Genomic DNA, 56,920 nt, shown 5'->3' with positions numbered 1-56,920 from the left:
GCACACTTGTCACTACGGGGCGTAGCTACATGTGGCAGTGAAAGACTCCAGCAGCTCCATGGTGCCGGAGTCTTTCCTTGCTACCATCCTTCCTGCTAGGGCCTTTCCCTGCAGCAGAGAAAGGCTCGGTTAGTGGAGAGACAGCCTGATGCTACACTGCTAAAAATAGTACTGTTTACCTGGGAGATACTGCTTGGACTGTAGAGAGCCATAGCCTGGGCAGTCAAACATGTAGGGCACTCTGTTCTACTCTACTCACTCAAGCTGTGCTTCACTGTCTACCCTGCTGTTTATACCCATGCTAGCTGGGAGAGCGGTGCCTGTACTCTATACACTGCCACCAGGGTAGACATATTTTAAGATGCTGTTGTGATGCTTCCTGGGGTATCCAGGGCTGTGAGGCACTCATTACCACCTGCCCTTAGAGGAATCCATATCTGTGCCTGCCAGGGGTCGGTTCCCCAACACAACTGGCCACAGGCAGCACAAGCACTCCCATCTAGGCCTATACAGGTCCTGCCCTCTCTACAAGTTAGCAATAGGCACGCTCCAATGCCCAAGTCCTCCAATCATCTCCCTGAAGGATCCAGCCCCTAAGCCACTGTATTCGCAGATTCACTGCTGGCAAAGAAGCCATACATCCCAGCTTACCAGTTAAAGCTGTGATGGGGCAAGGCCAGATGGCTATAGAAAAGTAGTCCTTTTGGGATCCAGGAAGTGGGCGGGCAAAGCCCGTCCACTGCTAAAGGATCCCCCCCTCCCCCAGCCTAGAAGGGGGATCCACAGGACCTAGATTCCAATTAATTTCAGGGGACAACTAATGAAATAACAGGGACAGGAGTGTGGTTAAAGGGTCAAACGAAGGGAACCAGACGGGGACACTGAGCAGAGAACCCCGGACAGCGCCCACTGCTCCTCAAAGGCGTCAAGAGAGTCAGAGGACGCCGCCCAGAGGAACTCTGCCCGAATACGTGAATGGACCGAGGATCGGAAATAGGCCCCACAGTCACAGGAGACTCCATCGGCCAACCTCCTCACTCTGGTTTTATAGATGGCCATTTTAGCTAGGGCCAGGAGGAGGTTGACCAGGAGATCCCGTGACTTTGTGGGGCCACGGATGTGGAGTGCATAAATGAGAAGGTGAAGGGAGAAGTGCAACCAAAAACGTAATAAAATATTGGTGAGGAGCTGGAATAGGGGCTGCAGCCTGGCACACTGCAAATAGAAAAGTAGTCTTATTGGGATCCGGGAAGTGGGCGGGAGAAGCCCGTCCACCGCTAAAGGATCCCCCCCAGCCTAAAAGGGGGATCCACAGGACCTAGATGCCCAAAAAATTCCGGGGGACAACTAATGAAACAACAGGGACAGGAATGCGGTCAAAGGGTCAAACGAAGGGAACCGGACGGGGACACCGAGCAGAGAACCCCGGACAGCGCCCACTGCTCCTCAAAGGCGTCAAGGGAGTCAGAGGATGCCGCCAAGAGGAACTCTGCCCGGATGCATGAACGGACCGAGGATCGGAAATAGGCCCCACAGTCACAGGAGACTCCATCGGCCAACCTCCTCGCTCTGGTTTTATAGATGGCCATTTTAGCTAGGGCCAGGAGGAGGTTGACCAGGAGATCCTCGTGACTTTGTGGGGCCACGGATGTGGAGTGCATAAATGAGAAGGTGAGGGGACAAGTGCAACCAAAAACGTAATAAAATATTGGTGAGGAGCCGGAATACGGGCTGCAGCCTGGCACACTCCAGGTAGACATGTGCCAGGGTATCCCTCACGCCGCAAAAGGGGCAGATGTCTGGGATTGAAGTGAACCGCGCCAAGTACACGCCCGTGCTCGCGGCTCCGTGAAGGAGCCACCAACTGACATCCCCGGCGGGCCTTGGGACTAAGGTGGAATATAGGCTGGCCCACCGGGGCTCCTCACCCTCCAAAGGTGGCAGGAGGTCCCGCCATTTTGTATCGGGGCGGGACACGAGGGTGCGGGCGTGAAGGGTGTGGAGCACGAGCATGTAGAGATGTTTTCTTGGCGCGGTTTGAAAGCAGACCGGCTGCATCTCGTGCAGCCGGCTTCTAGAGAAGGGGTGAAGGGGTCAGTTGGGTCCACGGGGCAGGGGTCGAATTAAAAGGTTCAGCGGTCCTGGGGTAATGGGTGGGTGGGGCGTGCCCTCATGCAGGACCCGGTTGAGCTGAACCCGAGCAGCAGGCGGCAAAGAGGCCTTCACCTCCTGAAGTATGCGCTGGGGAGTACAAGGTCTGGAAAACCCCATGCACTGAGCGAGCATCAGGGGATCCAGCCAGTCTCCCCGGTCATAGTCCAGGAGGTCTCCGACTCTTGTGACCTCTGCCAGGATCAACCTCTGGTGCACCGAGCGGGACTCCGCCACCTGCACACGGAGCTGGGGGTTGTGTAGAAGGGGCTCCGCGAGGAGATCTGCCCCCTCGGTGGCTGCCACGGACCTGGTCGTTGTAAAGAGTTTCCAGGTCCGGAGGAGGTCCTGATAGAAGACCGGCAGCCTGGGGACGTCTCGCGGAAGACCTCTCGGATGGAGATAAAGGAGCTGCCGGTCGTATTGGAGCCTTGGAAGCAGCTCAGGAAGGCGTGCACCAGTATGCTCCACGCCGGACTACCTGCACCATAAAGGAGCCTCTGCAGGGTCTGGAGGCGGAAGACATGGACCTGAGTGAGCAGACATTTTAGGCCCTGCCCTCCCTCCTCCAGAGGTAGATGAAGAACCCCTGCAGGGACCCAGTGGAGTCCTGACCAAAAGAACTCCAGAATCGATGTCCGGAGGTTGGCCAGGAAACCCGGGGCCGGGACCAGGGTGTTGAGCCGGTACCAGAGCATGGGCAGGACTAGTTGATTAAGCACTAGCGCTCTCCCTCGAAGGGAGAGGCACCGGAGTAGTCCTGTCCATTTCAGGAGCCGCTCTATCACTCCACCCTCTAAATTCTGCCAGTTCTCCGGCAGAGAGGGATGCGTGGCAGAAAGGTAAATGCCCAGATAGAGCAGCGGACCCGTGCTCCACCGGATGGCCTGAAGCGCGGGTGGGAGGGAGCTCGCCTGCCGCCAGTCCCCTACCACCAAGCCAGAGCTCTTGACCCAGTTGACCCGCGCGGAGGAGGCTGCCGAATAGATGGCCTGGCAAGCCTCCACCCGCGCCAAGTCGCCCGGGTCCTGGACCACGAGGAGCACGTCATCAGCGTACGCCGAGAGGACCAGCTGCAGCTCCGGCTCCCGCAGCACCAACCCTGTCAACCTCCTTCGGAGGAGACAGAGGAAGGGCTCAATCGCCAGAGCATACAGCTGGCCTGAGAGGGGGCACCCTTGCCGTACTCCTCACCCAAAGCTGACCGGTTCGGTCAGGGTCCAGTTGAGCCTGACCAGACACTCTGCGGAGGCGTACAGCACCTGGAGAAAACTCACAAACCTGGGTCCGAAGCCAAACGCTTGTACAGTGCTCAGGAGATACCCGTGATCCACCCTGTCAAATGCCTTCTCCTGATCTAAGGACAGGAGGGCGAACGACAGACCATCCCTACACCCAAGTTCCAATAGGTCCCGGACCAGATATAGGTTGTCGAAGATGCTGCGGCCTGGGACGGTGTAGGTCTGGTCTGGGTGGACCACGTCCGCCAGCACGGACCCTAGCTGCAGGGAGATGGCTTTTGCCACGACTTTGTAGTCCGTGCTGAGGAGCGAGACGGGACGCCAATTTCGTAAATCGCAGAGGTCCCCCTTCTTTGGCAATAAGGCCAGCACGGCTCGCCTGCACGAAAGAGGGAGGACCCCACTCTGCAAAGACTCAGCCCAGACGGTAACTAGGTCTGGGCCCAGGACGTCCCAGAACACGCGGTAGAACTCCACGGTCAGCCCGTCTATGCCCGGAGATTTATTGGTGGGCAAGCAACGGAGAGCTTCTGAAAACTCGGCCAGAGTGAGAGGCAGCTCTAGCTGGTCTCGGTCGCCCGCGCTGACCGTCGGGAGCTCCTCCCAGAGCTCTCTGCAAGCGTTAGGGTCGGTTGGATCCGGGGAGAAAAGGCTTGGTAGAAGGCTCTCGCCCTCCCACACATCTCCACCGGATCCGTGAGGGGGGTGCCATCTTCTGCCAGTAGGCAGATGACATGTTTTTTAGCCCCCCTCTTTTTCTCCAGTGCGTAGAAGAAGTGGGAGCCGTGATCCATCTCCCAAAGGAGACGGATGCGGGATCGAACAAAGGCACCCCGGGCCCGATGGTCCTCGAGGGTCCGGAGCTCCTCCCGGCACGCTCCGCAGAGGGGTGGATCCTCGGGGCTGGTGGCCAGACGCCTCTCCAGCTCTAAGACCTCCCGTTCCAACTGCTCTATCGCCGCATCCCTCCGTCGGCTGGCACCCCGGGTGTAGTCACGGCAGAAGAGCCGGGCGCGCACCTTCCCTAGGTTCCACCACTGCCGCGTCGAGGGAAAGGCACGCTGCTGCCCTCGCCAGGCCAGCCAGAACTCCCAGAAGGACGCCATGAAGCCCGCATCCTCCAGCAAGCTGTTGTTAAAATGCCAATAGGCTGGCCCCGGCCTTTCCGCGCAGAGGGAGGCTGTCACGGTGGCTATATGATGGTCAGAAAATGGGGCCAGCCAGAGAAAATGGAGGAGTGGGCTCGTGAAAGATGAAAGCATGATAAATAAATGCGGTCCAACCGGGAGTGGTGCGTCTGATGGGCCTCCACCACGTTCACCTTTGTCCGGGAAGTGTCATCCGGGTGGTGGTCGTGCCAGACATCCACCAGGGAGTGGTGTTTGACTATCTCCTGGAGGACAGCGACGGCGGCCGGGCTCTGCTCAGTCCCCGAGCGGACCCGCTCCTCAAGGGTGATGTTAAAGTCCCCTCCCAGTACCAGGCACTCCTGAGGATCCACGGTGCCGAGGAAGGCAGACGCCTGCTGATAGAATTGCAGCCGCTGCGGGCTCGCTGCTGGGGCATAGATGTTGACGAGGTTGACTACAAGCCCCTCCATGCGGACCCGGACCCGGAGCTGCAGCAGGCGGCTCGGCACAGCCTCGGCTACCCCCAGCATCTCGGGCCTTAGGTTGGGGGAGAACAGGGTCGCCACTACAGCCGTACGAACTGTGAGGTGGCTAAAGTAGACCCTGTCTCCCCAATCCAGCCGCCAGCTGTCTTCGGCGGTCGGATCCGTATGGGTCTCCTGCAGGAAAACCACAGAGTACCTCCCCTCCCGAAGGAAGGAGAGCACCTGGGACCTGCGGAGACCCATCCTACAGCCACGGGTGATCAATGTTGCGATGGTAAAGGGTGCCATGAGGAGGGCTGGGGGGGATCCTCGCCAGCAGGGATGCTCGTGGCTCCCGGCGGGCCGCGCAGCAGTCCATGACCCACCCCGTAGGTGAGTAAGGAGTCACGGAAGAGGCGGACCCGCTGGTAGGCCGCGGCGCCCTGCCTCCCTGTCCTTTTACCCTCCCCCATGAGGGCCCTTGCGGCCCGGAGGATTTGATTAAAGTCCCCCCATGGCTGGAGGGCAAGCTGGACTTTGTTGCAGGAGCCACGGACGTCTTCTAGAAACTCCCGCAACTCCTCTCGCAGTGCATGGGAGGCTGGGGTTATGGTCTGGTTACTCCCCAACGGGGCCCTTGGTACAGCCCTGTGGCCCACCGAGATGGGCAGACAGGGTGCGGACCCCCGACGGGGCTCCTGATGGGTTGACCTGAATGCTGGGGTGATAGGGGGCGGCGGAGGGAGGATAGCAGCCCCTGGTGTGTCGGGATGGGTAAACATAAAGGCCACTCCCTGGGAGTCATCTGTTGGAAAGGGGAAGGAGACAGTCCCAGGGGTGGCAATAATATCTCGGGAGGTGGGCGGGATAAGGGCAGGGGCAGGGGTAGAGGTGAGAGTCTGGGTCGGGAGATGGCTCTCAGTGATGCCGGGCGCAAGCTCTCTGGTGGATTTGGCAGCCACGGCATCAGGAGGTGGACTTTTTCTGTAGGGTCCTCTCCCGGGAAGGAGGTCGAATGCTCCTCACCAGCGAGGGATGCCCCTGGTGGCACTGGCCGTTGCCTCAACTGGCTCGGCGGCTCTCAGCGGGGTGCCCTCTGCAGCCAGGTTGATGGAGGAGTCCAGGGGCTCCTCGGAGGTGGGAGCAGAAGCAACGGTTAGGGGGAGGGAACATGGGGAAAGGGGGGCTGGAGTGAAGTCGCCCAGATCGAGGCCCACTGGCATAGGATCGTCCTCCCCCTGGGTGACCGGGGTAGGACCCAGGGCCTCGATCTCCTCATATATAGACGGGAAATTGTTTTCCGCTACCCCGGGATTCTCCCTGCCGGCACCTGACGCGACGGTTGCTTCGGGGCACACTGGGGTTTCAGATGGTGCCTCGGGGGTCTTGGAGGGGAGGGACTCCCGTGGAGGGGAGATACTGCCTTCCAGTGCTGCCACGTCTTCCCCAGCCGGCTCTGGTGGATGGAACACACCCGTGGGTAGAGCGGAAGGCTCGGCATCGGTGCCCCCCTTCCTGGTCTTCCGGTGGGCCTCCGCATCAGATGGGAGGAGCGGAGCTCAAGCCTTCCGCTTGCCCCGCTTCCCCTGGTCTAGGGCCCAGCCCTCCATGGCATCATCCAGGGGCTGGCTAGCAGGGGTTGTGTCAGGGGGCAGAGGCGATGGCTCAGGGACTCGAGGGGGTAACGGTGGGGCAGCACAAGGGAGGGAAGATTCCCCTTGGGGCGGGCCCTCTCCCATGCTTGGCGGTGTCTCTGCCGCACCCTCCTCCACAGGCCTCGCCAGATTGCAAACAGCGGGGGTGGGGTTCTCCCGCTCATCCGGGCATAGTTGGGGAGGGGCCCCTTGGGCCCGAGCAGGAGCAATGGTGGACTGGGAAGAAGGAGGGGTGGTTTCGGGAGCCGGGCAGCCAGGGGTGTCGGCGATGACGGGGCCGGTGCCCTGCCGGGGCTCGGGGGTCCCAGATGCCCCTCCTTCCCGGGCCAGGGGGCAGTCCCTCCGGACGTGCCCCATCGCCCGGCAGAGGTAGCACCGGGCCTCCCCCGTGGAGTAATGCACCCGGTAACGGGCCCCCTGGTAGGAGACTAGGAAGGACCTCTCCAGTGCCTCTCCGTCATGCGCCGTCAGCGGCAGTTGAAGCTGCACTTGCCGGCGGAACGAGAGGACGTGACGGAGGGCGGGGTCTTTGCAGCCCAACGGGAGAGGGCTGATGACAGAGATGGGCTTCCCCAAGGTAGAAAGGGCGGGTAACAGGACGGTATTTGGGAGAAAGGGAGGGACGGAGGTCAGGACCAGGCGGACGCCCAGGTCTGTCACGAGCATACTACCTGGCATCCCAAGTTGCCCAACTCTATGGTGTTGAGCAGAGGGTGGGGGGATATGTGACGGGGCAAGGCCAGATGGCTATAGAAAAGTAGTGGGAGATAGATATATTAGCTCCAGGATAAACAAATCCCTGGTACCAGGATAAGTGAAATGGCATCTGCTCCACATCAATTAAGACACCTGGGGCCAATTCTGAACTTTCCAGAAGGCAGGGAGAATGCTAGGTTGATTGGCTTCAGGTGTCCCAATCAGGGGCTGGCTGAAACTAGTTAAAAGCCTCCCAGTTAGTCAGGTGGGCGCGCATGTCAGGAGCTGTGGGAGGAAGTTGCGCTGTTGGAGAGACTGAGTAGTACACACCATATCAGGCACAAGGAAGGAGACCCTGAGGTAAGGGTGAAGTGCAGCTTGAGGAAGTGAGGGCTGCTGTGGGGGAAGTAGCCCAGGGAATTGTACATGTCATATTTCTAAAAGGTCAGCTACCATAGCTGATACTATTAGGATCCCTGGGCTGGAGTCCAGAGTTGAGGGTAGGCCCGGTCTCCCACTCCTTTACCCCCTGATTAATCATTGAGACTGGGAGACAACGGACACTGTGCAAGGAAGGATAGCTTCTCCTCACCTCCCTTGCTGGCTTAAGATGAAAATGGCTCAATAGACTGTGACCCTTGTCATTAGAGAGAGAAGGGTTACGTAGAGGGTCACAGTGAGCCTCTGAGGCTAGTGAAATCTGCCAGAAAACGCGGGATCCTGGACAGAGCTTTGTCACACACCTCAGATCGCTGCTCCACTTAACACACAGCACTTAGATATGTTTATAGTGAAACAAGTGAAAGTTTTCTTAAAGTAGAGAGATTCAAGTGATAGCAAGTAAAAATATTGTAAACAAATAGTTACATATAAAATCATAAGATGTATTCTAGAACCTAGACTTATTTAACTTGATACTTTCATATTTTAGTAGAGCATTGCTCACCCAAAGTCCCTCCAATGTTTGACAGCCAGGCAGTGATCCTCCATTCATAAGACATAGATTCATAGATACTACGGTCAGAAGGGACCATTATGATCATCTAGTCCTACCTCCTGCACAACACAGGCCATAGAATCTCACCCACCCACTCCTGCAAAAAACCTCTAATCCATGTTTGAGCTATTGAAGTCCTCAAATCGTGGTTTAAAGACTTCAAGGAGCAGAGAATCCTCCAGCAAGTGACCCATGCCCCATGCTACAGAGGAAGGTGAAAAACCTCCAGGGCCTCTTCCCATCTGCCCTGGAGGAAAATTCCTTCCTGACCCCAAATATGGCGATTAGCTAAAACCTGAGCATATGGGCAAGATTCACCAGCCAGATACCCAGGAAAGAATTTTCTGTAGTAACGCAGATCCCACCCCATCTAACATCCCATCACAGGCCATTGGGCTTTTTTACCATGAATATTTAAAGATCAGTTATTTACCAAAATCATGTTATCCCATCATACCATCTCCTCCATAAACTTATCGAGTTTAATTTTGAAGCCAGATAGGTCTTTTGCCCCCACTGCTTCACTTGGAAGGCCTCCTCAGTGAAGGAGCTGGGGGGCGGGGGCATGAACCCCCAGATATACCCCAAAAATCCACTGTCTTTACTCTAAACAGGACCCCAGACATACCCCAACAATCCATCGTCTTTACTCTAAAAGGCAGGATCCCCTCCTGCTGTTCATTTCTTCCTGTAAATTTCCTCTTTTGAAGATTTCACAAACATTTTATTAGTATTTGGCTCACTGTGCAAACAGGCATCTGCTGAGTCAGACAATGCCCGATGCCCACATGACCAGATAGAGCAATAAACTTCTATTACCTCCTGCTTGAAAGGAACCTGTCCAAGATATGTCACCTTCTGGTTACTTGCCTTAAGGATATAATTTTCAGTATAGACATGTAATTACTTAAATATTATATGTACATGTATTTTTGCAGTGATTATGATAGGATACTGGCTCTAGGTAGTGACCTCATCCTTTAGTGAATTATTATGCATACATCCAGTCCAAGGAATTCCTATAAAACACTATCACCTCACTGTTCTCTCTGCCAGTTGGCACAAAGAGGTTCGTGAGTCACAGCTGTCTTGAAAATGTAACATTTTAAAAAATATTTCTCATGTATTTTTGAGCCTGTGTAACAAAGCCAGCACAGTATAATGTATGATAGGTGAGGGGTTACCTTTTTGTTGTATATTTTGAAAATACCTGGGAGAATAATTTGATAGCAGGTTTTTAGCTTGGACATTCAATATCTTATATTTCTCCTGGCTCTTAAATTAAAAATCCCGAATAACCTGGAAGAGGTACTACGATTTTATTCCCCCTTCTTTTCTTCCTTGGAATGTGCCCTTGTAATGTTCTAGCACCAAATAGTACCAGATAACATTCGGTGATTTTCCTGAATGAAGATCTGAAATCTCTGGTAACTAACTGCTCTGGAGCCAAACCCTGATATTCTCACTAAAACAAAACTTCTATTGACATCTGTGGGTGCTTGCTATGAGATATTGTTGATTCATTGGGATTGGGATCAAAAGAACAACTTATTCCTGCACTTTTCATTCAGACCACTACCACTAACATCCTGGGGAGATAGGCCTTGTCTGCTCAATTGGGGCTAATCCTGAATGCAGTTGGCACAGCTGCAGTGGTGCTGACCCCAAAGGTAAACAAGGACATCTTGATAAATGCAATCCCTGGCTTGCTGTTGTCTACACTTTAGACATCAGCACTGGTGCAACTACATCACTTGCACCATAGCTCTGATTCAACATATGGACAAGGCCATAGACACACAAGGAGAGCAATGTGATCTGAGAACTCTTGGCTCCAGGAGCAGAGTATAAAAAGAGTCCTTCTGAGAGTACAAGGAGGAGAATAGAAAATGTGGGGGCAGGGGGGAATAGTTTTTAATTCAGTCAGGTATTATTCTCTCCTTCATCCCTCCAAAATCAAATACATATTTGTGTAGCTATAACACACAGAAGAATAGCTAAGTGTATTCTTCTGGCATGGGAGAAACGTGTTCTATAACTATCAGTTTATCCATCAAATTCTGCAGACCTATAAATGGATGAGGAAAACATATACATTATTAAGGAACTCTATATACTGATTTACAATCTCCTTTCTAACCCCCACACTCTTTATGTCGGGGGGGGAGAAATATAGAAAATGAGTATGAGCTAAACAAAATGTAAAATAAATCCTCTCCCCATTTTTTCAAATGAATTATAAATGGAAAATTGTGAACAATTGCTTAAGATTTTGTGATCATGCAGTATCGCAGACTCCTATGATATTAGTATGATCATCAGCTGTGTGTCTGACTGAACTTGCTGGATTATTGCTGGTTGCAAATACAAGGGAAATATTCTTATCTTACATTCTTTATTGTTTGATTTTATTTTCTCCCCATGTTGACCTAAGCACTTTTCTTGTAGATATTTGTGAAATTTTGACTACTGTTTGAGCTGGAATGTTCTAACAGTAATATAAAAGACATTTTTACTGAGTCAAAATGGAAGGCAGAATTTGGCTCATGGTATGGATATATGGCTCATGGTATGGTATGAGCAATTAATATTTTCCAGCTAAATATGCAAAAACTACCTACACAGGAATAAGAATCTGATAATAGAGGGCTCTTTAACCTAGCAGACAAAGGCATAACAAGATCCAGGGGCTGCAAGCTAAAGTTAGACAAATGCAAAGTGGAAATTAGTGCAATTTAAAAAAAAAAAAGAATAGTTAATCGTTCTTTAAATCAAGAACAGGGAGCCTGTTTCTCAGTTATACTTAGGCCCATTTACACTTGTACTATGGAGTACAGCAGCATGGAAAGGGCTTTAAGTGACTGTAAGGGTCTGTCTGGAGTACAGGCTCTGGGGTTCTCCCCCATTGCAGGGTACCAGAGTTCAGACTCCAGCCTGAGCCCAAAGGGCTACATTGCAATTTTACAGCCCCACAGCCCAAGCCAGCTGACATGGGCCAGTTGCAGGTGTTTAACTGCAGTACAGACAAACTGTAAATATAACAAGAGTTTTGCCTGATTGAGGCATGCAAGGCAGGGCCTATCGTACTTTCAAACAAAGTAACATGCCTTCAAAACAATTTTGTTACCAAGAAGCCTATTGATATATTATAATTTACCTAATCACAGATTTGTGTAACTCTAAAGAGATGCTGCCAGCTTACATTGTACAATCCAAGCATTAAACATACACATTCCTAACTAAACTTAGAAAACTTAGTGCATAAATACCTGCTGTTCATGGGCAAAAATAGCTTGAGGAGTGTTTAATTAAAATGCCTTGAATAGTCTTGTTTCCTTTAATACTGCTTTTAAAAAAGCACAGCCATAACTACATTACATTAAGTATTGACTTTCTCAGACCTGTATTGTCCTTTTTTTTTTTTAAGAAACGTGCCCCATTATGTAATAAAAATTTTTTACAAGATGGTATTTGAAAAGTAACAAATAGCACTACCAGATTTGTTCTAGATGCTTCTTGTTTTGCAATTCATTTTTAACCCTTTTATGGTGTTGTAAGTTACTGTACAGTGAAAAGAAAAGGAGTACTTGTGGCACCTTAGAGACTAACAAATTTATTTGAGCATAAGTTTTCGTGAGCTACAGCTCACTTCATCGGATGCATTCAGTGGAAAATACAGTGGGGAGATTTATATACACAGAGAATATGAAACAATGGGGTGTTACCATACACACTGTAATAAGAATGATCAGGTAAGGTGAGCTATTACCAGCAGGAGAGCAGGGGGAAAAAACCTTTTGTAGTGATAATCAAGGTGAGCCAATTACTGTACAGTGACATTTTAATACTATGTTGCAACTTGCTTTCCTTGGGTCTAGGATCAGTGGAGGAATGGGGAAAACATCCATATTAATTAAGCATATTTTTATCTTTTTTTACAAGTTGCTTTCCTACTAATTCCCATTGTCAGATGTCTTGACACAGTCCAGTGGCCAAAAACTCTTGACCTGCTTGATCAGCTCTTTCCACACACCCTTTGATTTCTGAGCGTAAACTATTTTACTCACACTGGCCTCTCAGTTCACCAGCACATCATGGAAAACAAGGGCGCTAAATTAGTGTTCTTGCATTCATTAACTTATTTTTCTGCTCTCCAGAGATTATTTCCTTGTTTGGCCTCTTTGGCTTGATATTGTACCTTGCTTCATCCTGGCCTTTGTTTTCCAAGAGCACTTTGTAAAGAGGGCACTATATAATTTCAGAAGACAAATTCAAGCACCTTGGTAAGTCCTCCTTTGCTTTACTTATTTTTAAATCTTAGTTGAAACAAAAGCACATACAATTGAAATAAGATTTACACAGATTGCCAGCATGCTTTTCAAATAATGAATAACTGTTATAAATTGTTGGAAGAAGAAAAGGAGTACCCGTGGCACCTTAGAGACTAACAAATTTATTAGAGCATAAGCTTTCGTGAGCTACAGCTCACTTCATCAGATGCAGCTGTAGCTCACGAAAGCTTATGCTCTAATAAATTTGTTAGTCTCTAAGGTGCCACGGGTACTCCTTTTCTTTTTGCAAATACAGACTAACACGGCTGCTACTCTGAAACCTGTCATAAATTGTTGGGTGGACTACAGAGATACTTTTCTGATGCAGAAAAGTAACAGGATAGCTAAATATAAATAAATGTACTTGAAGTAAAGTGAGAGCTATTGTTTTCATTTAACCAGCTGTCTTGTGCTAGTTAGCAAAGCGGCTCATGTTGTGATCATTGCAGTGAACGAGAGATTACATTAGTTTTGAAAACGTTAACTTGTCACCTGGGACACTATCTTTGAGTTCAATAGTGGCTGTGGATAAATGCATTAAAATAAGTAAACAAACTTCCATTGATCTTGACAAACATGACTTTCTAAGATATTGTAACAGGGCTTCTGACTTTTGCACTGTCTCTTCCTGTTCACTTGGGTTGTTTGGAGACACTCGATTTCACAGAAGTCTCAGATCCTCTTTTTTGGTAGCTGCTGCTGGTTTTAATATTCCTACTAAAAATAGCAGCTGACAGCAAAGCTAAATTGAACCCCTGTGAGACAGAGAGAGAAAGAGGGTTATGCATATTCATATCCGTATCACTTACCATTCCTAATGAGCCAGCTGCTTGCTTATCTAGACACAGAAGGAAGTTAAAGGGTCACTGTTCGGTTGCCTAAGTTACAGCACCCTTTCCCCTAAAGGAAGCAGCGTCAACTGGTGAGCTTCTACTTTCTCTTTTTAATACCACTCTTAAATTTGGAGTACAGTAGCTTCTTCTTTTATTTCATCAGTAATGACATGCTTATAGTGGTAATGATAAACTGTGGGCCTGAGTGTGTCTGTAATATAAGAACCCACAAACATTTTGAGCACAGTAACCAAACAGAACAACACTAGGTATTATTTTGCTGCATATTTTTAAAAACATAAAAGTAAGAACAACAAACTGTGGAACTGGTAAGTTTCTGTTGAATAATTATGTATTCCCTTCATAGAAGATAAAGTTTTGCTTCACAGCAAAGTGTTTTTGTTGCTGTTGCTTCTTCACAATGCGTAATCTTGTTTTGTTCGCCTGGCCTGTTCTTGCACTGGAATGTGTTCAGTGCCATGATCATGTCATAAGTGCTCTATTTAGAGTCTGCTGTAGCTCGTACTCAGTGTCAGTGTTCTGAAGCTTGAGCCACCCAGCAATGGTGACCTTCGGCTCATCTTCTTCTTTGCACGTCCAACTAAGCATATTCATCTAAATGTGTGTGCCTTAAAAATGCGTTGCTATTTTTTTCAATCATTACCTCTACTGTAAATATGTTGATACTGTTCTGTTTGCTTTAAGGACAGAATGTGATGGTTGATAGTCCTTAAAACAGCTTTTTAAACTTGCATTTGTTCCTGATAATCACAGAGGAAATGTGAAAATAGATTTCATTTTTAAATGGCATTTGTCTTCATTGACACCATTCCCTTTATGTGTGAAACTGGAAAGCCCTTATTTACCTTGATTCTACAGCCTAGTTCATGGGTGCTGGATTCAGTGATGATGACATAGCAGAAGTCTCTGATCTGGGACTCCATGATGGTGGGCAGCTGATCGTCCCAAATAAGAGATTGTCCCCCTAAATGGTCTAAAATACAAGAATAAGACTGATGCATGTTCGATGCATTTCGTCTGTATTTCATCTTTATTAAGGTCTGACCTTCCAAGGTGCTCGTGCTCTCAATTTCCACTGGTTTCAGAGTAGCAGCCATGTTAGTCTGTATTCGCAAAAAGAAAAGGAGTACTTGTGGCACCTTAGAGACTAACAAATTTATTTGAGCATAAGCTTTCGTGAGCTACAGCTCACTTCATCGGATGCATTTGGTGGAAAATACAGTGGTGAGATTTATATACACACACAGAGAACATGAAACAATGGGTTTTATCATACACACACAGTTTCACGTTCTCTGTGCATGTATATAAATCTCCCCACTGTATTTTCCACCAAATGCAGCCGATGAAGTGAGCTGTAGCTCACGAAAGCTTATGCTCAAATAAATTTGTTAGTCTCTAAGGTGTCACAAGTACTCCTTTTCAATTTCCACTGAAGTCAATAGGAGCTGGGGGTTCTCAGTACCTCATAGGAAGTACTCAGCACCTTAATCTTTATTTAGTATTGTCTGCATAAAAGGCTGGGGATTTCGAAGGTGCCTAAGGAGTTAAGTAAGTAACTCCCATTGAACCAAACTTTCAAGGCCCTTTGAAAATTCCAGGCTGAATGATTAGCTCTTAGCTGAAAAGTTCACACATTTAAACCCCTGGCCGAGCATTGCTTATCACTTGGCACTTGTTGAATATGTCTCCATGATGCAAGTTATAATTTATTGTTATATAGGGTAAATCTACACTACAATGAGAGGCGTGACTGTATCACATGTAGACATACCTTTGGATTGAGCTAGCTCAGACAACAATGGGTATGTCTACCCTGGAGTTGGAGGTGTAATTTCCAGATCCAGTACACCCAGCTGTACTAGTTGTGATCAAGCTAATACATTAAAAAAAATGTCAGGACCGCTCCAAGTGCATATCTAGGATTTCAGATGGGATTGTACTCAGGCTAGTCCATTCCACCACCCTGCAGCTACATAGCTATTTTTAGATTGCTAGCTCAATCAAAGCTAGCATGGGTATTTCTCCTGGAGATGGAATTACACCTTCTGGATTGCACTGTAGAGAGAGACCGTAGGAATATAACCCTAGCGTTGGGGTGTCCAGCATTTAGAGATGAGGGGGAATCATTCATACCTGGTCAAAGATGAAAACTGGCCCATCCCAAACTGAAATGTCCTGGAACAAATGAGGCTAGGCACAGCAAGAAGGGTAAAGACAGTGAGGGAATGCATATTTAGCCCTTGATACACCTAATATAAAATATTACATCCATAAAAACTACGGTAAAAGAACATTAAGTTTGCAAAGTCAAGCATTCAAATGTTAGGAGATGCCAGAATTCAGGTTGCCTGTGCAACCTCAGTTTGGTGCTCTTGTGCATATACATTATGAGGCTTTTTTTTAAACAACTAACAAAATTATCCAAAGCACAGGACTTGGTGGTGATGAGGGATTTCAACTACCCAGACATCTGTTGGGAAAATAACACAGCAGGGCACAGATTATCCAACAAGTTCTTGGAATATATTGGAGACAATTTTTTGTTTCAGAAGGTGGAGAAAACTACTAGGGGGGCTGTTCTAGATTTGACAAATAGGGAAGAACTGGTTGAGAATTTGAAAGTGGAAGGCAACTTGGGTGAAAATGATCATGAAATGGTAGAGTTCACGATTTTAAGGAGGGAGAACAGCACAATAAAGACAATGGATTTCAAGAAGGCAGACTTCAGCAAACTCAGGGAGTTGGTAGGTAAAATCCCATGGGAAGCAAGACTAAGGGGAAAAATAATTGAAGACAGTTGGCAGTTTTTCAAAGAGACATTATAAAGGCACAAGAGTAAACTATCCCACTGTGTAGGAAAGATAGGAAGTATGGCAAGAGACCACCCTGGCTTAACCAGGAGATCTTCAGTGATCTAAAACTCAAAAAAGAGTCCTCCAAAAAGTAGAAACTCAGTCAAATTACAAAGGATGAATATAAACAAATAACACAAATATTTAGGGACAAAATTAGAGAAGTCAAGGCACAAAATGAAATCAAACTAGCTAGGGACATAAAAGGAAACAAGAAAACATTCTACAAATACATTAGAAGCAAGAGGAAGACCAAGGACAGAGCAGGCCCATTACTCAATGATGGAAGGGTGTGGGGAACAACAACAGAAAATGTGGAAATGGCAGAGGTGCTTAATGACTTCTTTGCTTTGGTTTTCACCAAGAAGGTTGGTGGCGAGTGGATGTCTAACATAGTGAATGCCAGTGAAAATCAGATAAGATCAGAGTCTAAAATAGGGAAAGAACAAGTCAAAAATTACTTAGACAAGTTAGACATCTTCAAATCACCAGGGCCTGATAAAATGCATGCTAGAATACTCAAGGAGCTGACTGATGAGATAGCTGAGCCATTAGCGATTATCTTTGAAAACTAATGGAAGATGGGAGACATTCCAGAAGACTGGAAAAGGGCAAATATAGTTCCCAACTATAAAAAGGTAAATAAGGACAACCTGGGAAATTACAGACCAGTCAGCTTAACTTCTATACCCAAAAAGATAATGGAGCAAATAATTAAGCAATCAATTTGCAAACACCTAGAAGATAATAAGGTGATAAATAACAGTCAGAAAGGATTTGTCAAGAACAAATCATGTCAAACCAAACTAATAGCTTTTTTTGACAGGGTAACAAGCCTTGTGGATGGGGGGAAGCAGTAGATATGGTATATGGTATATCTTGACTTTAGTAAGGCTTTTGATACTGTCTCGCATAACCTTCTCATAAACAAACTACAGTTTCAGAGTAGCAGCTGTATTAGTCTGTATCCGCAAAAAGAACAGGAGTACTTGTGGCACCTTAGAGACTAACAAATTTATTAGAGAATAAGCTTTCGTGGGCTACAGCACACTTCATCGGATGCATAGAATGGAACATATTGTAAGATATAGATATAGATATAGATATACACATACAGATAAGTTGGAAATTGCCATACAAACTATGAGAGGCTAATTAGTTAAGATGAGCTATTATCAGCAGGAGAAAAAAACTTTTGTAGTGATAATCAAGATGGCCCATTTAGACAGTTGACAAGAAGTTGTGATGATACTTAACTTAGGGAAATAGATTCAATATGTGTAATGACCCAGCCACTCCCAGTCTCTATTCAAACCCAAGTTAATGGTAGCTAGTGTGCATATTAATTCAAGCTCAGCAGTTTCTCGCTGGAGTCTGTTTTTGAAGCTTTTAGTGGCCAGAGAGGTTGAAGTGTTATCCTACAGTTTTTGAATGGTATGATTCCTGATGTCAGATTTGTGTCCATTTATTCTTTTGCATAGAAGAATGTCCGGTTTGGCCAATGTATATGGCAGAGGATCATTGCTGGCACATGATGGCATATATCACATTGGTAGATATGCAGGTGAATGAGCCCCATGGAAAAGAAGCCCTTGAGGAATTCCACCATGATTTCAACAATTTGCATCCCACCATCAACCTCAGCCTAGACCAATCCACACAAGCGGTCCATTTCCTGGACACTACTGTGCTAATAAGCAATGGTCACATAAACACACCCTATACCTACTAACTGCTATACTTACCTACATGCCTCCAGCTTCCATCCAGGACACACCACACGATCCATTGTCTACAGCCAAGCTCTAAGATACAACCACATTTGCTCCAATCCCTCAGACAGAAACAAACACTACAAGATCTCTATCGAGCATTCTTAAAACTACAATACCCACCTACTGAAGTGAAAAAACAGATTGACAGAGCCAGAAGAGTACCCAGAAGTCACCTACTACAAGACAGGCCCAAAAAAGAAAATAACAGAACGCCACTAGCTGTCACCTTCAGCCCCCAACTAAAACCTTTCCAGCACATCATCAAAGAGTTACAACCTATCCTGAAAAATGATCCCTCACTCTCCTAGATCTTGGGAGACAGGCCAGTCCTTGCTTACAGATAGTCCCTCAACCTGAAGTAAATACTCTTCAACAACCACACACCACACAACAAAAACACTAACCCAGGAACCTATCCTTGCAACAAAGCCCAATGCCAACTCTGTCCACATATTTATTCAAGTGACACTGTCATAGGACCTAATCACATTAGCCATGCCATCAGGGGTTCACCTGCACATCAACCAATGTGATATATGCCATCGTGTGCCAGCAATGCCTCTCTGCCATGTACATTGGCCAAACCGGACAGTCTCTATGCAAAAAAATAAATGGACACAAATCTAACATCAGGAATCATAACATTCAAAAACCAATAGGAGAACACTTCAACCTCTCTGGCCACTAGTAAAAGATTTAAGGGTGGCAATTTTCCAACAGAAAAGTTTCAAAAACAGACTCCAACGAGAAACTGCTGAGCTTGAATTAATATGCAAACTAGATACCATTAACTTGGGTTTGAATAGAGACTGGAAGTGGCTAGGTCATTACACATATTGAATCTATTTCCCTAAGTTAAGTATCCTCACAACTTCTTGTCAACTGTCTAAATGGGCCATCTTGATTATCACTACAAAAGTTTTTTTTCTCCTGCTGATAATAGCTCATCTTAACTAATTAGCCTCTCACAGTTTGTATGGCAACTTCCAACTTATCTGTACATATATATATATATCTTACAATATGTTCCATTCTATGCATCCGATGAAGTGTGCTGTAGCCCACAAAAACTTATTCTCTAATAAATTTGTTAGTCTCTAAGGTGCCACAAGTACTCCTGTTCTTTTTATAAACAAACTAAAAAAATACAACCTAGATGGAGCTAGTATAAACTGGGTGCATAACTGGTTGGAAAATCATTCCCAGAGAGTAGTTATCAGTGGTTCCCAGTCATGCTGGAAGGGCATAACGAGTGGGGTCCTGCAGGGATCGGTTCTGGGTCCAGTTCTGTTCAATATCTTCATCAATGATTTAGATAAAGATATAGAGAGTACACTTATAAAGTTTGCGGACAAGTGCTTTGGAGGATAGGATTAAAATTCAAAATGATCTGGACAAACTGGAGAAATGGTCTGAAGTAAATAGGATGAAATTCAATAAGGACAAATGCAAAGTACTCCACTTAGGAAGGAACAATTAGTTGCACACGTACAAAATGGGAAATGACTACCTAGGAGGGAGTACTGCGGAAAGGGATTTGGGGGTCATAGTGGATCACAAGCTAAATATGAGTCAACAGTGCAACGCTTTTGCAAAGAAAGCAAACATCATTCTGGGATGTATTAGCAGGAGTATTGTAAGCAAGACACAAGGAGTAATTCTTCTTTTCTACTCGGTGCTGATTAGGCCTCAACTGGAGTATTGTGTCCAGTTCTGGGCACCACATTTCAGGAAAGATGTGGACAAATTGGAGAAAGTCCAGAGAAGAGCAACAAAAATGATTAAAGGTCTAGAAAACATGACCTATGAGGGAAGATTGAAAAAAAAATTGAGTTTGTTTAGTCTGGAGAAGAGAGGACATGATAACAGTTTAAGTACATAAAAGGTTGTTACAAGGAAGAGGGAGAAAAATTGTTCTTCTTAACCTCTGAGACTAGGATAAGAAGCAATGGGCAGCAAGGGCGGTTTAGTTTGGACATTAGGAAAAACTTCCCAACTGTCAGAGTGGTTAAGCACTGGAATAAATTGCCTAGGGAGGTGGTGGAATAGCCATCATTGGGGATTTTTAAGAGCAGGTTGGAAAAACACCTGTCAGGGATGGTCTAGATAATATTTAGTCCTGTCTTGAGTGCAGGGGACTGGACTAGATGACCTTTTGAGGTCCCTTCCAGTTCTATGATAGTGTTTAAGTACATGATCAAGGATTATTTTGTTCTCAGGACCCCTGCTTCATTCAGCTCACAAGGATAAGCAGAGCTACTCATCCCAGAGCTGGAGCAAGCTTAGCACAGATGAAATTTTGTAGAATTTGTTACCAAATGCTAAAAAATCTTTACAAAGTGCAGTTTTTGGAGGCTTATCACTGGACCATGTTTTCATGGGATTGGCAAAAGCCACATTTTTTGATACCGTGGTAATACTCCTGAAAAATATCAAGCCCCACTCTTCTTCATGGAGGTGCTAAAGCAGGGGTCTCAAACTCAATTTACCTTAGGGCCAGTGCCAGTCCTCAAATCCTCCCAGTGGGCCAATAATGTCACTGAAGATGGTGTTCAGAAAAGAAAATGTTTATATTGTATTTTTTATTTTGAATTTCTTAGAAATAATAAAACTGTCATACAACTTTATACAATTCTTTGCCTCCCAGAGAGTTTTTAGTGTTGGCCAGCCACATGGCAATGTGTCAGTTCTGTCAGTTTGTTGATGTTTGGCCTCAGTGACAGAGCAGTTGAAGCCTTCAGGATTGCAGCCAGGTGGGCCTCAGATAGTTGTGTTCAGTATTTTGACTTACATGCATTTTGAAAAAAAGTGATGCTGCCTCCATGGCTGACTCTGCCTGGCAACTAGTGATGGTATCTCTGTCCCTGTCCACCAGCCATTGGAGGGTGGCACCTGTAGTTGAGTTTGCTGGCAGCATGTCTGCCTGCGTCTCTCTGCCGCAGTGAGGAGGTTCTCGGGCCGCAGATGCCCCCGGGCCAGGACTTTGAGGCCCCTGTGCTAAAGCATCTCAACAAAGCAGTTGTAAGATTTTATTTTAACACGGGCCAAACAATTGTTTGTTTTTGTTTTCCTAATTTCATTCTCAGAAACAATTGTACTTTTAAGCTGAAACTTTCCAGAAAGCAGAGTGAGTTAGGCACCCGACATGGAAAATTTTAGCCCAAATGGTTGAAGTTTGACAAAATTATAAGCAACTGAAGATAGGATCTTATAACAGAAAGTGTTAGGCATCTTCAGTATAGGCAAAACTACCCTCTCCACCTATATTTGTCAACTTACAAGTCAATAGACATTGACAGTCTTGAGCAGCATAACACTTATATATGTAATTAAATCTTGGTGGGAGCACTTTCAAAAAAGCCTTGAAACGTGCTCTGCATTTTCTGATAGCAATCAAAAGCTCTGGTCATTTTATCATATTATGCTGTGCAAAACTAGTAAATATTTTATTGAAGTGGCACTGTGTTGCTGATGAAAGAGAGACAGAATCTGAAATTTCACTGTGTTGTAATTGTAGGAGTCCTACCAATAAGGTAGATTTTGTTTTTTAATTGAAATTAGCCTACCAATAAGGCCCTATCAATAAGTACTGATCATGATGGTGGAGTCTGTTACTCACACAGTTAATCACATATGTGATATGCATTAAAAAACTGTCTCTTTCTCATTACACATTTTCAGGTAATGTCAGGCTCCTGGATCATATGCTGTAATAAAAAAAACTTATCCAAGAATGGAGTACATGTAACGGACACAGCGGCTGAAAATGTGCAAGAAAAAATGAAGATGAAACAACAAATTACTTTGCTTAATGGTGTTTCTTTAATAGTAGGAAACATGATTGGTTCTGGGATATTTGTGTCACCCAAAGGTGTTTTGATGTATAGTGCCTCCTATGGACTCTCACTATTCATTTGGGCCCTTGGTGGGATCTTTTCGTTGTTTGGAGCTTTGTGTTATGCTGAACTGGGAACATCCATTGTTAAATCAGGAGCTAGCTATGCCTATATACTGGAAGCTTTTGGTGGATTCACAGCCTTTATCAGACTGTGGTCTTCCTTGCTAATTATTGAACCAACAACTCAGGCTGTAATAGCAATTACATTTGCTAATTATATTGTTCAACCAATTTTTCCATCCTGTGAGCCGCCATATGAAGCAGTCAGGTTAATTGCAGCTGGTTGCATCTGTAAGTAAAGTTGTGATTGGTAGAAATGAATTAATTTAATGCATGTACTCATAAAAGCCTTGTCAGATTACCCTCCCCCTTAATTTTCTGTGAAAATAACAATTTTTTAGCTACGACAAATTCATAAGAATGTATTCTCTCTCTTCTGGACTGAATTTTTGTGGGATGAGGGAGTGGTAATGGAAGTTGGAGGGTGGGGAGGGAGGATTTCCAACATTTTGACTGAGAGACACTATGATTGGTGATAGAAAAGAAAACATTTTGCTATGGATCAAGAGCCTAACCCAAAGCCTGCATTGAAGTCCATGGGAAAATTCCCTTTGGCTTCAATGGGCTTTAAAATGTTCACATATCCTCAGATAAACCAGTAACTGCTTGTGAGTGAAAACTGGTGAAACACTGGCATTTCTTCCTTAACCCCTACCAACCAACCAAAGAAATAATAAAATCTTAAAAAAAAAAATCAAAACCAAAAGCTCTACCTCAAGCAGAGTTTTGACCCCCAAAAGGTAGAAGTGCCGGACACTCCATGACGTCCACTAGGGCCTTTGCTGTTGCTATAGATTTTAGGTGGAAGCCTGGAAGGTAAATGTAGGCACATAGGATTGGAAGGGACCAGCATTGAGTTCTTTCCTCTGCTATCCAGGTGCTCAGATACTACAGTGGTGGATGGTGGTATAAAACCTAATGACTCACATACACAGAACTGTGTATAATCTATGTGCTGTTCTTGGTATGTGCAACAGCATGATTAATTGTCCATGAGGCAAGATATAGCATTCCCTAAAAGACACCTGACACAGCTAGTGTATCCTGAGTAGTGAGTATAGCAGAGTAGTGTATACTGTGAATTCTGAGAAAATGTCTCCTCTGTAATTAATCCTGTTTATACTTCTAACACTCCCCACTGACGCAGAAAGGAAGTTAACTTCTGAAAAACAGAGACCATGATTTAAACTGCCATCCTCATCATTCTGCAGTATTCTAAACATCTAATTTATTAAAAAGTAGATCAATTCTAATATATTTTATTAGCTTAACTGTGATTTAGATCATCTCCCTACTTGCATATACATGGAATCTATTTCTCTCTCCTCAGTTGACCTGGTATTGTTCCATAAACTACTAAACTTCAGAGGGAATGGTGTTTAATTACAGCAGTTTCTTTAAGCATTCATTTTGGATTCTGTCTGAGTGATTTTTGCTGTATTACTCATGTGGATCAGTTGCTTTGTTTTGTAACACCATTAGTTACAATGTGCTGCTATCCCACAATCTGCATGTTTTTTAAATAAAATATAAGCTCCTGAAAGTGAAAGGGTACATCAACAATCCTAAATCAAATATTTTTCAGTGGTAAAATAATTTCAAGTGGTGGGGAAAGACTCTTTATTCACTTGAGCTAACTCAAAAAGCTACAATGTTTCACCTAGAGCAGCCTCCTTTTTCCTTTTTGGGCAATTACGTTCATAGTAATCTACAACTTTGCCTCTAAGTACTAGAGGGTATTAAAAGAATGAGAATGCTCTAATTGCTTTCTCTGCTGAAACAAAGGGAGATGGTAAAGGAATAAAATTTATTTTCTAGATCTTTCCCAATACAGTTATATTAGAGTAGGTGGCTTTCACAGCATTTAATCTGTCCATATGCAAATATAGGACCCTGGAATTTAAATTATGTCCCAGATACTAAGGCCATGTTGCAATGCCTATTGAAGTCAATGGAAGTTCATCCATTCACTTCATTCAACATTGGATCAGTTTGAAATGAGGAATTCATTTTATAAAATAGCAAAACTTTGGGGGTTCAGTTCCTTACTCTGTAAATTTTCATACCCTGATCGAGTTCCTGATTCCACTCATTTACAAACATAAAAAGGGAGACCATAATGTGTGAAAGAGTTATATTTGGATCTAAAATATGGTACAGTTGAGAGGGATGTTTGGTTTCGCAGTTGAAATATATAATTTGACGCTTGGCATTGTCATGGTCTTAGCTATGAACTCTGGCAAAGCAAATGTTCCCTTCTAGGAATAAAGAATACTGTAAATTACCAGTGCCTAGATGGTGATTTTAGATTATAGAGAATGGAATCTTATTTTAATGTGCACACCACATTCCTTAATAGAGTGGGCTTTATAGAAATCACTCAGATAGCAGATACGTTTCAAATTAGACCCTACTCTGACATTAAAAAGGTGTTTGTCTTAGAACAATTCACTGTAAAATCTAATATTTTTTAGACCAAGAGCCTGTTACCACTGCATTACTCCAGTTATGTGCCAATGTGTAACACCACTGATTTCATTGGCATCACAGTGGTATATAAAAGAGAAATGCCATGGTGTATCAAGCCTCAAAGGGCACAGTAGTCCCACTGAAATCAACGGTACTACTCACAGTAATAAAGGTAAGCATGTGTGTAAGTGTTTGCAGGATTGGAGTCTTATATACTGGATACTATTTTCACCATTGTAAAGAATAATTTTTAAGTTGCAATATAATTGAAATGGCTGTAATAGTTTTTTCCCCATTTAAAACTAAAGAAAAGTGAGGTATGGATGAAAGGGTAAAACCCTAGAGCAAAGCCCAAATGAGAGAAATGTTCTGTGAGAAAACTGTGTCAAAAAAGGCCTATGAAAGGCTACAGGAAAAGGAGTTCTTGTCCCGGGCCAGTACTCCAGGGCACTTTCCACCTCATAGCCAGCCACTGTTGAGTTGAGGGAAGAATCAGTTAGCCTTGCTGCTCATCTCCAACTTTGTTGATTCGTGCTGTGTGCCCACATCCCCTACTCGTCTCCATTTTGCAGCACTGAGTGGTACAGTGCGACCTCCTCTATGTCTGTGTGTTCTCCTGGGGGTAGGATATATTGGCAGAGTTCCCCTCCACTGCATGAGCTTCTAGTGCTGCTGATATGTGGCAACTGACAGACTAGTCTATCATCTCATTAGGTTTTAATTTCTCTGACTAAACTGAATGGCTATTTTCATCAGTACAAGGATATCAAGGCTCAGTGGAGATCCAGTTTAGCAATAAAGTGACTTTACACTGTGTGAGGGACAGGAACAGACCAGGGAACAAAGTGTGACCCAAGGAGTCACACACTGTTCCTTGTTCTGAGAAGGAAGTATGTTACGAAATTTCTAATAGGACTTGGCAGCTAATAGCTTCTAAATGATCTTTGAATATTGCTACAGCAGGTTATTCCTTCCTGAGATCCAGTCTGAAGTTCTAAGTACCAAATGCTTTGCTGACTTGCAACTTCAGACACTCCCCACACAGTCCATGTGATTGCACAAGTCAGTGTAGAATCTGACCCCAAAGGAAAAGCATTTCCATGTTGTAGTTTCTTTTTTCCTTCCCTCTGTAAATGTAAGGTGAGCATTAGGAAAAGCATTCTAACAGTGCGATCTGTTATATTATGAAAATCTCTCTCAAAGGAAGTGAGGGCAGTCCCATTGTTCATCTAATTTTAAATGTCTCAAGCAAATAATTGGAGAACATACTGCAGTGGAAAATTCTGCATTGACAAGCACTGACTGGATGAGTTATATGGATGACGTAAGAGGTAACTGCACATCCACCCACCCACCGCACAAATATTGTGTCTCTGATCTCTGCCTCCTTTCTAGATCATTATCCCAGATGGTAGGTTGGCCTTAGTGCTGAGGTCAAGCTGGAGGGTCGAAGGAAAGATTGTCAAGGCTGAATAAGGCAGGACAAGGGGACGTTTCCCAAAAAGGAGTGTGCACATTCGCTCTCCATCTGGAATTCCTAGGCACTGGCAAATAGAGCTGACAGGAGGACAATTCCATTTCCTGGCAACATTTGAGATTTCAAATTTTGTTTTTGTTCTGCACTGGATGTTCTGAATGTTTTCACAAAAACCATTGGAGTGCATGTGTAGGCTGGTGGTTAAGGCCCTGTTCTGGGAGACCAAACTCGCTGTTTAGAGCAGAGTTTTTCATCCCAGATCACTCCAAACAGGTAGAGTAAAGACTTAAACCCCCTTCTTTCCGCTTCAAGGCTAATACCCTAGCCAACAGGCTACAGAGTCTCTCTCTTTGCTCAGCCTCAACCTGGACCCAGGAATGTTTTGGCTTTGACAAAACAGCATATATGGGTGACAATGTTCCAACCATCCCTACTGGCTAGCAACAAAGAAATTCAAAGTAAGGGCCCAAAAGAAGAAAATTGGACTTGTGATTAAGGAAGGGACTCAGGGAATGTGGATTCAAATTCCAACTCTGCTACAGGCTTTCCTGTATGACCATGGAACAGCAACATAGTTTCAGTTCTCCTTGTGTGAAATGTAGTTTCCTTTCTTGCATACTTTGTCTATTTAAACTGCAAAGTCTTTGAGGCAGGGACTGTCTCAGAGCCTATCACAATGGAGCCTTAATCTCCATTGTGGACTTTAGGCACTACTGTAGTCCAAATAAATAATAATAAGAATCCTGCCTGCCTTATGTGAGTAGCCCCACTGAAATCAATGAGATGAGTCAAATATAATAAACACTGGTTGGTCCTAAAATCAAAACCCAGTGCTTTCCCACTGATTTCAATGCAGAATGTCTTCCTTCCTCTCCTAATTTCTCTTTTTTCCAACCTATTACCAGGAAATGGCAGCCTCTATGCAGTAAGTTTTATTTCATTTTAAAATATAAAAAATAAAAACTGACAAAAATTAACAATAGAGTCAATTTCTATTGCTTTCATTAAAAGTCTAGATAATTCTGAAGTGTTGAAAGAGTTTTTCTGTACTGGTAACTTTCATTTTCTTGAAAGGTGTATTATTTAAGAAAGCACTTATTTCATTTGTATTCCTTTTCTCAATAGGCACCTTAACATTTGTTAATTGTGTCAATGTGAAGTGGGGAACCAGAGTACAAGATCTATTCACATATGCAAAAGTTATGGCCCTTATCTTGATCATTTCGGTGGGTCTTTATAAAATTAGTAAAGGTAAGAATATAGTTCATTTTTACAGACTTTTTTTAAAAAACTGAACAGTATCTGAGAGTCAAAATACAGAAGTATCAGAATCCACAGCACTTTAATATAAAATGTTATGCACTTGGAAATAACTGTTAACCTCCTGAAAAAGAGGCGATAGCTATATTGCTCTGTAGGATGCTTTAAGCTCCATCTACACTGCAATAAAAGACCGTCGGCACACCTGGACTCACAGGGTTTGGTCTGCAGGGCTATAAAATTTCAGTGTAGACATTTGGGCCACCCAAATGTAAACCCGGGGTTCAAACTCAGGTTCAAGGCTAGCCCACTTCCTTCTACACACAAATCACACTAACCCAGACAATTTTATAAATGGGGAAACTGCCATGACGTGAGTCACACAGCAAGTCAGAGAAGGAGCCAGGAATAGAACTCTAGCCTTCTGATTCCCATCCAATCCACTGGTCACACTCTCCTGGGCTTTTAACAGAGGGTGTGGATGGTCCTACTGAAGTCAATGACCTTATTAATCAGGTCAGAACTAGTCCCATAATAGTCATACAACAAATATCGAAAAACATTACTTACATGTGTAGTTCCATATCACAATTTGTGAATGTTCTGATGTCTCTAACTGACTAAGCTTTTTTATATCTCCAATGCTATGAAAATATCTATATATTTTAAAAAGGTTTTATTATGGTCTGAGAACAGTAGCTTTTGTTTTATTTTGTTTAGCTGAAGTGTATATACTTAAATGAGATAAGACTGAAAAACATTTAAACATAACTTATAACTATAATATTTACATAGGAGAAACAGAAAATCTTAAAGCTCCATTTGAAGGTTCAACAACTGATGTAGGATGTATAGCACTTGCTCTGTATTCAGCCCTCTTTTCCTACTCTGGATGGGATACCCTGAATTATGTCACTGAGGAGATGAGGAATCCTGAAAGGTTTGTGCATACTCTCAAATCCCCCGAAGTGTTACAAAGATTATGAAAACATGACCATGTGACAAGATAGATTGTTCAATAGCCCGATGGATGAGTTCAATTCGTTGCGGGGGGCGGGGTTGTCCTAATTTTGAAATTAATCAAACTACTACCCATAAAAAAATTCTTAGCTTTTGAAAAGACCTACTAAGCATCTTACCCCTATGTGATTTCCCTTTTTCTCTTCAGATTATTATATCAAAAAGTCAATAGCTCCATATCTGACATTATTTTCTTTACTTTTTAGGATGAGATTTTCAAAGGCACCTAAGGAATTAGGGCGTCCAACTTCCACTGAAAATGAATAAGATCTGGGTGCCTAACTTCCACGGGCCCTTTCAAATTCCCACTTTTTTTTTTTTTTTTTTGGTCAGCCAGTGCTGTATTTTACCTTCGAGGAAATGAGCCAAAATCAAGGGTAATAATAAACTGGGGCAAAAGTGAGAGACAAAGGAGTTATACTAGTGTTCTGGAAACATGTTCATTTCCAAGGCTTGGTTTACACCCAACGGTTAAAAGTTTCAAATTCTTAGGGGTAATATTCTATACTAAATTACTTTGGAAAGTGTAGATGTAGTCTCAATCACCATGGAGAGGCATATACATTGACAGGAGCCAAATTTAAGTGAAGACACTTCCGCAGCTAGGTTGGCAGCTTATATCGACCTAACCCTGTAATGTAGAGCAGGCCTGAATAAGTTTCCCACACCTGCAGAAAAGTTCCGTGTAAGCACAAAAGCTTGTCCCCCTCACCAACGGAAGCTGGGCCAATAAAAGATATTACCTCACCCACTTGTATTTAGGAGGAGCATTTCTCATTTGAATATGATGCAATACTATTTTCTCTCTCTCTTTATAGGAATCTACCCCTCTCAATTGCAATTTCAATGCCTATTGTGATCATTATTTACTTGCTGACTAACATAGCATACTATGTAGTGTTGGACATGCCAGCTCTCCTAACAAGCGAAGCAGTGGCAGTGGTAAGTTGTGTGAAGTTTATTAAGGCAAATGTTTACAATATATATAATTCTGTGGAAGATTCTCATGTCATCCCCTTTACAGCAGATTTCTTACTCTACCAATTAAAGTATTTCCTCTGTGTGTGTGTTTAATAGCAATAACTACTTGTTCCTGTGTAATACCACCAGTACACTGTGATGACTCAGACATAATGCATATCTCCGTGAACTGATGCTTATTAAATTAATCAAATCTCTGTAAATACTGATCCTAACAATGACCTAGATGTAGCGGTTTTTTAAAATAAACCCAGAGAATAAGAAGTAGAAAGTTTGGATTGCTTTAGGGTCCAATTTTGCTGTAGTTCTACTTCATGGTGTTCAGTATTGTCACTGCCCACTCTACACTGACAAAAATAGTTTTGAGACAAATTTTTGCTAAACGCTGCTCAAACTTTTATTAGCATTTCACACCCCCAAAATACAAACAAATATAGTCAGCATATTATACAATATGGAAAGTCTATAGTTATTAACACACAATTCAACCATAGATTTATATATCCTAATCTGCATGATAACCACTATTTCAAACCCAATTTACAGAAATTAACAAAAATCCAGTTTTGTTTTAATGCAAATATAGGATTTATCTTAGCATTGATCAGCCTTTCAAAATTCCAATTACCTGCTCAGCAGGAGTAATTTTCGTTATCATCATGGTAAAGAAATGGGCTAAGAGACTCTGTGCTTGGACTGATAAATTTTCCTGACAGTTTTTCAGACTGTCATTGCTTATTTAATGTAATTAGCCTCATGCTCTTTCTTTCAATTGCAGACATTTGGTAATGAAACCCTTAGTTATGCTAAGTGGATAATTCCTATTGCAGTGGCCATGTCCTGTTATGGTGGATTAAACTCATCAACTATTTCAGCTTCCAGGTATGAAACATCAAACATGTCAAAAGCAGCCAGTACTCAAAGGGCAATCAATAGCACTTCGTAGTAAGTGGCATCATTTAATAATACATTGCAGTGAGACTTGCTGAAGTTAATAATCTGTGACTATCTCCATTTCAGGTGTTTAGTATTGTAGGATAAATAATGCATTCTATAATGTTAAGAATGCAGTCTAAAGGTAGCAGTAGAATGTTAACAGGAGTGACTGTTGAGTTTCTTTGGTCTAACTTGACCGGCAGCCTTGCTACAAGAAGATGTGGCTGGTCTAGGAAATGAGGGTCTAAGACGCCCATGCATGGTTGACACCAGTTGCATTCCTGGTGCATAAACAATGTTCCCTATTAGTGCCACCTGGGGAATGAACCATCCCAAAAGAAATGAGGAATGATAGGGAGAAGGCCTTGTAAAATTGTAGATCTGTGTATACTGCCCCTCCTAGTTAGTGACACAGCAGATTCACTACCCCTTCCTGATGGGCTGTTTTGGGAGGCATTGTATGAGGTACACTTGTGTCTTGCCACAAAGTTTCCAGGTGCTCTGACTGCAACAGAACAGCTCAGCACAGCCTCCCTTGCCAAGCAGTAATTAGCTGCCATAGTGTGGCCCTATGATTGTAGGCCACTCAGGGCATATGCCTCACTTCTTTTATTTGTATGTAAAACCCAATGCAAATCTCTGTGGCTCAGAAAAATTGTAGGGTAAAATCTGAATAAATAAAACAAAGTGATCTCTGGGCACACCTCCAGATGCCAATGAGAAATAGCACGACTGGATAGAGGTGTTATTTTAGAGTCAATTAATAGTCCAATTTTATTTGCATTACACTGAAGAATATTTGTATTCTTCCTTTTTCATCTGTCAAAGAATATTGCTATTCTGTGATATTTGAAACTGATCCAATAATAGTTCCTGTTGATAACTCATAAATAATAAACAGAATTGGAACTGCTTTAAACAGAAAAACAAGGCCCACCAAAGGGAAAAAAATTCCTTTCAGTCAAGCCAGAATTAAACTTTCATAGATATAAACCATCAATCTCGCCATAAATTTGACACAGATCCTATTCAACAGAATTGAAAGTCTGCTAATGTTGCCATGTGCATGAATACATTAGAAGTACCAAACCTGAAGGAATGCCACAATCCAAGGATAAAAGGGCATCATTTAGCACCATCTTTGTCCAATAATATCGTGTAGTTCCATAGTTATCTTTCTGTAATGCCAAAGCAAAATAATTCAGAATATGCAAGTGCAGTGTGAAGTTATTATTCGTTTGTGGGGAGCAACACTGACCTTGGCTTAACAAATGTGGTGAATTTGCTGTATATAGCTGCAAGTTAATCTGAATCTAAATAAAGTTTTTAGTATTTTGGGTTAATAAATATTTATTTCAGTGCTAATAGTTCATGCTTTATAGTTAAGTATTTAGCATAATTTCATATTGTCGGTGGACAGGTATATACTTGAGACACTGGAAGAAAACCAAAACATTTAAAATCAAGATGCAGCTATAATGCTGTAGGTCTCACCTTCTGTGTCTACAGCTATAAGTATGAAAGAACCAAATTCAGGAGGAAAGTCCAGCACATTCCAGTGCTGTTTGTTTGAGGATTACATTTTCCCTCCCACTGCTATCCACAGTGCATTATTTAGTTAATTACAGTAGTTAGAAAAGGAGTACTTGTGGCACCTTAGAGACTACATTTATTTGAGCATAAGCTTTCGTGAGCTACAGCTCACTTCATCGGATGCATTCAGTGGAAAATAGAGTGGGGAGATTTATATACACAGAGAACATGAAACAATGGGTGTTATCATACACACTGTAAGGAGAGTGATCACTTAAGAAGAGCTATTACCAGCAGGAGAGCGGGGGGGGGGAAGGGAAGAAAACGTTTTGTAGTGATAATCAAGGTGGGCCATTTCCAGCAGTTGACAAGAACGTCTGAGGAACAGTGGGGGGAGAGGGAATGGTGGAAATAATATGGGAAAATAGTTTTACTTTGTGTAATGACCCATCCACTCCCAGTCTCTATTCAAGCCTAAGTTAATTGTATCCAGTTTGCAAATTAATTCCATTTCAGCAGTCTCTCGTTGGAGTCTGTTTCTGAAGTTTTTTTGTTGAAGAATAGCAACTCTTAGGTCTGTAATCGAGTGACCAGAGAGATTGAAGTGTTCTCCAACTGGTTTTTGAATGTTATAATTCTTGATGTCTGATTTGTGTCCATTTATACTTTTACATAGAGACTGTCCAATTTGACCAATGTACATGGCAGAGGGGCATTGCTGGCACATGATGGCATATATCACATTGGTAGATGCACAGATGAACGAGCCTCTGATAGTGTTTCTGATGTGATTAGGCCCTATGATGGTGTCCCCTGAATAGATATGTGGACACAGTTGGCAAAGGGCTTTGTTGCAAGGATAGGTTCTGGGTTAGTGGTTCTGTTGTGTGGTGTGTGGTTGCTGGTGAGTATTTGCTTCAGGTTGGGGGGCTGTCTGTAAGCAAGGACTGGCCTGTCTCCCAAGATCTGTGAGAGTGATGAATTGTCCTTCAGGATAGATTGTAGATCCTTGATGATGCGTTGGAGAGGTTTTAGTTGGGGGCTGAAGGTGATAGCTAGTGGCATTCTGTTATTTTCTTTGTTGGGCTTGTCCTGTAGTCAATTAACTTAGGCTTGAATAGAGACTGGGAGTGGATGGGTCATTACACAAAGTAAAACTATTTCCCCATGTTATTTCCACCATCCCCCCCCCCCCCCCACCACCACCACCACCACTATGCCTCAGACATTCTTGTCAACTGCTGGAAATTGCCCACCTTGATTATCACTACAAAAGGTTTTCTTCCTCTCCCTGCCCCACCCCCCGCTCTCCTGCTGGTATTAGCTCATCTTAAGTGATCACTCTCCTTACAGTGTGTATGATAACAACCATTGTTTCATGTTCTCTGCGTATATAAATCTCCCCACTGTATTTTCCACTGAATGCATCCGATGAAGTGAGCTGTAGCTCACGAAAGCTTATGCTCTAATAAATTTAGTCTCTAAGGTGCCACAAGTACTTCTTTTCTTTTTGCGAATACAGACTAACACGGCTGCTACTCTGAAACCTACAGTATTTAGTTAGTTAAACATTGTGCTAGTGACTAGAGGCAAACCAGGTCAAATTCCCTTTGTTAGTAAATGATTATCCCAGTCCCAAAGAGCTTACAATCTAAAAGACTGCATGGAACTTCTCCACCTGTGCAAAGGTGCAGATATGGCTCTCCTCCCCTAAAAAGAAAGCATGCTCAACACGGAGGATTGGACTGGACTATATACTTTTTTGCTGTCAAATTGCCCCCTCTAAGCATTGTGGTGGCTTTTGATAGTCCTGGTAGGGACTTTTGACATTATAGGAGCAATAGCATTCAATATATTTCAGGCTACAGGAAGTTCTTTCAATGAAATGTGCAATGTTTCTACTATAAACCTGTGGTTGCATTGAAGTATGATTGTCAGTAGTACAGATTTTATTATAGAAACTCTCAAGCGAAGGGCTACTTAAAATGGGGCAAGTGCAGTCTTCTGATTACCTAGCAGTCTGATCTACATTTGTCACATTAAGTCAAATAATTTCTTAATGATGGAGGCGTTTTTGTGCCCTGGCATGTACATTAGCACTGTCCCATTATTCAGTGAAAGGCAAAAGTGGACAAAAGAATGGTATTACAACAGAAAAGCATTTTTCTCCATAAATGTTTACAACAACAAAAAATAAGATGATTGGTTCTGCCTTTGTGGAAAAGCAGAAGGACTCTGCTTGGCTAATTAGACTTTTTTCTCTCCTTTTGTGTTAGGCTTTTTTATGTTGGAGCCAGAGAAGGACACCTTCCTGACAGTTTGAGTTTGATTCATATAAAGTGTTTCACACCAATCCCTGCTCTTTTCTTTAATGTAAGTAACAGTACTTCCCCACTTCTTCCCTCACTATTTTAGGAATCTGCAAAATGGTAAAGTATTTAGAATCCCCTATACACCCAATTTCTCCAGGCCTGTCTGCACTGGGGAAGTTTTCCCAAAATGGCTAGTTGAACTAAATTGTTTTTTAAAACAGTTGAAACCACACGGCCTGATTCTCATTTACACTAAGGCCACCCGGGTAAAGTGATCTTAGTGTGAATGAGAATTAGGCCTGGAGGGCAGGGTTAATTAGCCCAAACTAGTTATAAAATCATCTGTAGGGGTTTATCTGAATCAGTTTTAAAATAGTTTGAATTTTTGTTGCACTATCACCAGTTTATACAAGATTTAACATTAATTAGTCTGTGTATTCTGATCGAGGTTAGAAAAAAGAGAAGATTTAAAATGCATAACAACATAGAGAGCAGTTGTTCTAGAGCTGCACCACAGAGCTTACATCTGTGCAACTGCAGCGCTGCTAATGCAGATGCTCTATGACGACAGGAGGGAGCTCTCCCATTGACTTAGTTACTCCAGGCCCCGCAAACGTCGGTAACTATGTTGGCGAGTGAAACTCTCCCGCCGACATTGCGCTGTCCACACCGGCGCTTAGGTTGGTGTAACTTCCACTACTCAGGGAGGTGGCTTATTCACACTCTTGACAAAACTAATATGGACATAAGCTGTAGTACGTACATAGGCTAAAATCTTTGTGTGGATTTGCATATTCACAAAGCCACATACTGAAATTCTCAGGTGAATACCACACACTAAAAAGAGAATTAGTTTAGTTAGCCTTGGGTAAGAGGAAGATTGACTCACAATGAAATGCTACCAGCTTCCCAGTGAAGAATGTTTTATGTAGTCATGGGCTAAAGTATATAAGAATTTTAAAACAATATATACACACATTTGTCACAGCCCTTAAAATTGGGTTCCTAAAGCTAGACTTTTACATCCATATTTACTTTGTTCTTCTCTAATTGCACAAAGGAATCTTCTTTGTGATGGGCACTTGTAGATATTTTTAAAATCTTATTTAGAAATTAAAATGAGATGTTATGGTGCGAGATTGACATTTCATTGTAAGTGAGATTGTGGGACACAGGGACAAGGAGCTGTAAGATACAAAATTAGAACAAATGATTGCAAGTATTAATCCAGAAATCAAATAAATTAAAGTGAAGGAGGAAAATCCAATATAATGCATTTATTGTTGCTTATTAAAGTATTCATTTCATTTGGTGAAATTCTATAGCTTGTCTTATGCAGATGATCAAAGTGCCTTTTTGCCTTAATGTAGGAATCTAGAAATGAGTCATTTGAGTCTGAATATTCCCAATAGTGGGAATTACACTTTTATCAGTAGGAAGGGTTTGTTCTCTTAACATGTGAACATAATTCCCATTTTTCAGAATAGACGTTTTCTGTGTTTTTTGAGGGAAGAATGCACTCCTTCATTTGTGCTCTTTAATAAATCAGTGGTTAAGATTCAGAGATTTTAGGGCTCATTCACATCTGGACTCAGTTGTGCAGTCTTTTGGGCTAAATACCATAACTCTCATTGAAGTCCAATTGTTTGCAGAAAGCTCAAAAAGAGGAGCATTCTAGTACAAGGAAGAGAATCTTCGCTTAATTGTTCTCAGTTCACAGAAGTACAAGATACTATACAGTGTTTGTTTGAAGGCAGATATTTAAAAGTTAAAATTGTTGTATTGTGTTGTCCGGTGGACTTGAGCCCAAGAATGTGAGCTAGGAGTTCCTCAGTTCTAATTATGGCTCTGATATTGACTTCTCTTCTAGCTCTGGGCAAATCACTTGATCATCTCAGCCTCAGTTTCCTCATCTGTAAAGTAGGAAAACAATACATATTTGCCTACCTTACCAGAGAGATGTGAAGACTGACTAATATTTGTAAAGTGCTTTGAATACAAAATAATTATATAAATATTGGTGATGTTATTATTGTTACTATTAAACTTAACTCATGTCGTAACTCCCATTAACTTCAGTGGGGCAGGATCAAGCCCTAGATAAGTAAAGTACATTAGAAAAAATTAGTAAAGTTTGAAAATTTGACAAATCTAGCAGTCCAAAGAAAAAAAGAAAGAAAGAATGAGTGATGATGACGTTGAACTCTGTGTTCAGTAGCCACCCAGAGGACTGACTAAGTTTTTTCATAAAGGTTGCCTTACAGTTTACTTGAACAATTCAGTGACAAAGCTCCTGGGGTACACTTCAAGCCCAGACTATTCCTCAGAGAAGCATTCATGAAGGGGAGCAAGGGGCATGACAGAAAGATACTGTAGGAAGTTGTAGTTTTGCTCATGTGACTATAGGCCTGCCTGGGTAGCCTATTTTAATATGCTCTTAAAATATATCCAGGGCCAGTAGCACTGACTATTACTGAGGTTGCCTAATGCTCCCGATTATGATGCTCTGTTTAGTATTGCTTATAACTTTGCCAAAATTTAACCACTTGGGCTGAAATTTTACATGCCAGATGTCTGCCTCAGGCATCAATATTTTGGAAAATTTCCACCAAAACAGTCTAGCAACTTCTGAGAATGAGGCTAGGGAATGATAATGTTTTGCCCAATTTAAAAAATCCTGGTGATTTTTAAATTTTTTTTATTTTGAACAGCTCTAGTGCCCACATGCTTTGGAGTAATTATCTGAAATTTGGAAGAGCAGTGAGTGGCCTTGGTGTCAGGGATGTGCCTTTTGCTGACCTTATGAAAATCTGCCCAAATTTGGCCAAGAGATAAGCCTTTTCAGAGTCTCCATTAACACATGCTTAGGAGAGACTTCTTCAGTTTTTAGCAGCTAAAATCTCTGAAAATTCAGTATTCACTGTGCATGTTCCATCACTTCACAGCTCTTACTGTTGATCAAATTGACTGTCACCGTTGAGCAATTGACCATGCTTCCACCAGCCCATAGCAATAGGGATGAAGCAGAACTTTCCTGTTAGTGGCTGCTCCCAGATGTTCTGGGCTGGGGCTGGGCTGGGCACTAGAACAGAGAGCAGGGAGTGTCTCTCTCCCTCGCTCGTAGGATACATCTACACAGGGATAAAAGACCCACGACATGGCTGTGGCTGTCCTGGGTCAGCGGACTTGGGCTTGTAGGACTCAGACTGTGGGGCTAAAAAAAAAAATTGCTGTGTAGACGATCAGTGTCAGTCTGAAGCCCAAGCTCCAGTACCTCCACTCTTGCAGCCCAAGGCCAAGTGTCTTTTATTCCTGTGTAGACATAGCCTCAATGACACCCCCACCCCTTCAAACTGTTGGCACCCAGGCAGAATGGAGGTGGAAGTCTCTGGACTCAAATGCAGAGAGGACAAGAGGTGGGCCTGGGAGCAGGGCAGGTGTGGGGAAGGAATAGATTGGATAAGGAGACTCATGAGACTGGGACTGGAGGGCAGAGGAGGGGAGAGGAAAGAGGGAAGAGAAAATAGGATTAGCTGGGCCAGGAAACTTGGACTGTGAACCAGTGGGGTGGGGAGGCTGGGAATGATTGGGAGCCAAGGAGAGACTGGGACGAGAAGCCTGAGGAGTGGAGACTGGGACTGGATAGGCAAAGAGAAGGATCCAGAGACAAGGACTGGCACAGGTACAGATTGGAGGGGCTGGGGAAACAGGAGTCAAGCTTGGCAGTGTGGGGGAGGGAAGGCAGAAGGCTCTGTGACCGCTAGAGCACACTCCCTTCCATCACCTAGAATGGAACTCAAGATTTCTTAGTCTCACCATTCCTCTGCTGTCAGCTATCTGTAAAATCCAATGGCAAAGTGGATGTCTAATCCATAGGAGCCAACTTTTCCCATTGCCGGTGGAAGCTCGCGCCTCTCCCCGCCCTTGGCCCTACTCCAACTCCGCCCCTGCCCTGCCCCTATTGGAATCCTACCCCAAATCCCCACCCTGGCCCTGCCTCTTTCCCAAGTGCATCGCATTCCCTCTCCTCCCCCTTCCCTCCCAGCACTTGCCACCACGAAACAGCTGTTTTGCGGTGGGAAGCGCTGGGAGCTAGGGGAAGAAGCGGCATGCTTAGAGGAGGAGGTGGAAGTGAGCTGGGGTGGGGCAGGGAGCTGCCGGTGGATGCAGAGCACCCACCAATTTTTCCCCGGGGATGCTCCAGCCCCGGAGCACCCACAGAGTTGGCACCTATGGTCTCATCCCCCTCTAGTGCTGGTCTACAGAGAAGATGACAAACTACTATTGCTACCTGTTACTCTGCTAGTTCAAGGGGCAGAGGTCTGTGAAGTGGGTCCAAAGGTTCCAATGTGGCTGATGAACCCTGTGGATGTCAGTATGATGCCACATGATGGAATTTTTTTTCAGTTTGCTTCTTTAAAAAATGAGGAAATTACACATAAAGTTTATCAAAAGAACATTATTAAGGTTGCATAGTCAAGTACTCAAAAGCTAGGACAAACCAGAAAAACTGGCTGTGCCCCTTTGTATGCATTATGAAACAGTCTTTAATTGCATGATCACATACTATTTTTAACTACTGGACCCTACCTAATTCAGTGCCCACAATGGATCTGCTCTGGGAATAGATCAGGGCTGTGTTCTGAATGAGGTTGTTGTTTGTTGGGTCCTTGCCTAATTTAGAAGTTGGAAGGGGAGTCATGAATGAGCCAGGGAATTTCAGAAAGAGAAAGGATGGCCTCATCGTTAAGGCAGCTGAATGTCACCCTGGAGAACTGGATTCTGTCCCTGCCTCTCTCAGATATTCCGCTGTGATGCTAGGCAAGTCTCTAGACCATACTTTTCACAGGTGGTCACTAATTATCTGTTCTTCTTTTTCTGGGTTCCTGACTTGAGACACTGGATCAGATTTGCAGGAGTGTTGAGCACTCACTGATGCAACTAAAGTCAATGAGAGCCGTGCTTTATATAGAGCACTATATAATGTTCAGAACTCTGACAACACAGGTTCTAGCTGTATCAAGTTAGATACCACATAGGTGGAAATTTTTGACCCGTAGTCCCTCTATGCCTCAGTTTCCCATATGTAAAATGGGGATATGACCCCCTCACCTCATGTGGGTGTTGTGATGATAAACTAATGTTTGTGAAGCACTCAGATACTATGTTAATGAGCACCATAGACAAGCCCATGAGGAAATCAATGGTTCTGTCTTCAGAGCAGGATTTGACTGGTGTGAGGTAAATAAGGTATGGGGCCACACATTGAGCAGTGAGGAGAAAACAAAATACAGAACAGCTGCTCATTCCCTGAGCACTGTCCACCAGTGCACTTATAGATTTCTTAGCGGTTCTGAGAACACAGCTCCCAGTGATTTCATTTGGAACTTAAGAGTCTAGCACCACTAAAAATCAGGCCTTTGATATATAGTAATTAGTATATAGTATGTTTTTGTTTCATAAGAAAACTATTTTGTTACTTAAAAAAGCTTCCCCCCCCCTTTTATGTCTGTAGGGTTTCATGACTTTGCTCTACCTCCTTGTGGAAGATGTCTTTCTCCTCATTAATTACTACAGCTTCAACTACTGGCTGTATGTTGGACTGTCTATTGCAGGATTAATATACCTGAGACATACTCAGCCTGATAGGCCACGGCCTATTAAAGTAAGTACATTACAGAAGGAAATAAAACATAATATACAGTCAATGAATCTGTTTGTATATACATTACAGTATTGGTACAGAGGATATGTCAGCACTTTCCTTATATGCTACTCTTTTAGCCACAAAAGTCCTTTTAACATACATTGTCACAAGTTAAGAAGCAAATTGCATTCCAGCTTTCAGAAGGATATCTATTATGGCATTTTTGCTATATACAGTATAAAAATTGACATTTATTGGTTTTGTGACTCATTTTTGCATCTGTTCAACTTAAAACCCTTAACTTAACAACTTAAAATTTGTTTTTAAAATGAAATTGCCTGGGCTCCTTAGTCCATCGTGTATAAGCTGGATAGGCCCTTATTTTTGTTTAGGAATTTTTTCTCACAGTGGATCTCTACATTGCCATAGTTATAGCCAGGGTGCCTAGGGCTCTGACACAGTTCGATATTCAGGTTGGATTATACCTCTCATAGTTAGGGAAATTCTGAGCTGCCAGACAATAGTTCCACCTCTTCTTCTTTTGTAGGACTAGTACTTTACTTACTTCCTCTTCCCTTCTTCCATATATATTTTGCCATCCAAGACACATATGGTAGTGGGGGAGTGAGTTTATTAATGTTACTTGGGTCCTCCAGGAAATGGTATCCTGTACACTCTTCAAGTACAGAGGAGTGTTACCCAGTAACATTCAGTCAGACAAATGAATATAGAATACAAATTAATACCCCTTCACGAGCTTTTTCAAAGACTTTTTTATTTTTGACTCTGTCTTGTCACGGTCTCCTGCACCATCCTTACCAGCATCAGTTTTTGTCTGTGTGTTATTAAAAAGCGCAATGTTTTGATTCCTATCCAGCATCTACCACAAAAATAGAACTCCTGTGTACAATCAGCATTGAAGTACATTCTCTAAAGCTAGTCAACTTTCTAATTCTCCAAAGCTAGTTAATTTTTTTAATGTCAAGTTTGAAAAGATCTTTCATTCAAATTTTGAATGTAAAAAAACAAAACAAAAAACTCCATATCACAACAAGCAACAGGGGAAACTTTTGCTCAAACTTTTTCCTGTTTTTTGACCAGCCAGCTCTGCTTTCTGTTGGACATCAAACCGACAAAACACAAGCTGCTCATGGGTCTGCTGCAGCCCACAACTTTTGAAGTTGTAAAAATGAACTATTGGATTCCACACTTTACCAGATGCAGCCCTGCTTGACAACAAATAGCCTTGATAAAACTTACTGTCTTCACACTTAATTTACAAACTCTCCAGCTAATAGGCAGAAGAGAGGAGAGAGAGTGAAATCCTGACCATATTCAAATCAATGGGAATTTTGCCATAGACTTCAGTACATCCAAGATTGCATGCAGAGAGTTTATCTAAACTGACTGTGGGTGCAAATTTATGAATTTCTGTTACTCTTTGCCTGCTTAGCTGACCTCATATTTTTGCATGGAATTTTGTGCACTCATAGTGCATTGTTTTCCTCAATTTACATTTTACTTACATAAAAATAATATTTATACAAAACCTCTCTCTCTGTCTTATACATTACAGCTAGCTCTTAAAATGTCATGTTGTGAAAGGCTGTTCTTGATAACAGTGGCAAGGTATCAAAGTGTGGTTCTACTTTGAGAAATGAATCTGTAAAAACGTTTATTATGGGCTTTCCTATTTGTTTTCCAGTTATTTCCATATCAGATTTGCTGATTTTACAAGCAAAATGATGTGTTTCTAACTGTCAACTCTGCAAACTCAGCTAGACTCTTGAAAGTCAAACTGGGTTCATTCAAGTTCTGACATACAAATGATAAAAATTCTGCACTCAAAGCTTAGAGAAAAAATTCCCTACATGGTAGCACTCAGCTTCAGTGCTCTGCTCTTACTGCATTTGTGGATCTCTCATAAATATCAATTGGAGCTGCGTTTGTGCTGTCCTGAAAACAGGATGGACAGATACAGACACACACATGTATTTACACCTGGGGGGCATGGGTGATCCCCCAATTCTCCTCCAGCCTCTTCAAGTCATTTATAATGTCCTTCCCCCCACTTTGTAGTATATGAAGGGTCCTCAAGTTAAACCAAAAAAGAGGCAAAAGAAAGGTCCTTCCAACTGAAAGGAAAGGTGGCCTGTCTCTCAGCCCATCTTTCTAGATTCAGCTCTTTGGGCTTGGCCTATTAACAGGTCTATTGTCTTTTATTAGGATCTAATTCCAGCCCCTCCTCTTGGGGTATCTTGCTTCACAGCTGGTCGATACAGCTTTAGGGGCAGTGTCTCCCTCTTGGCTGATGTGTCTCTGTTGTCAGTAGTCTCTGAGGTGAAGCAACCCACCTCTTCTTCACCACTCCTTCCTGTAGCAGCTTTCCCGTTTTTTAGCTTCTCTCACTCTTCCAGGCAGAGCAAGCCTTACAGGCAAGCCTCATTAGCGTTTCAGTGTGTAAGGCCTCACATTTTTCAACCGTATGTTTCATTGCTTCTTTTAATTCATGTTGATCTTTTTGTATCTGCAGCTCAGCCTCTTCTTTCCTGTAGTATACTGTTTATGTTCCATTTTCCTGGTCATGGTTCCTCTCTACAGCAATACAATCCATGCTCTCATTGGAATTGGCATAGCCCTCTCTGGAATTCCTGCATATTATTTGGGAGTCTATTTACCATCTGAAAAGAAACCTAAATGTCTTCAGTGGCTCTCTGGTAAGCAATGTAGGTTTACATTAGTATGTGAATATGTACATCTCTACGTGCAGGCACCTGTAAATATAAATTGTGAGAACCTTGTCAGAAAACATAAAAAAAATCTTAGCTATTTTTTCTGGATTTTTGTAAAATTTGTTCCCTCAGAGATTTTTAATATATATCACATAACATGTCTAGGAAGTTTTGCTGAGTTTCTTATATGTTTTAGCGGAAAAAATAACCTGAACCATGCAACTTTACAGAATTTTCCTTCATGTAGATACAATAAAAATATTACAATACATTAATTATAAATCATTATGGAGGAATAATTTATGTTGGCTCAGACAAAAGTCCTCCTCGTGTTGAAGACAGAAGAAAAGCTCTGTGTAGGCTCAAAAGCTTGTGTCTCTCACCAACAGAAGTTGGTCCAACAAGATATTACCTCACCCACCTTGTCTCTCTAAAGACTAAACTCATTCATTTTTGGTCTCCTGGAGGGCTGAAAGTACCACATCACTGTATTGTTTCACTGACTGACCAATTAGTATAGCATCTGAGTTAGAGGAGACCACCTTTTTTGGTACCCAGTTAAAATGTGAATTCTGCTATAATGATGGATATTTGAGATTGGTAAGGAGCTAACATTTGCATTGGGGAAAAGATTGGTGGTCCTGTAGGGCTGTACATATACTTATTTCTGGGTGCTCTCTTCCAGGAACAATTGAAAAAGTGGTTGTGTGTGTGTGGAAAGTAGTGGCTGCAGAGGATTATGCATATCTCTGCTACTGATTCACAGACTAGTCTTGAAAGGCTCAATCCTGAGCTCCTTGTTCAGTTTGATCCCAGCTCTTACAAATTTCCATTAAATTCAGTGAAGGGCTGATTAAAAAGTAAGAATTTCAAAGTTGGGCTTTGATGTCTCTGTGAATGATTTACCCATTGGAAATATGGATTTAATCCCCTTCACAGAGGTATTGCAAAGCTTAACTAATGTTTGCAAAGTGCTTTGAGATCCTTGGACACAAAGTTTATAAAAGATCAAAGTTCTATTGTAACTTTGTCTCATCTATGTGGTTTTTTTTATTTTGCAGCCACAACAACAAAATACGTTCAGATGTTGTTCTACTGTTGTCTGACAGACTTGGACACTCAAGTGGATCAGACAGAAGCTAAAGCCAGATAAGGTTGTCTGGACATTTCCATACTTGAAGCATTTTTAGTGTCTGAAATTCTTTGTGTAGGGTTGGTTACACAAAAGCACCAACAATTACACTGTGCATCAGTTTGATGTTAATTATTTTTGTGCTTATTTTTAGCCCCTTCACTGCCAAGGGTATTTACCAATCCCTGTTCAAAAGGATTTTTTTCTAACTTTGTTTATTAATGCTGATGATTAGCTGATGATTATGAAGTGCTTTGAAAATATAAAGCATTGTATGAATAAACACATCATATTACATAAGTGTTAGTTTTTGTAAGCCTTTTGGAATAAATCTATCCAGTGCAAAGCAGAAGCTTGAGAAATAAAAAGACAAATGAAAAAATATAATGCAAATCAGACACTTACTAGATTTACATTTCTAAAGCTGAGGTGGGAGAAGAAAGTCACAATATAAATTTAAGAATTGTATTGCAGTTAGAAAGTTTGTTTCTCAGCAAAAAAGTTTAAGTAGGCAGGCAACCATTTTCAAAGTATAAATGCAATGCTAGAACAAAAAAAACCTAATCCATGTTCCCCAAGTAGATCCCAGCAGACACATTTAATTCAGTTACAAGTAGAACACAAGGGAAGTGGACTATCTGAAAAATAAAAGCTCTGTGCTATACCTTGTGTGAGGACATGCAACAATTGTCATCTTTTTGCAGTAAAGGCATTTCAGGTGACAAATTAGTTCACATAGTTGTTGTCACAGGTATGCTAGATCTCTTGCAGATCATCTTGCTGTGGAATAGGATAAAAAGACTGCAAGTTCCACTTCAGTATATGCACATTCAGGGGTAAGCACATCACTTTTCTATAATGTGCCTGTGTCACCTACAAACATCAAAAATTGTAGCCTCATAAACCATAGTAGATATGCTGATTGACTTTCATATAGGAAGGAACTAAGCATCTATCTCCTGAAAACATAGAAGAGAAAATAAACATCCTGAAAGAAATATCTGAGAATTAGGCCCCAGAGGTGATTCCTCTAGCCTTTCTTGATATACACTATACTTTGTCATCCTGTAGGATGTATTACACTTACTTTTCATAATGCTATTGGAATATATATAATATTCTGTCTGTAGCTTCATTATCAGTATTCCTTTCAGTAGCTCCAATTAATCTAAGACATCTGATCCTAAACTGATCTCTGTAGCTTTTAGCTTGGGTGGTACAACATTATCCTTCATTATCGCCTGCTTGGAGAGAGCTGTTGGGGGAGGGAGAATAGGATTGTAATGGGGTGGGGTTACTCACAGCAGGTGCCACCTCTTTGTGACTGCCCTGGGGGATCAGCTTTCACCCCACCTGGCATCCTCTTCTGTCATCATTTGCATATCCTGCCATCTCTTTCTCCCTGCAATGCAGGATGCTCTCTCTTCCTGTCTTGGCCCTCCAGCCATGTCACTATAGTCCTTTCCCCCTTCCAGGGATGAAAGACCCACTGGATGACAGTTCTAAGCAGCCTTCTGCTCCAGTGCCTGGGTTGGGCCACTTCCCCAGTGGCTAGGGTGATCAGATAGCAAGTGTGAAAAATTAGGATGGGGGTGGAGGGTAATAGGCACCTATATAAGAAAGGGCAAGACTTTGGCTGCTGATTGTAGGGTCTCTGGAAACCAGAATAGTGGGAGGGCCCAGGTTCCCCTACCAGTCACTAGTAGGGTGATCACATGTCCCGGTTTTATAGGGACAGTCCCGATATTTGGGGCTTTTTCTTATATAGGTGCCTATTACCACCCAACTCCTTGTCCCAATTTTTCACACTTGCTATCTAGTCACAGTCCCAAACTCTGTGACTGTTTCCCTGGGCTGCTCCTACTTCACCTCTACCAGGCTCTGGGTATGCCTTTCCCTTGGGGTTTCTATTCTACCTCTGGTTATCTCCTTTCCCTTTCTACAGCTAGACAGTGACTGCAGGCTCCCTAACTGCAGCCCCCCTCTCCTGGCTTTATCATAGCCCCACCTGTTCTTTCTTAGCTGGGCTCTATTCCTAGTCAAGGGTTGATTATCCAGCCTAATTCCCTTCAGGCTTGGCCGATCAAATTAATTGGCCTCCTTCTGAGCCTCATTAATCCTTTCAATGCTGGTGTGGTATGAACACCCAGTCACACAGCCTCCCCCTCAGGACTGCTTCCTTTGGGGGTATAGATGCTTTCTCCCCTTTGCTGTTTGTCAGCCCCCTTCAGCAACTCTGGGGTCCACCTCAGGAAGGTGAACTTGCCTTCAGTGAAGATATCCTCTGCACATAATAGTTCATTGTCCTTCTTTCCCAGTTTCTTCACTCTTTCAAATTCTTACACTCCTCTTGTATTGGGGCAACTATTAACTACAGTCACTCACACTCCCCTTGTATCAGGGTCATGCTCATATTCTCCACCAAAATTGTAACTGAGCTTACTCACCACAGGTGGCGCCTCCTTGTGCCTGCCATGGGGATCAACTCTTGCCTGGTCTGGCACCCTCTTCTGTCAGTTGTTCCCATGCCCTGCCGCCTCTCTCCCCCTGTGACTCAGGGTGCTCTCTCTCTTGGTGACTTGGCCCTCTGGCCAGGTTGCTATAGCCCTTCTGGGGGATCAAAGTCCCACTGGATGACTGTCCTAGGCAGTCTTCTGTGTCACTTCCCCAGTGGCTGGCAGGGGAACCCAGATCCGCCCACTACTCTGTGTTCCAGCCCAGGGACCCTACTATCAGCAGCTATGGTTTGCACAGGGCCAAACCTTGCTGCTGTTTCCCTTGGCTTCTTCTACTTTGCCTCTATAAGGCTCTTTGCCTCTATCAAGCTCTTGCTCTATCCTCCTCTGGATATGCCCTTCTATCAGGGCCAGGACCTTAGGGCTTCTATTCTCCCCCTGTTTTCCTCCTTTCTCTAAGGCCAGAGAGTGACTGCAGGCTGCCTCACTGCAGCCTGCTTCCCACTTTTTTTCTTTTTTCTTTTTTATGGTGAAGTAGACTTAACTGTATATTCTATAGTACCACCAACTATTCTTCCTCAATACTTACTGGTTTATATCCTCTCACTCTGCCTTGTGTCTTTCAGGTAATGCAATAGCGCTTTTAATAATACTCCATTTCCCAGATGTTTTTACTAAATAACAATGTAATTTTTTTTACCTTAAGATGTTTGAATTGCTCAGAAAGCTTTTCCCTTTCTTTATCAAAGCCCTTACATACCATAAAAGGTGATCAATTGTTTTTTCCACCTTACGGAGTGCACGTAGTCCATCTTTGTGTCTATTTATTTGACAAAGATTTGTGTTTAAACCACAATGGTCAGTTAGTACTCTAAACAAAAAAACTTCACTAGTCCTACCCAGACTCTGAAATATGTCATAATCCTCAACTTTAGGTCACAATTCAAAAACATCTTCTTCCTCTTTTTTCATTAATCCAAATTTTTTCCCCATTCCTCTTTTAAATGTTTCTGTACTAGGCTTTTGAATTCCTGTTTACTCAAGGGTATTTCTATGTCAATCCCTCCATTTCTTTCATCATTTTTAGCTGCTTTGTCTGCCATTTCATTCACAGTTGTCCCCAAATGTGCTGGGATCCAAGCTAATGCATATATCCCAACCTGTACTAATTCTTATTAGAAATATAATTTCATTGATTAAATTACTTTTACATTCTGAGACACCATTTATCACCACCAGGCCTGACACTGAACTGAAAAAATAACTACTGTTGCTGGGCATACATCCCAGATCCAATTCAGTGCTAGCATTATTGCTACTAGTTTGGCTGTCATGATACCTATATAGTCAGATATTCTTTTAGATGTACTAATTCCCTATTTTAGTATATGATGTGTGACAGGGTCGGGCCAGATGGCTACAGGAGAGTGATAAGACAGCTATATTAGTCCCAGGTTAAGCAGGTCCCTTTTCCATGGATACGGTAACAGGGGCAGTTCCAGAACAATCAGAAACTTGCTGGAACCAGTTAAGGCAGGCTAATTAGGACACCTGGAGCCAATTAAGAAGCTGCTAGAATCAACTAAGACAGGCAGGCTTGGTTAAATCAGGGAACTTGGTTTAAAAAGGACCTCACTTCAGTCAGTGTGGGGTGTGCAAGGAGCTGAGAGTGGGAGAGCATATTGCTGGAGGACTGAGGAGAACAAATGCTATCTGGCATGAAGAGGAAGGTCCTGTGGTGAGGCTACAGAAGGTGTTGGGAAGAGGCCATGGGGAAGTAGCCCAGAGAGTTGTAGCTATCACACAAGTGTTACACAAAACACTGTAGACAGCTGTGATCCACAGGGCCCTGGGCTGGAATCCAGAGTAGAGGGTAGGCCCAGGTTCCACCCATCCCCTCAACTCCCTATTGGATAGAGGAGGAGTTGACCTGGACTGTGGGTCCCACCAGAGGGGAAGGTCCCTGGTTTGTCCCCCAACCCACTAGGTGGACTGCAGGGATTGTTCTACTTCCTTTTCCCCATGCTGGCCAGTGATGAAGTTAGCTGAGTGAATGGCTGGTTTGAGCCACTAGCAAAAGTGGCCAAACTGAGGGCTGCCGTGAATCTATGAAGTGAGCAAATCTGCCAATAAGCATAGGACCCACCAAGGCAGAGGAGGAACCTTGTCCCAGATGGTATGCACTCCCTACTCTTCCTGATTTTTTTTTTCTTTTCTGCACCCCACTGTATGTATTTGACAAAACCAACTTCACTTGCCATTTATATACTGGATCATTTTTAATACCTACTGTATCTTTTTTTACCCTCATGTTTATATAATAAATCTAAATCCATGTTTGGCCATGCAACTTTCCATCCATAACTAATTTTCCCACGACTAAAAGTTTTGACTTTGTTCAGCTTTTCCTTGTCTTTCAACTCTTGCATCCACACTTTAACTCAAATGGCATGTGGAGTTCCAACATCATGGTGCTATAGTTCTCTTATCTAATTCCCAACAATCCTCATATATATGTATGTTTGATACTTTCATCACTATAGTTCCCATTAATTTTGTCCCAGAAAGCTAGATCCAATACTATCCAGTTCATAGTGTAAGTGGCATGTCACTAAAAGCTATCTGTAGCACATATAGGTGTTGTAATAAATGCACCACACAGAAGCCATAGCACCTGGGCTTGTATTAAATCTCTTTTCTGTAAGTTCTGATTTTGATGCTGACCCAAAAGCATGGCAGCTATCATCAACAATTGGTTCTGATTACCACCAACAGTGTTTTCTTATCCACCCCGCAATTAGTCATACAAAGACTTAACAGGTAAATCATTCCTGTACATTTGTCTGTAACATAGCTTTTATGCTCTTTCCAGAGTAATTTAATACCCGATATTATCTCTAAGAATTCGAACCTTTTAACCATATTTATTTACTGTATTCTCCATACGGACACAGTTTACATTCCTTTGTAACTTTCCTTTTTGTAAAGCTCAATCCTTTGGTTTTAGCGGTGGAGAATTTGAAACTCCATGCATTTCCTCAGTCAGAGGTCTCCGATAATGCTTTGTTGATTCTCTTTCCTGCCACCTCAGTATTCCTGCTCCGAACCCACAGAGCACAATCATCTGTGAATAGAGTGGCACCTCCCCCAGCACTTATGTGTTTTGGGAGATCATTTATCATAATAGTAAATAAGGTTGGGCTGATAACACTTCTCTGTGGTGTACCATTTTTAATATTATATATATTCAACATAACTTTCCCAACTCTGACCTGCATGGTCCTTTACTCAAAAATTCTCTAATACACCCATACATTCTTCCCCTGATGCTAGTGCCCCTACTTCGTACAATAAGCCTTTTCTCCATGGCATGGCATGGCAAGGCATATGCCTTTTCAATATCTGGAAAGACAGCTATCATGAAACCCTTGTGTCATACTTTTTTGTATTTCAGCTTCTAATTTAGCAATGTGATACATGGTGCATCTTCCTCTCCTAAAACCACTGCGCACCTTATCTATAATGCCACTGTTTTCCAAATAGGCAGCCAATCTTTCATTCACCCTTCTGTCCATAATTTTACCAGATAGGATGTAAGCGGCAATTGGTCTATAGGCATCCACTTTTGTGGATAGTTTGCTTAGTTTTCATATTGGAATTACTACTGCATGTTTCCATCCTCCCAGTATCATTCCTTTCTCCCATATAATTGGTTCCAAGATAGCACTCAAAGTGCTTTCAGAGAGATATTTGAAAATTATCTTACATAATTAGATCATGACTCTTCAGTGAATTGTCTTTTAATCTGGAGGAAAACTTCACTTTGGTTTTCATCATTACTCATCCCTTGGAAAGTTTCTGCTAAAACTTTTTTTCTCATTAGCAGAACTTCTAACTATGTTGTCACTCCCCATAAGACCTGGGATGTGGCAACTCTCAGTCTGAATTCCATTCATTGTAATTTGTCTGTATACTTCTGATGTCTTGGTATCTTTGTTTATCTACCCACAGTACTTCCTTCAGCACTCTTTCTTTGCTTTTTTTAATAATTGTTTGTACTATTGCCTTACTACTTGTATACTTCATTAGATCTTCACTATTCATTGTATTTTTGTTGGGTTTTTTTAATAGGCTTTTTCCTTCCTTTAAATGCCATTTTGCACTTCTTGTTCCACCTGGAAATGAGTTTGAGGTTTTGGGATATTTCAATATCCTAGATATGGCTAGAGTATCAGTGGCTATTAATCCGTTTATTATATTACCATTAAATTGTCTATGACATCACTCACAAATTCAGTACATTTACATGTAAACAGCTCCCAGTTAGCTTTCTTAAAATTACAGGTAGGTAATATTCCATTACCTTCAACCTTACCTTGCCCTTGAAAAGTAATAAGTAAGTCCCTACTTGAATTGCAGGATGATCTTCAAATAATTGCAGCTGAGTTGCAGACAAGACATGGAAAATCAGGGAAAAGTAATAATGGACTTTTATTAATAATGGTAATTTGAAAAAGCCAAAGTAGACCTATTTGTTTAAGAAAAATTTGCTGGAATGATATAAACACTCAGATATGTTATGCTTGCTAAAAAAAATTTCTATATAACCAGATATTTTTGCTGCAAATATTCACTAAAACAAAAAAAGTGAGTGGTACAATATAAAATTCAGAAGACTAAAAGTCTTAACAGAACTGCTGTAGAAATTGAATCCAATCACTTTAGCCTTTTACATCTTACAGGCATTGAATGTTAGTGCAGTACTAATTGCATACTCAAAATGTATGTAAAATTGTGGACTGTGCAAAGTAAGCCAATTTAAATCAAAATTGCAGTGGAAGCCTAATATTGTGAGATCCGCAATTTTGCAATGTCATGAATGAGGTAGAGCCTTAGTAATAAGTATAGGGAAATGATTACTGCCCATTCCTTCTTCCTTATATATTTCCCAGTTGCATTTCTTTGCAATAACTGCTATTATAATTCCCAGCTCTAAGCAGGAAAAACTACCATCTGTTGCATTTAATTTAGTTGGGGTGCCATTGTTTAAACCACTGCTTTCATCAGTGAACTTTTCTAAACATGCACCAATTTTATCAGCTGTCTTACTTCCCCATAACTTATTATGACTGTTTAGGTCATCATATATGATATGGCATTTTAGCATTCTTCACTATTTCTTGTCATTCTAGACTTTCTAGTTTCCTACATGGGTTATAACTATCATAAATCCTTAAAGTAGTATTACTCTTCCGCGTTGGGATCTCACCAGCATTATATTCTAGGCTTCTTCATTCTCTACTGCTATGTAGGTTTAATTTTTTCCTTATGAAATTATAAATGTCTCCTCCACTTCCTAGTTTTCAGTTTTGCCTAAAGGCAATATACCCTGGAATTTTAAAAGTAAGCTTTTCAACCAACCCTGTGTCCTGGATACATATGACATCTGATTTAGTTTTCATTTTCTGACTATTTACTTCTAGTTCTTGACTATGTGCTATCAAAAGGTATGCATTCCAACAAAAGATTGAGATCCCCATACTAGTCATATTTCACCATTAATTTCATTCAAAATTGCATGAATATAGTCCACTGCCAAGTTGATGATATAAAGGTATTTTTCCACTGCCCTTCTTATAATTTTCATTGTTTCTGATTTTTCCCCAGTTTGTGATGTAAAATTTATCATTATCATAAATGAAACAAACCTTTCTTTTTTCATTACTAATATATCATTACTAGTATATAATTGGCTATTACTAGTATATCATTGGCTATTCCTTCTACCATCTTACAGTCTCCTAACTCTTACAATAACCCCTATGTTTTTTTTTAATCCAGTCAGCTATTTTCATAGGGGTAACATCGCCTACTCTTATTTCTTTGGCTAGGGAACTTATAATTATAACATTTTGGTTTATTTCCTTCCTTGGCTTTGCTTTTTTTGCTGAAATCATCATCTACTTCTGATTCTACTCTTTTTTCCCTCTACTTTGTATCCATTCTCCCTCTCTAACAAACTCTTCTTCAGTTTCCAGAGTGACTTCACTGGGGACCAGAAAATCCTCCAGCCATCCCAGCCCCCCTCTGCTGCCAACTTCCTGGCTTTATCATAGCATTGCCTGTCCCTTCTCAGATGGGCTCTACTCCTAATCAGAGATTGTTTAGCCAGCATAATTCACCTCAAGTGTGGCCTATCAAGTTAATTGGCCCCCTTCTCAGCTTCATTAACCCTTTCAAGGCTGGTGTGCAGTGAACATCCCGTCACAGGGGGTAAAGGGAATGACTGGTAGCTTATTCCACTCAACCTCCGTCCTCCCCCACTATGCCGAGGCCACTGGTATATTCTGATTAGTGCAACTCCTGGACAGCCTTTGCCGACAGGGCTCCTATGGAGCCTTAGGCAGAGGCTAATGCTACACTTGCCCAGCAGAAACTCCAAGGGAGAGCAACAGCGATATTGCTCCCTGCCCTCATCTGTGACTGAGTCTCCTTTCCCCTCTGATTTGCTGTGGGCAAAGAGGTGTGACAATAAAAATACACTACATTTAGGTAAATAAGAACATCAGAAATGGATATTGATCTGTCTATCAGTGGCAGCATTAAAGTCTGCACATTACTAAATTCACTTAAATATAATAATAGAACTAAACACCTTTTTCAATCATTTGGTCCAGCCAGCCCAGAGTGCCCCAACATCTCTGGATATGTAGAAGGTGACACAAAGTCAAGAACAATGGTTCTCAAACTTTTGTACTGGTGACCCCTTTCACATAGCAAGCCTCTGAGTGTGACCCTCCTCCTTATAAATTAAAAACACTTTTTAATATATTTAATGCTATTATAAATGCTGGAAGCAAAGTGGGGATTGGTGTGGAGGCTGACAGCTCGCAACCCCCCCCAAGTAATAACCTCATGACCCCCCGAGGGGTCCCGACCCCCAGTTTGAGAACCCTTGGTTTAGAATATGTGTCCTCAAAGGCCTGCTCTGCTATCACACATCAGGAAGTTGTTCACACCTCTAACTTCAGCTGTAACAGGGGCTCTCTGTAGGTTACAGATGACAAGTCCCCAGACATTTCAAGCTGGACCCTAGGCTTAACCACAACCAATAGGCACAATTTAAATTATGACAGACCCTGCTTACACAGAGTGCTATGTCATGTTTGATGTTAAGCTGTATGTCCTTGTCAAGATTCCTTTCCCACTCTGAACTCTAGGGTACAGATGTGGGGACCTGCATGAAAGACTCCCTAAGCTGATTCTTACCATCTTAGGTTAAACTTCCCCAAGGTACAAACTATTTTGCCTTTTGTCCCTGGACCTTATGCAACCACCACCAAAGTGACTAACAAAAATAACAGGGAAAGTGCCCACTTGGAAACGTCTCCCCCCCCCAAATATCCCCCTAAGCAGTACACCCCCTTTCCTGGGGAAGGCTTGATAAAAATCCTCACCAATTTGCATAGGTGAACACAGACCCAAACCCTTGGATCTTAAGAACAAGGAAAAGCAATCGGGTTCTTAAAAAAGAGAATTTTAATGAAAGAAAAAGTAAAGGAAAAACCTCTGTAAAATCAGGAAGGGAAATACCTTACAGGGTAATCGGATTCAAAATATAGAAAATCCCTCTAGGCAAAACCTTAAGTTACAAAAAGACACAAAAACAGGAATATACATCCCATTCAGCACAACTTATTTTATCAGCCATTTAAACAAAACAGAATCTAACGCATATCTAGCTAGATTACTTACTAACTCTTTATAGGAGTTCTGACCTGCATTCCTGCTCTGGTCCCAGCAAAAGCATCACACAGACAGAGAGGACCCTATCTTTCCTCCCCCCTCCCCGCTTTGAAAGTATCTTGTCTCCTCATTGGTCATTTTAGTCAGGTGCCAGCGAGGTTATCTTAGCTTCTTAACCTTTTACAGGTGAAAGGGTTTTTCCTCTGGCCAGGAGGGATTGCAAGGTGGTTACCCTTCCCTTTATATTTATGACAGTCCTGCAGAACACATTATGCCAGTGCTCTGCAGTCTGAAGTGGTTACCTGGTAGCTCCCTATAAACTATTTCCCTATGGGAATACAAACACAAGGAAACACTAAATGGTTTGAAACTTGGGTACCTGAGATACCATCTCAGCTGTGGAGATGGCAAAGCTAAAGGCATCTTGGCAGGATGATTCCTGCAAATGATCCTTAACTACAAAACTTGCTTCCCTCCTATTGTCTGGTAAGAGCCTGAATTTGTTAAACTTCTGGATATTCTGCAAAGAAGCTCATCTTTTCTTTCAGGATTTTTGGCAGGAGCTGGATTGAGGGATGTAAATGATCAGATATGAAGTTATGAGGACAGGCAATATTACTGAGATATATGGACAGTTGACTCTCTATTTTGTTAATATTTACTTTGTGGATATTATTCCTTGAAATTTTTATATTTTACTTATTGTATAGAACCTAGGGCTAAGCATAATTGTCTAAATAAATAATATTTGACCTTTACAAAGTGCTAAGGAGTTGTTTGTATGTTTAGTCTACATGCAGAACAGATAACAAACCGCACCACCTTCCACTCCAAGTGTAAGCACCAAAAGGTGCTCTTTTTTCCTCTTCCTTCTCTAACATGAATACATTGCAACATGCATATTTATTTATTTTTTAAATATAAAAACAAAACATTCCACTGCACATGCGTCTCCCCCAGGAGAGAACAAACAACACATGAAATATATTAGTCATTTTATTTATGTACTACTAGGTGCTTGGATACTGTGGTGGATGAGCACAGTACAAGAACCTACCTAGAACAGAATAGGGTCAGAACACTGCAAGCCAAATTTGCATTTTTAGACTACCCTGACATGTGTCTGTTTTCTACAACTTGACAAAATGAGAATTTATGGGATAAAAGATAAAAGGGATACCTGCTTCAGATTAAAGCCCTTTCTCAATCCAGTAATGAGCATTCCACTTTCTGAATACTTCCTCATGCTACATAAAATCACATTTCCCTATAGCACTTAGGCTACCAAACACATTCAATTTTTCAGAAAAAGTCCTGAGGCCAAAGACAACAAGCACCATTTGCTTTTTCACACAAAAATGTGGAGTAGGATACTTGACACCCAGTCCCACATGCCACATCAGTGGCTGAACAGTGAGAGAGAGTGACACATGTATAGCAGTGCTCAAAGGTGTAGTAAATTACAATTCTAGAGATGCACATTTTTTTTCAGGCCCTTTAAGGCCAAGGATTCGGGAACACGCAGCTTCTGGGAATTGTAGGCAAGGCTGCAATGCATGATGAGAGATGAAATAGCATATAACACAGTCTTTCATCATTCTGTAAGATGCTCTGGAGGTAGCAGCTACTTCTTAGGGGAAGGTCTTCAGAAATCTTAGATCTGTTGTGATGGTTCTCTGTCAAGTGAACTTGGAGAGCACTGAGCCCAGTGGGTGCTATGAAAAGGTGTGTCAAGAGGCAAGTGGGAAGCAAAAGGCTTGGGGCAGTATAATACTGCTATGGGGTGGAGGCCCAGGGTTGGTAGTGGTTCTTGTTTAGAATCTCTGACTGGAGCTTCTGAAGAGGGAGGGAGGAAGCATCCCCGTCAGCCCTTGCAGCAACAGAGAAGAAAAGCAGGCAGACCCTGGTGGGGAAAGGACTGTTTAATTTTCTGCCTAGGATGGCAGCAGAAACTGTTGGATTGAGTCTTGTGAGTGAACCTGGCTTCACCATTCTTTTCAATCTGCGCATCCTGTCAGGTTGTATATGTCAGGCCTCGGTCTCTCCTTTGTGTCTCCTCTTCACTGCTTCAGGATTGTGTCATGACAGAGTAGAGCAGGAGAGGGAGACCCAGGCCCTCACCCTCCATCAGGTGCCATCAGGGCCCTAAAGGGGAGTTGCCGTGTGTGGATAACACAATGTTCCACCCCAAGTTACACAGTTCCAGGCATCAGCCTCACTCCTTGGTGCAGCCTGTAACTCCTTCCCCCTTCTGACTTGGCTACCATTGCCCTTTTAAACCATCCCTTCCCATGGAGCATGCCCTGCAGCTGTTGAGGGGCAGGGCCTCCATGGCGAGGCTCAGTACTGCTCCATGACTTGCTTTGGTTTAGTGTTGGGTCTGAAAAGCCCATCACACATCCTCCCCTTTAGCTCCAGAGTCGCCAAGTGGACTTGTGTTGACAGACCCCACCCCTAGTCATTTTTATGATCTCTGCTGGCTCAGTGTAGGTTCAGGAGTTTTGGTCTTTCATGGACTGTAGCCATTGTAGGGGTGTTTAGTCAGTCACCAGCCAGACCAGGTGACCCCATAGGTAGTAGGATAGGGCATCTATACCCACTTTACTGCTTGGGCCTCCTTCTTGATCACCAAATAGGCAACTTCCTGGGGGAACAACTTCCTGCTAAGAACAGGATATTCCTCTCCCCACACTTCTTGTGACAGTGCCGCTCCAAGGCCAGGATCAGATGCAAAATAAAAGGCCTGAAGAAGTCAGGGTGAAACAAAACAGGTTCCTGAATCAGTCACCTAGAAGGTTTTAATACCTAGAAGTCTTTGTCATGGGCTTCAGTTCAGTGGATCCTCCTTGGTGAGGCATCATTCACCAGAGCTGTTAAAGGGGCAGCAATTGTGGCAAAGTCAGGGATTAAATGTCTGTAATATCCTGCAAGCCCCAAGAAGCAGTGTACTTGTTCTTCTGTAGAGGGAATCAGGCATTCTGATCAGGACTTCATCTTTGGCCTTCATTAGTGGGCATAACAGTCTCCCTGACAACAGTATATCCCAGCTAGTTCACTTCATGGTTGGCCAAACGACATTTAGCAGGGTTGGCTGTCAGTCCAGCTTCCTGGA

General features: G+C 42.7%; 1 protein-coding gene and 1 long non-coding RNA gene across 5 annotated transcripts; one reads left to right on the top strand and one right to left on the bottom strand.

Annotated features, from left to right (window-relative positions):
* The first annotated feature begins 12,496 nt into the window (after window positions 1-12,496).
* On the top strand, window positions 12,497-44,048 carry LOC119851053 (Y+L amino acid transporter 2-like). 4 transcript variants are annotated; one of them, XM_038390241.2, is made up of 11 exons: window positions 12,529-12,617; window positions 13,508-13,587; window positions 21,831-22,338; window positions 27,179-27,304; window positions 28,109-28,253; window positions 29,152-29,275; window positions 30,093-30,196; window positions 34,060-34,156; window positions 39,611-39,760; window positions 42,276-42,459; window positions 43,536-44,048. In XM_038390241.2, exons 3-11 carry the CDS (start codon window positions 21,834-21,836, stop codon window positions 43,625-43,627), a joined length of 1,527 nt encoding a protein of 508 aa, XP_038246169.1. In that variant the 5' UTR covers window positions 12,529-12,617; window positions 13,508-13,587; window positions 21,831-21,833; the 3' UTR covers window positions 43,628-44,048. The 4 variants fall into 4 exon arrangements, with proteins under 4 accessions (XP_043363574.1, XP_038246169.1, XP_043363573.1 ...); XM_043507638.1 differs by having other exon boundaries at window positions 12,532-12,621; window positions 13,488-13,587; XM_043507639.1 differs by lacking the exon at window positions 13,508-13,587 and having other exon boundaries at window positions 12,497-12,617.
* On the bottom strand, window positions 14,108-31,908 carry LOC122458636. Its single transcript, XR_006278732.1, has 3 exons — window positions 31,745-31,908; window positions 31,341-31,428; window positions 14,108-14,492 (listed from the first exon to the last, which is right to left on the bottom strand). It is a non-coding gene; the product is annotated as an uncharacterized LOC122458636 (long non-coding RNA).
* Window positions 44,049-56,920: the final 12,872 nt, after the last annotated feature.

Source organism: Dermochelys coriacea, chromosome 2 (assembly GCF_009764565.3).
Source record: "Dermochelys coriacea isolate rDerCor1 chromosome 2, rDerCor1.pri.v4, whole genome shotgun sequence".
Lineage (NCBI taxonomy): Eukaryota > Metazoa > Chordata > Testudines > Dermochelyidae > Dermochelys > Dermochelys coriacea.
This window is presented reverse-complemented; position numbering and strand designations above follow the sequence as displayed.

Bases quoted from the DNA above. Each gene is read 5' to 3' on its own strand.
- LOC119851053 (XM_043507639.1), top strand. From the start codon at position 21,834: ATGTCAGGCTCCTGGATCATATGCTGTAATAAAAAAAACTTATCCAAG. The intron at 30,197-34,059 runs GTATGAAACATC...CTTTTGTGTTAG, and splicing joins TCAACTATTTCAGCTTCCAG to GCTTTTTTATGTTGGAGCCA. The intron at 39,761-42,275 runs GTAAGTACATTA...TTGTATCTGCAG, and splicing joins ATAGGCCACGGCCTATTAAA to CTCAGCCTCTTCTTTCCTGT.